General features: G+C 40.8%; 3 protein-coding genes across 5 annotated transcripts; 2 read left to right on the top strand and 1 right to left on the bottom strand.

Annotated features, from left to right (window-relative positions):
- The first annotated feature begins 22872 nt into the window (after window positions 1-22872).
- On the top strand, window positions 22873-24279 carry LOC119741007 (retinol dehydrogenase 13-like). The gene has a single exon (XM_038216563.1). It carries the CDS (start codon window positions 22886-22888, stop codon window positions 23729-23731), a length of 846 nt encoding a protein of 281 aa, XP_038072491.1. The 5' UTR covers window positions 22873-22885; the 3' UTR covers window positions 23732-24279.
- A 1804-nt stretch (window positions 24280-26083) lies between these two features.
- LOC119741005 (cleavage and polyadenylation specificity factor subunit 2-like) lies at window positions 26084-55895 on the bottom strand. 3 transcript variants are annotated; one of them, XM_038216560.1, is made up of 19 exons: window positions 55833-55895; window positions 54458-54678; window positions 52887-53046; window positions 51644-51749; window positions 49787-50032; window positions 47768-47856; window positions 47306-47404; window positions 46383-46505; window positions 44776-44943; window positions 43746-43834; window positions 42173-42287; window positions 40832-40996; window positions 39480-39516; window positions 38461-38603; window positions 36703-36837; window positions 36063-36234; window positions 34934-35010; window positions 33246-33380; window positions 30332-30424 (listed from the first exon to the last, which is right to left on the bottom strand). In XM_038216560.1, the coding sequence occupies exons 2-19, from the start codon at window positions 54604-54606 to the stop codon at window positions 30332-30334; spliced, it is 2301 nt and encodes a 766-aa protein (XP_038072488.1). In that variant the 5' UTR covers window positions 54607-54678; window positions 55833-55895. The 3 variants fall into 3 exon arrangements, with proteins under 3 accessions (XP_038072490.1, XP_038072489.1, XP_038072488.1); XM_038216562.1 differs by lacking the exons at window positions 30332-30424; window positions 55833-55895 and adding an exon at window positions 26084-26278 and having other exon boundaries at window positions 54458-54606; XM_038216561.1 differs by lacking the exon at window positions 55833-55895 and having other exon boundaries at window positions 29763-30424; window positions 54458-54606.
- A 496-nt stretch (window positions 55896-56391) lies between these two features.
- Window positions 56392-66738, top strand: LOC119741727. The gene is made up of 8 exons (XM_038217599.1): window positions 56392-56793; window positions 57665-57757; window positions 58339-58623; window positions 59139-59288; window positions 60653-60744; window positions 62576-62880; window positions 63200-63341; window positions 65317-66738. Exons 1-8 carry the CDS (start codon window positions 56493-56495, stop codon window positions 65476-65478), a joined length of 1530 nt encoding a protein of 509 aa, XP_038073527.1. The 5' UTR covers window positions 56392-56492; the 3' UTR covers window positions 65479-66738.
- Window positions 66739-72089: the final 5351 nt, after the last annotated feature.

Raw genomic sequence — 72089 nt, 5'->3', positions numbered from 1 at the left:
AAATACATGTACTGTATATCAGTTTGAACGCCATGTCTTAAGTGCTTTCTACTTTCATTGCTAATTGAACGATAACGGAGTCCAGATCAATTATTGAATGATTGCACACAAAACCTGTTTCAAAGAACACTGTTGCGCGATTGCACAAAACCTTGCCCAATTGACCTATCGCGGTAGAATGGCGGTAGAATCACGTCAACGCAGCTTGTGAAATGTCAAATTACATCACGGATCCATACACATTCAAGGATAAACTACTGTTTTGAGCTCTAGTACAAAATGCACTGAGCATGAGACGCGTCCATGATGGTCCCGTTGGTGCGTATAAATTGCTTATTTACTCAGGTGTGCCATTGTGTCAGGTTTTTTGCATGACATCTAAAACGGAAATATTCATAAACTGTAAGCAAAACTAATCCTTATGTCAGGTATAATTGTTCCACAATTGTTAAAGAAATAAATACTGCGGGATAAAACGGATGGTATTGTGCAGTTTTTGTCGTCATACATGTATTTATTTCACCCGGCAAATAAACGTCAAATTTCGAGAACACCGCGTTTACAAATTTCGTTTTTAATTAGGCTTTCATTAAAAAGGTTTTAGAGATGCATGATCCAGAAGCAATGAAACAAAAGCGACATTTCATTGTTCATTTTAAAGCTAAAGATATTGTGCTCGGTATTTAATGGTTATCATAATTCAATAATAAAGACCAAAAACGTAGATCATGAATATTTAAAAATATAATTTGCTGGCTTGACGGACTTTGACACCAGATCGGGCACAGAGCCCTGCAAATCTGAAAGCCATCGCGCGCAGGGGGGTCTTTGTTGACATTTGCCACCAGTATACGTCACATACGAGCTGTCATCACGCGTCTATCATAATTATACAAATACTCGCAGAGCGCGCAAGCTCTGTGACAAAAATTTCATGGGGCGTGGCCAACTCCCCTGAACGGCGGCGAGCGAGCAGCCGCGCCGTATAGACGGTGCGGCACAGCACCACGAACACCCGGCGCGCGCACACTAGTCTCACGATCCCCTTGCTTTCGGCCCAGCCCCTTCACAGCCCGGGATTTCCCCGGCCGGCCGGCCGGCGAATTTCGCCCCGGCGCCGGTTGCCTCGACTGGGAAACATGTTGGGTGTAAAGGTGAAAAAAACATGACTCCGGATATTGATTATTTCCTTTTATGCAATCTGATTGATAGGGCTGTCGACATGCTTCCTTTGACTTTGAGTACTAATAATAATGCATTATCACGCCTACCTTTCATAAATGGATTAAATTCCACTCGGACAATATATTCATAAAAATCTTTTTTTTTTAATGTGAGGCCTTCACAAACCTACCCTTTTAGAGGTGCGGCATCCATTTTTAAAAGGGGGGGGGTACTCAATATGCACAACGTGGAAAATTTTGACCGCGTTTCATATAATAAAATCCACCTTAGATAGCTGTTTAATGTGTTGGAGTAGGGCCGCCTTTATAGTTGGAATTTACTGTTGACAAACCCTGTGTTTTCTTACACTATGCATTCTTGCCTCATCTGTATTAACCCAGTTACTGGTTCTTTCGTCTGTAGAATTATTGATAACCTTTCAACTGCATCAATATCTGAATTAGGGGTGTAAACTGGGGTACCTTAGTTAGTCCTGGAAAGACTAGAGTTACTTCTTCAAATACATTGTTTCCCCTGCCTTTTTTTCTGACAGACCAAAAGGCATATGCAGTGTCGCACCTGTATAACGTATAATTTTTGTTAAATGGATTTGGTCGGGGTAAAAAAAAAACACTCATAAGAGCTTGATATACCATTTTTAAGAGAACAGAGGTGCTGTGTGGTGGGGGTACACAGATTCATTGAATGTGAAGTCATAGTGGACGTGTCCACCACTTTGTGAGGCGAGTACATCGTGTTGTTACCCAATCTGCTGTCAATGCGGCACAACAGGTAAGAGGTAGGGGGATTTTACACTCCCCCCCCCCCCTAAAAAAGGATTTCCATGGCCCTTTAATGTTAAATGTTAGAGTTTAGGGTGCCATTGTGTGCTGTGTATTTGTAATTATGAAATCACTCTGGAATTTAGATGTGCATGATAATATAGGTGCAAGTACACAAATTGAACAATATAACACGGGTTAGCCTACCGGTACTTACCCATGCTCTTTGGGGTAAGTCATTGGATTACCAAATAATATAGGTTATGGGCCAATCAACATTATAAGAAATCAACAACAAAATATAAAAATGCAATTGTGGGCACAGTGAGTAGGCCCCTCACACCTCTAAAAGGATGAGTTTGCTGTGGCTCTACATAAGAACTTTCTTTTATAGGGGCATCATGACTACCCCCCCCCCATTTTATTATGGCTGCCACGCCCCTAAATGGGTGTGTTTACAATGGCTCCACGTGTGATTTTTATCTCGTGAGTATTAATGTCTGTGGAAATTAGCTTCATTCGTTTATGAGATGTGGGCACATTTTTCCCATGTTGGGCATAATGAGAACCCCGCCCCCTTTTTTCAATATGGCTGCCACGCCCCTAAAAGGGTGTGTTCGCGATGGCTCTACATCTGGAATTGTTTTTATCATGAATGTCAATGTCTGTGAAAAGTTCCATTTCTCTATGAATGTGGGAACAATATTTCCAGGGTGGGCATAATGAAAACCCCGCCCCCCCCTTTTTCTGATATGGTTGCCACGCCTCTAAAAGGGTGTGTTCGAGATGGCTCCACATCTGGAATTTGTTTTCTCATGAATGTCAATGTTTGTGGAAAGTTCCATTTCTCTATGAGTGTGGGAACAATATTTCCAGGGTGGGCATAATGAAAACCCCGCCCCCCTTTTTTTTCCTATATGGTTGCCACGCCCCTAAAAGGGTGTGTTCGAGATGGCTCCACATCTGGAATTTTTTTTTCTCATGAATATAAACGTCTGTGGGACGTTTTATTCGTTCATGAAATATGGGCACAATGTTTTCCAAAGTGGGCATAATAATTAAACCCCCCCTTTTCTTTTAATGGCTGCCACGCCCCTAAAAAGGTACTTTTGTGGTGGCTCCAAATCTGGAAAACACTAATAATCTATATAATTATGTCTTTGTGAAGTTTCCTGCTTTTGTAACAAGTGGGAAAAACCATTTTTACTGCGGGCACGACAAGTCCCGCCCCCCTTTTTAAATGGATGCCACGCCCCTAAAAGGGTAAATTTGCGATGGCTCCACATCTAAAACATTTTCTGGCATGAATATAAACATCTGTGCCAAGTTTCACGCTTTTATGCAAAAGTGCACAATTCATCGATATTTTGTCACATATCCGCTGGACTATCAAGAACCATCGAGGAACAGATTTGTCACGGTTTATTTGTGTTGTCAATCGAGAATGCATGACACGCGATAACACTTGTGTTGCGGGTGGTTTGTGTATATATAAGTGATTTAATTGTGGTTGGCATTTCTTTTCGCGGGCACGTTATCGCCCTCTGTGGCTTCATGGAGGAATAAATCCTCCATGGTGGCTTAAAGATATAGTCCATCATTTGTAATTTGTGCATTTTGTTCGTTTGAAGCAACAAAAGTGTTCGAAATCTAATGAAGGATACTGAACAACTAACCTGATGAAGTTTCAGCTCAGCTTCAGCTGTATATTCCAAGAAATACAGCATTCTAGGATCTCAATTTCAAATCAAAAGTTGCTGAATCATGTTTTGAATTGTTCTGAATTGCAGCTATACGCGATGTCGCGCACTGATCCGACGAATTATAGCAACCGCGCGCTCATGTGCGTCGTGCCAATGCTTGCGCGCGCTGCGCCGAATAACAACACGAACTACTAATTTAAATTTTCCTACGGTGCGTCTAAAGGCCTTCTTTCGTTGATTACTGCAAAATGATAGCTTGCCAGAAAGATTAATTTCACAGGGAGTTTAGTCCACTTACTATCCTTCAACCAAGTATGTTCTTCAACAATAATATGCCAGTTACTTTTTCGGATGGCTGCAAATGATGGACTATAGCTTTAAAACGCGTCCCGAGAAATTTGGAAGACATTTCCTTACTTTTTTAGTTATTAGTCGGTAATTTGTTTAACTAGCCACTGGAAAGGGAGATGTGCTCTTACTATCTAAAAAGACTCAGTACCCCCTATACCCCCCCCCCCAACCCAAAAAACCGGAAGGCTGTTTTATTTGAGTAATAAGAACAGTGCATTCTGGGTACTTGGGGCATACACGTAACCAATTTTCTTCTCGTTGTAGGAGGCAGGGAGGCAAGTTGGGAGGGGCAATTTATGCTGAAAGGTAGACAGGTTTTGGGGGTGTTTTTTTTTTTTTTTTTTAACCGGACACCCGGCCTCCGTGTAGAAAAAGGGAGGGGGGAACCACCACCTTTCCATGGGGGCGCTGTTCTAAACCGAAATCAAGGTCATTGTCAGAAAGTAGGTGGCGCCATTCGCTTTCCACGGGCCGCGGGACGTTCAGTAGACCTTTCTGCGCTTGGTTGGCAAACTGCATTTTTGCCAACCACAGCCTGCAAAACTATGGAAGGTCCAACACTGCAAAAATGAAAAAGAGTTATTACAGATCACCAAAATATTATTTGATACTTGAAAATACAACATTTTCAACAAAGCTACAAAATAATTCCCACATATGGTCTTTTTACCATGTGTTGATGGCGTTATGAGGACTTTTTTGGAAAAATATGTTGCCAACCACGGCTTCAATTTATGCGCTTACGGCAGCCCATACAAAATGGCGCCAATGTTTACAAACAAAAGAAAGGTCTATAAACAGCCATTGGGGGTGCAACCCTGCAAATAAATTCCCATAGACACTAGTACTAAATGCCCATACTTCGAAATTCATTTAAAAATACTCGCAACTCTCACAGGTATTCAATTAAGCTGCACAGAAAAATGATGATCAACATGTCATCTTTCGTTTTCTTTTCATTTTTTGGTGGGTTGACCATTGATTTTTCGAGATATTCTCACCCAAAGAAGATGACCCCTATTTTCCTCAAGGCGGAAAAGTAGCCATCTTGAAAAACGATGGCAACAACATGGCAAAATAACGCCACTTTCGAGTCCAATAGCATCCGAAATGCTCAGAATTAATTGGAAGCCCCAAGTCCGGGCCAGATGGTCATTACCATATTATCACTTCGATTTCCCAATTTTACGGCCCAGAACTCTCATATATAGAATATTTTGAGGGTATACCTTTTATTCATGAGCTCGGCGGATGGATTTAGGCCTATTTACCGGTGTGCACCCTTTGGCGAAACAGGGTTTTCGTCAACAATAAATCAAACAATGTTGATGTTAATAAAAGATACATGTACTTCATATTTAACCCGTGCATGCTGTCGTGATTTTGGCTCTGCGACGGCATGAATATGAGTTTGACTTACAAGTATTCCATACTTTTTGTTTTTACGGTATCAAAAAAATTACCATTTAAGTTTTAGGGGGTTCGTTTAACTGAAGACTGGATAAGTGATTGCCCATCCAAAGATGATCAGCCCATCCCACCATTATATTCCAACCCCGATAATTATATTTCAGTTTTCACCTTGTTCTCAAAAGGCACCGCTGTGACGAGGTTGTCTTCAAATTTCTTAGAAATACCACAAAAATGTTTTTTTTCTCGAAATGCCAGTTTTTATTGAACGGACAAACAGTTTTCTACTTCACATAATTATAGTTGAACTTGAAGTTTATATGCATGCATATGTCATATGATCTAAAGGAAACTAGCTTGATGAACCCAAATGTCTGGAAAAAAATCTACATGTGTAGGCCTAGTGTAGTTGGCCGGGGACAGAAGGCACAAGTCCATCCGAACTTACCTGTGCAAATCGCAAATATTTCGTCCCAAAATGAAACCTAGACTATGTTGGACATAATCATGGGTTCTATGTTTACGGGCAATACGTTATAGTTAGACAAACCGTGAGACAGCTCGCCCGTTGAGAAACTCATTCAACTGTGAAAACAGATCGTCCATATATTGTAGAAACTGGACTCCGAGATCGACTGTCCCGGTGTTATCGTTAGACTTGTTCACTATTACACTATTCAAACAATAGATTCCCAGCTTATACTCCAAAAATCCAAAGTTTGATCAACATTTTAGAATCCGTACCCAGAATTCACACAATAAGCACCTACTAGATTTCAGTATTAGGGGGCCCTTCCCCATCTTTGTATGGCAAACACTGCATGATTCACTTGTATCAATTCAAGTTTGGATTCAGAATGAAAGATGCCAGAAATCGATCTTCATCTTGTACAAATAACCATTCCCCGCAACAAATATAAAAAAGAGGGGGAACAACATTTAAAAAAAAAAAAACACACTATGTCTACCCACGTTGTCTTCTCTGAGAAAAGTGACATAATTTCATAACAGCTGTCTTGGGGGAGACACTGGTGCAGAGAGTCCCTGATTTCTGTAGGACTAAGTTATTTCCTTGCATGGCCTTCTTCTGACTTGAATAACGTTCTTCCAGGATGTTTGGTGAATGAGTTTGTCCTCTCTCGATCTCATTTAAACATTTCTCGATATGTTTGCGCACAGTTACACCTGAGCTGGTGAGGCCAATGCGAAACGTATTATATTCCACAGTCTGAAAATAGAAAAGCAAATTGTCCAATAATGGTATTAAAATTCACAATAAATAAAATGTTAAAAAAGTAATAATAATCACTCTGACACTGTCAGTCCCGATATGACTGGAGAAATTAATACCGTGGGAACTTGATAGTGCGCTTAGTGGCTACACCACCCAATGGGCTGCGGTCACAGTGACGGTCAATAATATTGCATCACCTAAATTTCTCAACTGTTTCGGTTTATTTCGTTTTTTTTTCAAAAGATGGCTAAATTTACTGACCCGACCCGACCCGAAAATGTAAATGCAAAACCGAAACCGACCCGACCCGACTGAAAAGATGGACAAACCGACCCGACCCGACCCAAAGTCGGTTTCGGGTCGGGTCGGTTTCGGGTCGGGTTTGCACTTTGCACATCATAACCAGAAACTAACGGCTGAGTCCATTATTTCCCCTCGGATGTAAAGTCCAAACTCTTGAGAAGACTGAGCAGGTTGTATCCCCAAGACGGCGGTGAGACGCCTGCGCCGGCGGGGAGGCTGCCCTGGCCGGCGGCTTGACTGCCTGCGCCGGTGGCGAGGCTGCCTGTTGCCGTGCTGTCACCGTCGCCGTGCAGTGGGCATCGTGCTCGGAGATGCTCCAGACTCCCGCACTTCCAACATCTTACATTCCTTGGGTTTTTTCCTCCTCCAGGCTGTGGCGCTGCAGCTGCAAGAGCTCCCGCAGAATCGACAGAAGGCGTATCTGGTCAGTGGCTGTGGTCTGGTCACTGACTGTGGAACAAAGGATTTCCTCCTTTTCGGCCGCTAAGGAAAGACTGCGCGCGACCGCCCAACTTGCTCTGCCTTGCACTACGCCTCTGCCTCGGCCGCGATTTCCACTGCTTCGTCGGGGGTTTTCTCAGATCAAAATGCACCAAGTAACCCTCGGTGTACGATGACCCATCGTACACCCGAGCCCCGACCCGCGGCGCCTCTCCGGTGCGTTCGGTGCTGACCAACCGCATGTGCAACACTGGATCCACAAGCAGCAGTGTCACTGTGCACTGCCGTGTACCTGCCCGCAAGACGAGGCTTGCAACCGCTGCGTGCCCCGGTAGGACTCTTCGGGGATCGCGAGCAACTAAAGTCAGGGCGGTGCTCACCCTCGCTGTCTGACTCACTGCACGCCGCCCACCTAATCCTAATTCGGTGTGTCGATAGGCTCGGCGTCTCTGGCACAACCTTATGCCGAGGTAGTCCGGTCGTAGAGCCGTTCGTATTTCTGCGTAAATTGTCCAGCAGGGACGTAGTATGTACGCTGCAGCAGATCGATTTCCATGGAAATGTCGCCAATGGCTTCAGCAATACTCGATCCGTGCCGACTCCGTGTAGCTTTAAATATTTAAATGAACGTGAACTTATTGGGTTCTTCCTCCGAATCCAGCAAAACGCAAGAAAAGGGGACACACACACACAGGATTTCCAACTCCGGAAGAACGCTTTTTCGTGGTCAACTGCCACACTGCTACCAGTACCACAAGTTCCAGCACAGAAAGGTACAGCTAGCTGCACAAAATGTATTACATTGTAACACTCTCAGCATTATAGGAATAAATCAACACGTTTCTACATATTAGACAACACTGTTCTTCACCTAGCAACCGGTATCTTGGTATACACATCTCTGAGGACCTCAAATGGAATACACACATATCCAGTATATCCAAGAAGGTTGGCTCCACTTGAGGTTTTCTTCGTAGAAACCTTAGGGGTTGCCCAGTCAATTGCAGAAGAACTGTCTATACCTAGCCCTTGTACGACCAATCTTGGAATACGGAGCTACAGTATGGGACCCTTACATAAAAGCCAATATTGACCGACTAGAACGCATCCAACATCGAGCTGTACGCTTCATCACCGGAGACTACAGATCACAGAAGCCCGGTTGCCTCACAAAAATGCTACAAAATCAACAACTACCATCTCTGCAAGACAGAAGGAAACAATTACGACTCACATTCATGTACAAGGTGGTTAAGGGGCTAGTGCCAGCCATACCATCTCAGCTCTACCTAACATCTAAAAAACCTGGCAGACAAATTCGACCAAGAACACTTTTCAACTATGCAACAACACACTCCATTGAAAGCTCCATAGCTTTCAACTCAAGGTGCTACAGAGTTCCTCGGAGCAACACAGATCAATTCAAGTACTCCTTCTTCAACAGAACTATAATTGACTGGAACCATCTAGAGGAATGCGTAGTCCAAGCCGACTCTGTTGACACCTTCAAATCCCTCATCAGCCGCGGACCTCTCTCTCAATAAGTTACTGTACAGTGAACACCCTCTCTCTCCCGCTGATCTTATGCCAGAATTGGTTTCTTGCAACGTACACCTAAAGAGATACAGATACAGATACCTGGCGTCTTGCCAAACTCGATCTTCCCACGTGTCTGAACAAAAGAAACCCAAACAGTCTATTTATCGTTCGTTAGTGACTTCCGATCATGCACTATAGTGAATGGTATGGCGTGTCAAACGTTGCAGTATTCAATATTTTGCAATATATATGTCGGATGTTCAATATGTGCTTGTTATCTTTTACATTTATGTGCGATGTTCAATATAAGTGTGCGATGTTTTTCATTATTTGCGCGATGTTTAATATATTTGTGCGATGTCTTACAATATATGTGCGATGTTCAATATATGTGTGCGATGTTTTTACATTTATATGCGATTTTCAATTTATATGTGCGATGTTTTTGACGATATATATGTGCGATGTTTTCACTATTATGTTCGATTTTTTGCATTAAATGTGCGATGTTTTTCGATACAATTGTGTGTGTTGTTTTACAATATATTTGCGATATTCTCAAATATGTGAGCAATGTTTTACACATATGTTTGACATTTCGAGCTATTTGTATTCGATGTTTCATCGGTATGTTTGCATTCGATCTTTTGCAATATGCATTTGGTGTTTCCCTTTTCATTCGATGTTTCGTTAAGAGTCAAAGTCTGGTTACTAGACCGCGAAAGTCTTTGGAGCATATTTTACTAAAATTAGGCAAAATCAGATGCTTCTAAAAAATCCAGATGTAAAGTTTCCGCAAAAACAGCTGTTGAAAAAGAGCCCAGTGTTGAACTTTACTGAGTCTGAGGTCTATCGAGGGGACGATCCTTATTTCAACTCCCGGAGATTCGCTGACAGTCTCTATTTTTCTTTTTAAGAAAGTCGAAATAGCTGAAGAGGGAGGTGAGAATCTATATGTGCCCAGATACAAAGAGTAGAAATCTACGCGTCTGCCTTTTGAAAATACTGACACAATTGCGGTGTTCATTGTTGCGTAATGATCCGCCTAGCACACGACTGTTTTGCACATTAGGCTGTGTTATGCAGCTTCCTAACAAACCAAACACACTGGGCTCATTATATCGACTTGTTTTTACCCATTAAGGTAAAGCAAATGGACCCAGTAATCTTCCTGGCGCGTTTGCTCACCTATAAAGACAACTTTTCTCAGTTTAAGGACAATTCTAAGGTAACGAAATGGCCGAGTGGTTACGATTCGTCGTCCACGGTTAGCGGGGTCCCGGGTTCGAATCCCGCTGGTGTCTTTTTGGTTTTTAACGTATGAGTTCAATTATTTACTATAAGAGATTTAATTTCCCGTCGTAAAGTACCAACAGTACCTTAGCTTAATCGGTAAGCACTGCTGCTGGTACTGTCCGCGAGTTCCAGGTTGGCGCCTTCGTACAGGTTCAGGGCATGTGGTCCACTCGGAGGATCAGGGCTTAGGGGCCGCCCTGTTCCTCCCTTAGCTCTTTGCTTTTACATGGTGCCTGGCCCTCCGGGGTTATATGGATGGATAGGGAAGGAAGTGTGTATTGGTCGGGGACGCCGAGACCCCGGAAGAGAACTAAGGGATCGGCTGGGGCATTGTTATGGCTCAGACCGATCCCTGAAAGCTTGACTAGCACATAACTTTTTGATTTTTTTTACCCTCTATCTTTAGTATACTTTGGTTTAGTTTGATATCTACAGCTGCTCGGCAGGTCTACGGGAAGTATCAAAATTGAAACAAGGTGAATGTCATAAATCAATGAATATTCTAATAATTGACTATAATCAAAACGCGATTGCCAATTGACGTAAGAAACGCCATAAATTATACCGGGAAAGAATAAAGATGTACATTGTAATATAAATATTATTTATACATCTTTCAAATAACGTGTCTTTAATTGTGAGCATTCCAAACAATACAGTAATTCGCAATAGTAATAGAATGGTATATGATAGCACGATCAATGCGTCTCTATTTAATTAAAAATATATAATTTAGGCCCCTATGTGTGAAATATTCTTTGATTGACTATGAGCATTCCATACGAATGAGTCAATTCGCAAAATATAGCAACAACAAAAGAGAAAGGAAAAAGAGAAAATTCCTTTACCCTAAAAACTGTAAAAATAATTTGTTTTAGAAAAGTCAAATGGGACACTTCATGTATTGATTGAACAGTTTGCAAGGGGTTAACCTTACATTTTAGCAAAATTGGGAAAAATCAGATGTTTCTGGAAAATTGCAGCTTGTAAGGGGTTAACCTTGCATTTTTAGTAAAATTTAGATGTTTATGAAACATTTCAAATTGTAAGGGGTGAACCTTGCATTTTTTAGCGACATTGGGCAAAATCAGATCTTTCTGGAAAATTTCAGATTGTAAGGGGTTAACCTTGCTTTTTTAGTGATATTTGGCAAAATAAGATGTGAATGAATTTTTTTTAGCAAATTGGGCAAAATCCTTGGCAAAAACCTTGCTTTTTAGTAAAATTGGGCAAATTTAAATGTTTATGAACAATCTCAAATTGTAAGGGGTGAACCTTGCATTTTTTAGCAAAATAGGGCAAAATCAGGTGTTTATGAAAAATGTCAGATTGTAAGGGGTTCACCTTGCATTTTTAGCAAAATTGGGAAAAATCAGATTTGTATGAAAAATCAAAAATTGTAAGAGGTTAACCTTTGCCCAATTAGGGCAAAATCAGATGTTTCTGGAAAATTGCAGATTGAAAGGGGTTAACCTTGCATGTAAGCAAAATTGGGCAAAATCAGATGTTTCTGGAAAATTTCAGATGTAAGGGATTAATCTTGCTTTTTTTAGTGAAATTTGGCAAAGTAAGATGTTCATGAAAAATCTCAAATTGTAAGGGGTGAACCTTGCATTTTTAGCGAAATTGGGCAAAATCAGATCTTTCTGGAAAATTTCAGATTGTAAGGGGTTAACCTTGCTTTTTTAGTGATATTTGGCAAAATAAGATGTGAATGAAAAATTTCAAATTGTAAGGGGTTAACCTTACATTTAAGCAAAATTGGGCAAAATCAGATGTTTCTGGAAAATTTCAGATGTAAGGGATTATCCTTGCTTTTTTAGTGAAATTTGGCAAAGTTAGATGTTCATGAAAAATCTCAAATTGTAAGGGGTGAACCTTGTATTTTTAGCGAAATTGGGCAAAATCAGATCTTTCTGGAAAATTTCAGATTGTAAGGGGTTAACCTTGCTCTTTTAGTGATATTTGGCAAAATAAGGTGTGAATGAAAAATTTCAAATTGTAAGGGGTTAACCTTGCCTTTTAAGTAAAATTGGGCAAATTTAAATGTTTATGAAAAATCTCAAATGGTAAGGGTTGAACCTTGTATTTTTAGCGAAATTGGGCAAAATCATATCTTTCTGGAAAATTTCAAATTGTAAGGGGTTAACCTTGCCTTTTTAGTGATATTTGGCAAAATAAGATGTTAATGAAAAATGTCAGATTGTATTTTTAGCAAAATTGGGAAAAATCAGATTTGTATGAAAAATCAAAAATTGTAAGAGGTTAACCTTTGCCGAATTAGGGCAAAATCAGATGTTTCAGGAAAATTGCAGATTGAAAGGGGTAAACCTGGCATTTTAGCAAAACTGGGCAATATCAGATTTTTAGAAAAAAATCTCAAATTGTAAGGGGTGAATCTTGCATTTTTAGCAAAATTGGGCAAAATTAGATGTTTCTGAAAAATTTCAGATGTAAGGGGGTTAACCTTGGTTCTTAGTAAAATTGGGCAAATTTTAATGTGCATGAAAAATTTCAAATTGTTAGGGGTTAACCTTGCTTTTTTTAGCAAAATACGGCAAAACCAGGTGTTCATGAAAAATTTCAGATTGTAAAGGGTTCACTTTGCATTTTTAGCAAAATTGGGAAAAATCAGATTTGTATGCAAAATCAAAACATTGTAAAGGGTTAACCTTTGCCAAATTAGGGCAAATCAGATGTTTCTGGAAAATTGCAGATTGAAAGGGGTTAACCTTACATTTTAAGCAAAATTGGGCAAAATGAGATTTTTATTAAAAATCTCAAATTGTAAGGGGTGAACCTTGCATATATTAGCAAAATTGGGCAAAATCAGATGTTTCTGAAAAAAAATTCCGATGTAAGGAATTAGCCTTACTTTTTTCCTTAGTAAAATTTGGTAAAAATTAGATGTTTATGAAAAATTTCAAATTGTAAGGGGTTAAGATTGCATTTTTTTAGCAAAATAGGGCAAAATCAGATGTTTATGGAAAATTTCAAATTGTAAGGGGTTAACCTTGCATTTTGGCAAAATTGGGCAAAATCAGATGTTTCTGGAAAATTTCAGATGTAAGGGATTATCCTTGCTTTTTTAGTGAAATTTGGCAAAGTTAGATGTTTATGAAAAATTTCAAATTGAAAGGGGTTAACCTCGCATTTTTTAAAGCGAAAATGGGAAAAAATCAAATGTTTCTGGAAAATTGCAGATTGTAAGGGGTTAACCTTGCTTTTTGAATAAGATTGGGAAAAATTAGATGTTCATGAAAAAAATTCAAATGGTAAGGGGTTAACCTTGTAGAATATTTTGACGGTACCGGTATAATATACTATTTACCGGTATGCGCCCATAGGGGGTGTTGGGGAGGGCGCTCTTTGGCACGCCCTCTCCAAAAACATGTTTGATGAATATTCTCTGGGACCATTAAACCAGAAAAGCACTGGTACGCTAGTTTTCAACAACAACAACAACAACCGAATGCTAAATTTTGGCAAACCTCGGGACGGCCTGGGATTTAGTGGTCACAATTTAGAACGATGCTGTATAGGTACATTGTTTACTAGGCATATGTCTACGCTGTCCTTCACAATATATTATTAAATGTCAAATGATAACACATTTGCTACTTTAGGCTTCAAATGCTTGTGTATTCGTCCGAATGTGACAAGTTATACTAAGCACAAGCGGCTCACAAACATATTTTTTTTTATCAAAAATACTTGTGAAAACCTCTTCACCAAATAGGTTACTTTCTGCCTCCAATTAAATCATTCAATAATTCGTGCCCATGATCAAGGGCGGATCCAGGGGGGGGGGGGGCCAAAGGGGGCCATGGCCCCCCGCCCCCCAAAAACGAAACCATTTTTTTTTTTTTTTATGTGACAACGCAATATAGGCAGGCAATGAGTACACCACATCTTTTCCTCAAAAAAAAACATTGGTTAAAGTGGTCAGAAATTGCCTCAGATCGCACCACAGAGCATCTAGAATCCAAAATTTTTTGGGTGACGAAAATTTTTTTTGGCCCCCCCCAACAACAATAGTGTTCTGGATCCGCCCTTGCCCATGATTGCAGCGATCGCAAAGCCTCAAATCTCAAATCGGTGTTTTGAAGTTGCTGTCCTCGTGATTAAAACAATTTCTTCTTTTTTCCTACGTACCTTCACTTTATTTAGTTTATAAAACAAAAACTCATTTTTTCCCCCTATCTGTTGGGCGTCTACATCCTTTCGTAAAAAGTTTTTTTTTTATCCAACTTGCACGTGCCCGGATCCTCAAAAAAAAAAAACCTGACCCTTTGAATTGCGCCCTCAATATTATGTATATATGCGGTATCTTAATGAATTTAAAAAAATGTGTGCCTTTATATGTGTCTGTAACATTTTCGAGCCCCCCCCCCCCAAGTCTGAGAATAAAATTATTTATTAACAATCCATCAGCTGACATGTTCGGGCGCCTCTACCTGGGTCTGGGGGCAGGGTCTCCCACATCCCATTTTAAAGCATGTACTTGCATTTGTATGAATAAAAATGAACCAAGAGTATTTACTTGTACTTGTCAGCTTTTACGGGCTATGAACGCGGGGTTTTGGACAGCGGTGTTTACTTTTTACATTTTTTCTTATTCCCTCTTCCTTTCCCCTTCCTTCTCCATTCTTCATTTTCTATTTTGCCGAAAGCACCATGATTTAGCCGACAAAACTGACAAGGGGGGGGGGGGTCCCCAGCGACGGCCGTGCAGTGAGGAACACTGAAACCTGATGTTATAGTTGGGCCATAGAATATAGTGGCTCATTTAATCGTAATGAATTCATATTAATCTACAACTACAAGTTCACGTAACGGAGACATAGTAAAGGGCAAGACTGCTTTATCTCAAAAAAGGTCCATGGAATGTAATGTGTTAATTGCAATTTGAATTTTTTTTCATCTAATTTTGCCAAATTTTAAAAAACAAAGCAAGGTTAATCCATTACATCTGGATTTTTTCAGAAACATCTGATTTTGCCCAATTTTAGTAAAATATGCACCGAATTTTGCTAAAAAAGCGAGGTTAACCCCTTACAATTTTAGATTTTTCATACAAATCTGATTTTGCCAAATTTTGCTAAATATTCAAGGTACACCCCTTACAATTTAAAATTTTTCATAAACATTTCTTTTTGCCCAATTTTGCTAAAAATACAATGTTAAGCCCTAACAATCTGCAATTTTCCAGAAACACTTGATTTCGCCCTATTTTGCTAAAAAAATAATGGTTAATCCCTTACAATTTGAAATTTTTCATAAACATTAAAACTTTTTCCAACTTTGCTTAAAAAAATGCAAGCTTAACCCCTGACAATTAGAATTTTTTCATGAACCACTAATTTTTTACCAATCTTATTCAAAAAGCAATCTGCAATTTTCTAAAAACATTTGATTTCCCCCCCCCCCATTTTCGCTTAAAAAAGGCAAGGTTAATCCCTTACATCTGAAATCTTTCAGAAACATCTTATTTTGCCCAATCCGATTTTCTCCAATTAAGCTGAAAATGCAAGGTTAATCCCTTACAGTCAGAAAAAAATTTCAAAAACATCTCAATTTGCCCAATTTTACTAAAAAGCAAAGTTACTGCCTTACATGTGAAATTTTTCAGAAACATCTGATTTGCCAAATTTCGCTAAAATATGCAATGTTCACCACTAACAATATGAAATATTTCATAAACATGTAACCCCATACAATCTGCAATTTTCCAGAAACATCTGATTTTTCCCGATTTTGCTAAAAATGCAAGGTTAACGCCTTACAATTTGAATTTTTTCATAAACATCTAATTTTGCCCAATTTTACAAAAAAAGCAAGGTTAACCCGTTACATCTGGAATTTTTCAGAAACATCTGATTTTGCCCAATTTTAGTAAAATATGCACCAAATTTTGCTAAAAAAGAAAGGTTAATCCCTTACAATTGTAGATTTTTCATACAAATCTGATTTTGACAAATTTTGGTAAATATACAAGGTTCACCCCTTACAATCTGCAATTTTCCAGAAACATCTGATTGTGCCCTATTTTGCTAAAAACGAAAATGCAAGGTTAACCCCTTACAATTTCAATTTTTTTCATAGACATCTAACTTTGCCAATTTTCGATAAAAAAGAAAGGTTAACCCCTTTCAATCTGCAATTTTCTAGAAACTTCTGATTTTGCCTTAATGTGGCAAGATTAATTCCTTACATCGGATTTTTTTCAGAAACATCTGATTTTGCCCAATTTTGCTAAAAATGCAAGGTTAACCCCTTTCAATCTGCAATTTTCAAGTAACTTCTGATTTTGCCCTAATTTGGCAAAGGTTAACCCCTTACAATTTTTGATTTTTCATACAAACCTGATTTAGCCCAATTTTGCTAAAAATGCAAGGTTAACCCCTTTCAATCTGCAATTTTTTCATAAACACCTGGTTTTGCCCTAATTTGGCAAAGGTTAACCCCTTACAATTTGAAATTTTTTCATAAAAATATCATTTTGCCCAATTGTGCTAAAAATGCAAGGTTAACCACTGGCCTTTCAATCTGCAATTTTCTAGAAACCTCTGATTTTGCCCTAATTTGGCAAAGGTTAACCCCTTACAATTTTTGATTTTTCATACAAATTTGATTTAGCCCAATTTTGCTAAAAATGCAAGGTTAACCCATTACAATCTTAATTTTTTTCATAAACACCTGATTTTGCCGTATTTTGCTAAAAAATGCAAGGTTAACCCCTAACAATTCGAAAAGCAAGGTTAACCCCTTACAATTTGAAATTTTTCAGAAACATCTTATTTTGCCCAATTTTGCTAAAAATGCAAGGTTCACCCCTTACAGTTCGAGATTTTTCATAAAAATCTGATATTGCCCAGTTTTGCTAAAAATGCCTAGTTAACCCCATACAATTCTGCAATTTTCCAGAAACATCTGATTTTTCCCAATTTTGTTAAAAAAAATGCAGGGTTAACCCCTTACAATTTGAAATTTTTCATAAACCTCCAACTTTGCCAAATTTCACTTAAAAAGCAAAGTTAACCCCTTTCAATCTGCAATTTTCCAGAAACATCTGATTTTGCCCTAGTTTGGCAAGGTTAACCCCTTACAATTTTTGATTTTTCAAACAAATCTGACTTTGCCCAATTTTGCTAAAAATGCAAAACTAACCCCTTAAAATCTGAAATTTTCCATAAACACCTGATTTTGCCCTATTTTGCTGAAAAATACAAGGTTAACCTCTGACAATTTGAAATTTTCATAAACATCTTATTTTGCCAAATTTCACTAAAAAAGCAAGGTTAACCCCTTACAATCTGAAATTTTCCAGAAAGATCTGATTTTGTCCAATTTCGCTAAAATATGCATGGTTCACCCCTTACAATTTGAAATGTTTTATAAACATCTAACCCCATACAATCTGCAATTTCCCAGAAACATCTGATTTTTCCCAATTTTGCTAAAAATGTAAGGCTAACTCCTTGCAAACTGTTAAATCAATACATGAAGTGTCCCATTTGCCTTTTTTAAAACAAATTATATTTCCAGTTTTTAGGGTAAAGGAATTTTCTCTTTTTCCTTTCTCTTTTGTTGTTGCTATATTGTGCGAATTAACTCATTCGTATGGAATGCTCATAGTCAATCAAAGAATATTTCACACATAGGGGCCTAAATTATATTTTTTAAATTTAATAGAGACGCAATAATCGTGCTATCATATACCATTCTATTACTATTGCGAATTACTGTATTGTTTGGAATGCTCACAATTAAAGACACGTTATTTGAAAGATGTATAAATAATATTTATATTACAATGTACATCTTTATTCTTTCCCGATATAATTTATGGCGTTTCTTACGTCAATTGGCAATCGCGTCATTATATAATGATAGTCAAATTGATCAAACGAAACTCCGTTTTGATTATAGTCAATTATGAAATATTCATTGATTTATGACATACACCTTTGTTTCAATTTTGATACTACCCGTAGACCTGCCGAGCAGCTGTAGATATCAAACTAAACCAAAGTATTAAAGATAGAGGGTAAAAAAATCAAAAAGTTATGTGCTAGTCAAGCTTTCAGGGATCGGTCTGAGCCATAACAATGCCCCAGCCGATCCCTTAGTTCTCTTCCGGGGTCTCGGCGTCCCCGACCAATACACACTTCCTTCCCTATCCATCCATATAACCCCGGAGGGCCAGGCACCATGTAAAAGCAAAGAGCTAAGGGAGGAACAGGGCGGCCCCTAAGCCCTGATCCTCCGAGTGGACCACATGCCCTGAACCTGTACGAAGGCGCCAACCTGGAACTCGCGGACAGTACCAGCAGCAGTGCTTACCGATTAAGCTAAGGTACTGTTGGTACTTTACGACGGGAAATTAAATCTCTTATAGTAAATGATTGAACTCATACGTTAAAAACCAAAAAGACACCAGCGGGATTCGAACCCGGGACCCCGCTAACCGTGGACGACGAATCGTAACCACTCGGCCATTTCGTTACCTTACAATTGTCCTTAAACTGAGAAAAGTTGTCTTTATAGGTGAGCAAACGCGCCAGGAAGATTACTGGGTCCATTTGCTTTACCTTAATGGGTAAAAACAAGTCGATATAATGAGCCCAGTGTGTTTGGTTTGTTAGGAAGCTGCATAACACAGCCTAATGTGCAAAACAGTCGTGTGCTAGGCGGATCATTACGCAACAATGTACACCGCAATTGTGTCAGTATTTTCAAAAGGCAGACGCGTAGATTTCTACTCTATGTATCTGGGCACATATAGATTCTCACCTCCCTCTTCAGCTATTTCGACTTTCTTAAAAAGAAAAATAGAGACTGTCAGCGAATCTCCGGGAGTTGAAATAAGGATCGTCCCCTCGATAGACCTCAGACTCAGTAAAGTTCAACATGGGCTCTTTTTCAACAGCTGTTTTTGCGGAAACTTTACATCTGGATTTTTTAGAAGCATCTGATTTTGCCCAATTTCAGTAAAATATGCTCCAAATTTTGCTAAAAAAGCAAGGCTAACCCCTTACCATTTTAGATTTTTCATACAAATCTGATTTTGCCAAATTTTACTAAATATACAAAGTACACCTCTTACAATTTAAAATTTTTCATAAACATTTCTTTTTGCCCAATTTTGCTAGCAATACAAGGTTAAGCCCTAACAATCTGCAATTTTTCAGCATCATCTGATTGTGTCCTATTTTGCTTTAAAAAAATGCAAGGTTAACCCCTTACAATTTGAATTTTTTTCATGAACATCTAATTTTTCCCAATCTTATTCAAAAAGCAAGGTTAACCCCTTACAATCTGCAATTTTCCAGAAACATTTGATTTTTTGCCATTTTCGCTTTAAAAAAATGCGAGGTTAACCCCTTTCAATTTGAAATTTTTCGTAACATCTAACTTTGCAAAATTTCACTAAAAACGCAAGGTTAATCCCTTACATCTGAAATTTTTCGGAAACATCTGATTTTGCCAAATTTCGCTAAAATATGCAAGGTTAACCCCTTACAATTTGATTTTTTTCATAAACATCTAACTTTGCCCAATTTTACATTCAGCTTATGCTAACAAATTATCAGGTAACTGGATCATTAAAGGGGACAGGTGCACATCGGCCTTGGAGCTCAGACCATGTGTCAATGCATAGATGATGCACATAACACTAGGGGTAGTACAGGCACAGCTGGGGGTACTGCCCAAACAATGATGAACGCATTGCGTATGCTTAAAGAATTACCCATAATTCCGGTTTTTACCGTTTAGGTCTGGCTCTAATCACTTTACGCGATCCCCTGACGTCTCATACACTGACTTTAGGCAAAATAGTCAGACTTTCGCGGTCTAGTAACCAGACTTTGACTCTTAACGAAACATCGAATGAAAAGGGAAACATCAAATGCATATTGCAAAAGATCGAATGCAAACATACCGATGAAACATCGAATACAAATAGCTCGAAATGTCAAACACAGTGGCGTAGCCACCGGGGGGGCGTGCGGGGCGACCCCCCCCCCCCCCCCGTGAAACCTTGTCGCCCCCCCCCCCTCCCCCACTGAGATTTTGAGTTTCTAAAAAAATTATCATTGATCTACATGACGCCATGGGCGTCAATCCTGGGGGACAGGGGGACATGTCCCCCCCCCCCCCCACCTTTTGAAGGGTGGGGGACACAATATCAAATGTCCCCCCCCCCCCATTTTTGAACTCGTGTCTCATTTACAGGGCCCTATTATGTACTACAATGAATCTTTTGCTTAGAAAATATTTGTTAAAGTGGTCAGAAATTGCCTCAGATCACCACAGAGCATTTAGAATCGAAAAGTTTTCGGGGCCCTTAAGCGGGCCCTGATCCCACGCCTATAGCTCAGAATACTGGTAGCTGATTCAATGACTCCAACCTCGAAAATAATGTTCACAAAATGTTCTTATGTCTTTAGCTGAGAAAACCTCGAAAATTATGTTTAAATTATTATCTTTTGTGCTAAGATAATTATTGGTTAAAATGGTAAGAAATTGCCTCAGATCACACCACAGAGCATCGAAAATCCAATTTTTTTCGGGGCCCTTAAGCGGGCCCCGAACCCCACGCCAATAGCTCAGAATACCGATAGCTGATTCAATGTCTCCAACCTCGAAAACGATGTTCAAATAATTATCTTTTGCCCAGAAAATATTAGTTAAAGCATGGAGGAAAGTCGTAAGAAACTGCTTCAAATCACACCACAGAACATCTAGAATCCAATTTTCGGGGCCCTTAAGCGGGCCCTGAACCCCACGCCGTAAGGGCTTAAACCCTCTCACGTGACCGGTCCCTCTCCTAATTATCTATGCATGAGCATGCGCAATACCACCAAAGAGTCCGTATTTCATAAAACCTAAATTCATGCTACACCGGTATATACTCGCGCGCGGCGGGGGTATGGTAGGCCTAACAGGTTATGTAAACTGAAATCACGCCAACGAGTCCACTGACGTCACCTTGCTCAATAAATAAACACAGTAAGAGGTCAAGTGCGGTTTCAAATTTCACCACGTAGGCCACGTATAGGCTTGAAGCAAACCTACTACACTGTCTTTTGTAGACTAATACGACGTCGGAAGTTTGAGCATCAACAAACGGGTGAGTTTCTTGGACTTCCCGATTGATTAAGTGCACCCTTTGCCCAACGAATTTTCACGGATGGGGGATACAGATTAAGTGATTGGAACGCGACGCCACGCGCCGCGGACATCGCGCCCTTTCATGTCTCAGTTTTTTTTACCGTGAAGCTATTAGGCGTACATGTAATGTGTATAGTCATATCTAGATAGTTCGTTCAGATCGCAACTAGAAACACTACACACACACACAAACACACGGATTTCAAGGCTTGATTGTTTTCCGGGGGGGGGGGGGACGACAACTGAAATTATCGTTCAAATAGACGCAGTTTACCCATAAAGTCTTGTACACGAAAATAGGGTCAGTATGATAGTACTATAGGCCAAAGGGTTGCATTCAGTTTCGTTATCGTGCTTCGTTCTTTTTTACTTAGGTTCGTTGTAATTCCATTTGGATTAAAAAGGCATACAAGAACACAGTCAATTTCATCCATCGAACAGCGCCTGATTTGGTATCCCTCGTTTTGTTTATATATAGGAATCATCAATTTTAACATTAATGTCAAGTGTTCAATTTAAAATGACTCAGTTGAGTTTACGTGTGGCAAGTCAATTATTTACTTTGAATACCTTGATCGGAATTCGCAACCCTTTTGTATTGTCCAATATAGAGAGCTTAATATTAACAATGGAACCCGTATCGGAGAGTTAATCGTTAAGACGAGGGTTTACCGTATATTCGACTGCGTGTCGGTATACAGGCCTCTTTTTATTCTCAAATAATGCATCTTATAAGATTGGCAGTCACGGACCTAGATAACCCCAGACCAATCCGTCGATTGACTTTTGCATAAAGGTTAGTGGGTGCGTTCACCAGCTTCCCCGGACACGGGGTCACACGATGTTGTGATCACTGGGCAGTGTGGGCACCATCTTTATTGTTCAAAAAATCACCCTGAGAGTGAGAGAGTGATGTGTTGTACTAAGACACCAGATCAGAAAGTAATTCTCGCAAAAATAAATCAAAAAGCAAAAATACTAACCACAGAAACGAAATTGATAGAAATCATATATATTGTACCCGTGAATTATGAATGTTTCAATTCATGAACCTGGCTTCGTCATCGACCTCTTGAAGCTCGCTTTGTCGAAGTTGCAATCTTCATGACCAACTGAGTTTGAATTTTGTCATGTGAATACATCGAATGACTGTTTTGACGATGCAATGCCATGATGATGATCCCTTTTTGTTCTCCTATACTGGATTTGACAAATGAGTGTTTTATTTTAACAGAAGAACCGGATTTCCGTTTTTCTGATTTTTTTTTTTTTTAATTTGGCGTCACCAACCCATATGCATAATTTGGAGACCAATTCTATAATTTGAATCGTTATTTTATGGAGTATTTCAATTTTTACATGTTAAATTAACTGAAAGCAGTTAGTATGGTAAAAGGAAAAAGCATGGGACACATTTTCAGACTCTCTGTTATTGTTGGTTTGAGAAAAATCTTTATTTTCTGCACAACTAATAGGTCCGAATCATGTCTTCTGCATCAATGGCTGGTCGCATCTTTCTGGTAACGGGAGCCTCGGATGGCATTGGTAAGCACACGGCTCTACGCCTGGCCCAAACTGGGGCGACGGTGCTCATGCACGGCCGGGACACTGAGAAAATCTACCAAGCCCAGCGCGAGATCGCCCAGGAGACCGGCAACAAGTGTTTGGAGGTCTACACTGCCGACTTGGCTTCCCTCCAGCAGGTCCGCGAGCTATCCGAGGCGATTCACAGCAAACACGACCACCTGGACGTCCTCATCAATAACGCCGGGATACACAAGCCAACCTGGGTGCAGTCTCATGACGGGCATGAGATGACGTTCGCTGTTAACGTCCTGGCACCGTTCCTGCTGACCTCCCTCCTGATGGATCTCCTGAGGGCTGGCAAGGCCAGCCGCATCCTTCACGTCAGCTCCATCACCCACGCTGCTCTCGAGGAGTTCAAGCTGCGTGACTTGAATTACAAGCAGAACTACGGCGACGGCTTGAACACCTCCTACGCGCTGTCCAAAACCTGCGAGATCATGTACACCTACAAGACGGCTGAACTCTTGAAAGGTAGCGGTATCACCGTCAACTGCCTGGATCCGGGAACCGTCAACACCAATATGCTCCTGAAAGCTTTGGGCCCGATCGGAATGCCGATCAAGGATGCCAACTTCGAGTACAGAGCGGCCATCGACCCTGCCTTAGATGGGGTGTCCGGCAAGTATTTTGTGGATGACAAAGAAACCGAATCGTCGGCCGTTTCCAATGACAAGGATCTGCAGGATAAGCTGTGGGATATCTTGGTCAAGATTACCGGTGCGGTGTATCCAAATCAAAATTGAACTGACAAGTGGCACCATCAGGATCTAGAATTTTTGAAAAGTGGAGGGGATCCCCAAGGAGAAAAAAAATATAGTTTCATAATATATATGTGTGTGGGCAAAGTTTCAATAATGCGTGCTTAGAGCAAATGAATAAACTGAGCTTTATAATAGGTTCTTGTCAAAACTTCACCCATCGTGGTGAAAGAAAAATCATTGTAACTAACAGGACAGTTCAGTGGTGTAATGGTGCACACGATAAATACAGAAACAGTTAGTTGTACCACACTGCTCATATTTCAGGCTATTGAAGCCTTTTTTATTTAAAAGCTCATGGATAAACTCACAAAAGACCTAGCCTAGGCCTGAATAAAAGACTTGCAGCAGGCCAAAAGACAAATCACATTCCACGCAAAAGCGACAGCGAAGTGAATTTCATGTAAACAAATGAATTTTCATTGTGACGTTTGCTGTTACCCCAATGAATTCGCTTCGTGGAGATATGCAATGGCATTAAAGGGAATATACAACATTTTCAAACATCGAAAAATAAAACTACTAAGTTTTTACGAAATACCTTACTAGGATGTTGGTAAATGACAGTCTGAAGCATCTTGTAAAATTATGGCACCTGGTGTAAAGTCATTTTCAAGAAAATGGTATTTTTGTATACATTTCCAACTACGGTGGTCGGCCGACCAGCGTTAGAAAAACCTAACTATTTTTCAACTACTGCTCCAAATTTACAATTTTTTCAGTCCTAATTTTGTTTGCTATATTGGTTACATGTTCATGAACGGGTGCAGGTCAGCTAGACTGGTTCCCTTGCCTTACAATTTTCCATCATCTATAAATTGATCCATTTTATCGGGGAACCAGACTACTTGAACATTTTTGTTTTTCTTGGTTTTTCCAACCTTTTCGAACACAAAACTTTAAAAATGTCAGTGTAACAGTATTTGATCTATTATACTTACCCCTCAAATAGTTCATTTCTGAAAATTACAGCAAAAGCCAATGATGTACATTTCCTTTAAGACCCATATGCTCATGTATTATTCATATTTCATGAATTATTCATATTTCATGCCACACTTTGTGGGGCATGTGTGGTCTAGCGCTGGAACACAGGATTCATGATCTTGAGATTGTGGGTTCAAGCCCCGCCTTGACCATGCGTGTTGTGCCCTTGAGTAAGGCGCCTTTACCTCAGTAACTCATCTCAAATTAAATGGGTGCTAAATGGCTACCGGCATTACTCAATGCTGGGAATGTAACAGAATCGCTGTGGAGGAGGTGGGACAATCCCCCCACAGCAGCATTTCATGGACTGGAGTCTGGCCCAATCACTTCGAAAGAGAGATGGGCACTCCGTTCCTGTGAACACAGGTTCGTCCCCTTTACCTTTACTCTACCTGCCACTCTTTGAAGGGGGTTTCCTTTTAAAATTGAGGCTTCGGTGTAAAATACGACTGTAAAAGTTGATAAAAGTTGAAGAAACTTTCCATCTATTTCCAGAATATCAACTGTACAGACAGTGTTGTAGTTGAGTCCATCACAAGTCAATCGTCCAGTTCCAATCCAAGTCAAGCTAAGTAAATGGACTGCAACAAAAAGGCTCTTCTTTGTTACTGTTCACTACGGGGGGGGGGGGGCTGTGGTCCAATGGTTACGGTGTTCACTTGTGTGCCGTGGTACGCGGGTTCGAATCCTGACGGGGAACATGGTCCTTGTGCTCTTGAGCAGGGCATTTTACCATTATTGCTTTGTCCTTCGGATGGGACTAAAGCCGTAGGTCCCAGTGTTGTGTAATGCACGTTAAAGAACCCAGTAACACTTATCGTTAAGAGAAGGGGTTTGCCCCAGTGTTTCTGGCAGTGGCTGCAATATGGGCCACAGCACCTTGTATACCCTGTATAAAAGGTGCTACAAAATGGGTTTCATATTTCTCATAAAATTCATGTCTTTAAATAAATAGACATAATTACCAGCGCCTTGAGTACCTAACTGTTGGTAGATACGTGCGCTATATAAGACTCCGGTATTATTGTTACTTGTAACTCGACTTCTGCATTGACTTGTGACCTGATTTGTGACTCAGCTACAACATTTGTGTTTATGTTCATGTTCATGTGAGTTTCCAAGTTAATGAAAAAGGAGTACAAAGTTTTCCTGCGTAGTTTGGTTCATGCGCATAGCTCAAGTCATCAACGCGCTAACCAGGCAGATGTCATCACACTTCGGTACTGGGTTATAAACTCATAACTGAATACTTACAAACTCTTCACTCGTAAAGATAAATAATGTCCAGTGTCACAAAATGTACTTTTCACATCCACGCTTGACATTCTGCGTCCCTTTGAGTTGAAGCCAGAGACAAAATCATGGTTTCGAAAATGGTTGAAGATTGTGCTGATACCAGAAGATGTGTAGATAATTCCTGAAGAAACTGAATCCACAGTTGTTGTCTCCATCTCAGATAATGGCGTACTGCTCATAGAGAAGCTCTCGCACTTTGAACTAATCTGGACTCAAGCAGCCCTCTAATGTTATCCTTCCAGAATCGTTCTGCACAAAATGAACACGATTAACAAAAATGTCATTTTTGGGTTGTTTCTCAAATGGTGGTAACAAACAAAAAATGTCATTTTAGCGCCTCACTCTTTTGGGTCTTATAGTTACACATTATTAACAGAAACCAATGGAAAGACCTATCCCAGTAACTGTACACTCCAAACATGCAACACCCTTTATGATCACTCACGGCAAAACAAGATTTTTTTTACAAACATTTTCAGCTACTGACTGTCATACACATGTAGGGCTTTAAAAGAGGGATTGCTGGAGATTTTCAGACATCCAGGTATTATCAATTCGCAAAAAGGTGAAACAAGACACTGGACTTAAACTTACTTGACGGAGGACAGTCTCACTATACCTATCTGGGCCGAATGGGCGGCTGGAAAGAGCCGGTGTCCCTACACTACACTCCGGTGATTAACGTGATCAACAGAACAGTAGAAGAGACAATCACAACGCCCCTTCAGGCACCGGTCGCTTCCCCGCCGCCCATTGAGCTAAGGAAGCGACCCAGATAGGTCGTGAAATTGTTCTCCATCCAGTACGTTTAAGTGCAGTTGTCTTTTTTCCCCAACTTTTTCGACTTTAAAAATGGAGTTAGTCCAATGGCAAATCACTTTCCATATAATTAAATCACAATTATACCTGGAGCATCCTGACCCTAACTTGCGTACATCTGAATATTGGTAAAGGCAGATTTTTAGCTTGTAGCAAACAAGTTGACAGCCTTGGGTTAAGGCTTTTAATGACTGTGACTATTTTCCCAGACAAACATGCCAAGCCCATCTGTTCCTGTAATCCATTTTTATGGATGAACTTTGAGGTAAGGAATATAAGCATATTATATTAGTTATCAATGATCAATCTCCATTTTGACCTTGCCCTATACCTAAAATAAACAGCAGGAGGTCAGGTTGGCACAGTGGTACTTGCCTTTCACCACTGTAACTGTATGCAAATCCTACCTAGGCCAACACGTGGATTTGGTTTTATTCAGTCCATTCCTGATTATGTGGGTTCTCTTAAGAATATCATTCCAGAATTCTCCTCCAAACTACAAAATGGAATATTTCGTCACTGCGTCCTCCTAACAACCATTTCGGACTGTCATTCCGAGGTCACACTGAACCGATTTATTCTGAAGATTTGAATTAAAGTACATACAAAGTCTGCCGTTTGAAACAGTAAAGAGTGACTACATCACAAGATTGAATGTGTCAGTCTGTCGGGATGACTAAAAAAAATAAAACGAAAAATTTAAAAGTAAAGTTTGCATATCTGAAACCAAAATATACTTAGCTCACTCCCACCCGCTTGGCGGAACCTGTGATCTGCGTCGAGGAGCTCGGATCTAATCTTGGGGTCTGCCCTGTCATACAGCTCAGCTAGTCAGATTAGCCGATTAATTACCGCATCTTGACCTCTAGATTTTGACCAATCAGCGGGCGCTTTCTATATCGCGAAACCTAGACACGGCTACTGTCAGAGCGGCCACCGACCCTGCCTTAATAGATGGGGCGTCCGGCAAGTATTTTGTGGACGACAAAGAAACCGAATCCTCGGCTGTTTCCAATGACAAGGACCTGCAGGATAAGCTGTGGGATATCTTGGTCAAGATTACCGGTGCGGTGTATCCCAATCAAAATTGAACTGACAAGTGGCACCATCGGGATCTAGAACTTTTGGAAAGTGGAGGGATCCCCAAGGACAAAAAATAATGTAGTTTCATATTATACGTGTGTGTGTGGGCAAAGCTTCAATAATGCATGCTTAGAGCAAATGAATAAACTGAGCTTTATAATAGGTTCTTGTCAAAACTTCACCCATCGTGGGGAAAAAAATCACTGTAACAGGACAGTTCAGTGGTATAATGGTGCACACGATAAATACAGAAACAGTTGTACCACACTGCTCATATTTTAGGCTATTGAAGCCTTCTTTATTCCAAAGCTTATGGATAAACTCGTGACAACTTAGCCTAAAGACTTGCAGCAGGCTAGAGGCCAGATCACATTCCACGCAAAAGCGAAAGCGAAGTGAATTTCATGTAAACAAATGAATTTTCATTGTGACGTTTGCCGCTATCCAAATGAATTCTCCTCTTGCGAGATTTGCAACTGCATTAAGAACCATATTCTCATGTGTTATCCATGTTTCAATCCGCTCTTAGTGGGGCACGTGTGGTCTAGCGTTGGAACACAGGATTCATGATCGTGCGATTGTGGGTTCGAGCCCCTCGGTGGCCATGCGTGTTGTGCCCTTGAGTAAGGCACTTTACCTCAATTACTCCTCTCAATCCTGGTGTTCAACGGGTACCGCATTACTCAATGCTGGGAAGGTAACAGACTCGCTGTGGAGGAGGTGTGGTAATCCCCCCACAGTAGCATTTCATGGACTGGAGTCTGGCCCAATCGCTTTGAAAGAGAGATGGGCACTCCGTTCCTGTGAACACAGGTTCGTTTCTTTTACCTTTACATTACACGCCCCTCTTTTAAGGGGGTCTCCTTTTAAAATTGAGGCTTGGGTGTAAAATACAACCGTACAAATTTTGAAGAAATCTTCCATTTATTAACAGAATATCAATTGTACAGACAGTGTCGTAGTTGAGTCCATCACAAGTCAATTATTCAGATCCAAGCCAAGTCAAGCTAAAGCCCTTTTCACACTAGAGCCTCTCAACCCGGGTTGAACTCAACCCTGGGTGACCCAGTGCCGCCCCGGATTGAGTTGTTGATTTTTCAACCCCGCGTTCAACCCCGCATCATTTCACACTTGTTTCATGCAAATCAAGCTTATCATGCTCAGTTACTACTGTTTTGAACCCTGGCAAGAACTTCAACCCGGGTTGAAAATCTCAACCCTGGTCTGGATCAGGGTTGAGTTCAACCCGAGGCAAACTCAATCTCGGGGTTGACGCAGGGTTGACGCAGGGTTGAAATTCTTCAAGTGTGAAACGATGCATGTTTTCAACCCTGCGTCAACCCTGCGTCAACCCCGAGATTTGTCTAGTGTGAAAAGGGCTTAAGTAGTCGAACACCTTTATAACGAGGTCCTTGGGACTTAACAGATTAACTTGTTATAACAGGTACCTTGTATTAACAGTAAAATGGAAAACAAAGAAAAACAAAGACTCTGGACCTAAGGCCAAAAAAAAAAAGTCTCCGGTTTCTGGTATGCGCGTGCGTCGCCGTAGCCATGCGCGTCGGCAAAATGAAAAAGTTTTTTTTTCAATAAAAGATGATGTCTCAAAACCGCCAAACTCACTGGTTTGACTGGAATTCTGCTGCTGCACAATTTTAACGTGTTTTTAGATTGGGTTATGGTCGAGAATAAGCTTTATGTGGCCTCTCTGGACTCCCATACATTTGCACCAAGTTTAGTAGGGCACCATTTGCAGTCATCAGCCGACATTTGAAGCAAAAAAATCAGGTAAAAAAAAAAAAAAAGCCGCGTCGCCGCACCACTTTTTGGGCAAGCTCCATACCAGAAACCGGAGACTTTTTTTTTTTGGCCTAAAGTTGTGCTTGTTATAAGTAGGATGTTGTATTAACAGTGCTCTTCTTATCAGGGTTGAACTGGAAATGAACTGCAACAACAAGACACTCCTTTGTTACTGTTCATTACTTGTGACTCGACTTCTCGAAACCTGATTTGTGACTTGGCTACAACATTTGTGTTCATGTTCATGTTCATGTGTTTCCAAGTTAATGAAAAAGCAATAGACTACAATGTTTTCCTGCGTAGTTTGGTTCATGCGCATAGCTCAAGTCATCATACGCGCTAACCAGGCAGATGTCATCACACTTCGGTACTGGGTTATAAACTCATAACTGAATACTTACAAACTCATAACTCGTAAAGATAAATAATGTCCAGTGTCACAAAATGTACATTTTCACATCCACGCTTGACATTTTGCGTCCCTTTGAGTTGAAGCCAGAGACAAAATCATGGTTTCGAAAATGGTTGAAGATTGTGCTGATACCAGAAGATGTGTAGATAATTCCTGAAGAAACTGAATCCACAGTTTTTGTCTCCATCTCAGATAATGGCGTACTGCTCATAGAGAAGCTCTCGCACTTTGAAGTAATCTGGACTCAAGCAGCCCTCTAATGTTATCCTTCCTGAATCGTTCTGCACAAAATGAAAAAGATCAACAAAAAGTCATTTTTGGGGTGTTACTTTTGGTGCTTTCTCAGGTGGGTTGTTTCTCAAATGAGAGGTAATAATGTGGCAGGGCCAAGTTTTACTTGTGTATTTTGATAGTGTATTAAATAGGAGTAGCTCCCCTTAGAAAAAGAAAATCATTTTAGTTGAAGTTAAGATGTCCCCCCCCCCTTTGTTGGTAGTGTGACCCCCTGTTTGTTTACTTAAGCCCACATGTTCCCCCTATAAAAGCTGCCACATGGTCAAGTCACATTTCAGTTCAGCCAGCAGACAATAGACATACATGCATATATTTTCCTCCTAACTGGAGTGCCTGTTCTGCTTGAAGTTAGTCTGTTGCCGAGTCATTTGCTTTGGTGAGTTTTCTTTTGTATATTGTCTACTTTTCATTTATCATGTATAATTATTATTAAAAATATAGTCCAGTTTTCTTTTGAAAGTTTGTTTAGTTTTTATAGTTTAAGTAAAAGTGGATTTTGGTCAGCTTGAAACTTTGAAGAATTGCCAGTTCTGAAGTGACCCTTTTCATATTATTTGGCTTAAGACTTAAGTATTTTTACTTCTTTTTGATGATAGTTGTTTTTATCCTTTCAGTTTTAATGATGAAGGTTAAAGTTTTGTATGAAAGTCTCATTTTGATTCCTTAAGAGAAAAGTTTCTAGTTGTTCTCGGCTGTTTGACTGCAACCTTGGTTTTACTGAAGGATAGATTTTGCCTTGTTTCATTCAGTAAGGTTAAGATTTCACTTTGATTTTAGATTTTCTCATTTTCTTTTTGCATATTTTTAAAAGTATTAATACATAAGTATACATGTAGATGATCTCAACCATGTGCTTTAGCTTTTCATAGAATTGTCTTTGTTCTCATTTAACTCACATGGCCTGTGTATAGGATGGTGCCACTGGACTTGTTTTATTACTGCAAATCTGTCACTTTGGGGATTAGTGTCCCCCACTTCCTTTGTATCTAATATTCATTAGATCATTTTCTTATATGTTTTCTCTTTTTGTATTTTCTTGTTTACAGACCTTATTCCTGCTTGAGTGTTCTTTGAAAGATTCACTATTCACACTGTGTTGGTTTTCGGTTTAAGTCTTTGCTTTAAGTTATTTTTAAGTCTTTGGTTTTTTAGGTTTCATTTTTATGTATTAGGGTTTTAGGTTTTAAGTCTCAATTTCTTGGTTTAAGCATAGAGCAAGGACATGGTTTAAGGTTGTTGTAAATAAATTCTTTTTGGTCCTTTTTGGTTTGAAATCTAGAATTGGTCTCTGGTCTCTATTAATTCAATTTCCTCGCGACTTTTCCCTTCAAAGATCCATTGAGTATTAGTTTTCGGAGTTCCCCCAAGTGTGTCATTTTTCCAGGTTACATTAACACCTCACTCTTTTGGGTCTTGCTACACATTATTAACAGAAAAGAATGGAAAGACCTATCCAAGTAACTGTACAATCCAAACATGCAACACCCTTCATATGATCACTTACAGCAAAACAAGTTACTGAACCAATTTATTCTGAAGATTTGAATTAATACAACGTCGACCATCCGTTTGAAACAGTAAAGAGAGACTACAAAACAAGATTGAATATTTTTTTTTTAGTTTTGAAAAGAGTACAATCTCATCAACATTAGTGATGTGAAAACCACATGCTGATACCATCTTTAGTTCAAAAAAATATGGAAGTCGGAGCACCAAGAGATGTGATGAAGTGATGTGATGAAGAAGCCCTATTTTGGCCTGAATCTCCAAAGTAAAGTTTCAGACAAACGACTCATTTAGCTTGATTGAATAACATATTATATTAGCTATCAATCTCCATTTTGACCTTGCTCTATTCCTCCAAAAACAGCAGGAAGTCAGGTTGGCACAGTGGTACATGTACTTGCCTTCCACCACTGTAACTGTGTGCAAATCCTACCTAGGCCAACACGTGGATTTGGTTTTATTAAAACCATTCCTGATTTTGTGGGTTCTCCTATAATGTAGTGATCTGAAAAGTAACTATAATTGTTATGCATGGCGTGTGAACAGCTGCGCAAGAGGACAGCTGCGTGCGTGCACGCGCGCGTTGGGGTAACTGCGAATATAATAATATTATTTTGTTCTTAAAAAGAAGGGAGAGTTGGCATTGGGTGGCGAAGGAGGGCGGTTAATGATGGCTTGTATTGGAGTTAATGTTTGGTAGGGAAAGAGAAAGGATGTATATTGTAGTGGGAGCTATAATAAAGGTTTTGTAAACACAACTGAAGTGTGACCGACTGTTTTTGTGCAAGACTGAATCTTCCAGAAATTCCCCTTCAGCACTTCACGGGAAGTTTCCCGGGATTCGTTCCTGTTTACGACGCTTTACACTAAGAATATCATTCCAGAATTCTCCTCCAAACTACAAAATGGAATATTTCGTCACTGCGTCCTCTAACACCCATTTCGGCCTGGCGTTCCAAGTTCCAAGGTCACACGGAACCAATTTATTCTGAAGAATTGAATCAAGTACATACAAAGTCTGCGGTTTGAAATAGTAAAGAGTGACTACATCACAAGATTGAATGTGTCAGTCTATAAGGATGACTCCAATGTTTAGTTAACGAAAAAATAATACGTAAAGGTTGAATATCGGAAACCAAAATAAACTTAGTTCGACTTGGGTTGCTCTTAAAACTGTTTTGGTTTGGCGCGAGTAGAACACCAGGCTGATATGGGTGCAAGTTCTTCAGTCAGACTCTACAAGCTTCTGATCCAGAATGCCTTGTGCACTTTTGAGGTATCCTTGATTTGTCAGTGTCTTACCCTTTTGATTGCCACGACCGAATTGCAGACCAGCACACCGCCATTGAACTCCGCCTGTATGCCGTTGCGTGACATGACCTGCTTGAGATCTTGAAATTTAGGAGCGTTCACAAAGACTTGATAATGGCCTGGAACCTGCAGGAATACAAAATAAAAAGTTACATGTAAGGCCAAAAAAAAAATATTCGGTCTCTGGTCAGACCAAAGTTCCGGAATTGACGCGGCCACGCGGCTTGTTTGTTTGTTTGTTTTTTGTTTTTTTTCTTCAAGCTTGGATTGTACAGACAAGGTGGGGTACTATTTTGCTTTTTTGGTGTCCTCGTGTACATTGGTGTCCTCCATAATTTGCCTTGGTGCTCTCGATTATTTGCCTTGGTGCAATTTCTCATTCCTTGGTGCTCTTTGGTAAAAACAATTGAGGAGGTGCGGCAATAGAGGGCGCTGTTGGAGCTACCGCAGAACATTTTGGAAAAAACAAAGATTGACGCGCATGATTAAAATCGACGCGTGCGCTGACCAGAGACCGACTTTTTTTTTTTTTGCCTAACCAGATCGCACAAAATGAGTCTTAAGGACAACTATCTCACTTGTAAGTATTGTAAGAGTATGCATGTACATGTACATGTACTTTTGATAATTTGATTTATCACTTGGTTTTAAGGAGTTAGATTTGCGGGTGTACCTCTTTTGTGAGTAAGTGTTGGCTCAGAAGAGAGGTGGTGAGTAAGATCTCGACGTTTTCAACAGTTTACTTTGTCTGTCTTCAGGAGAGTGCTGGGCTGGTTTAATATTTTAATGTATGCAGATATTACATATTGTGAAAATGTTGAACATTTCTACTGATTTTTCCTCAAGCACCTTCAACTCACTTTATTCTGTTGAGTAATAAACCAAAATCTTCCAAACATCCGTTCCAGTCAGAAATAATACTTTTCTGATACAAAACCCTGAATACTTTGTTATGAATCCTTAGGTGCACGGGGCAGTGACTAGTGAAGGCCCAAGAAACTATATATAACCAGTGCGTCTAATCCAAATAATCTGTGCACCAAAGGGATAAAGACAGGCATATTGATATCTTATCATCATTCTCCTCAAATACTGAGCCCTTATCTTATAGCAGCAGCAGTGGCGTAGAATTCTGGTAGCTGATTCAATGACTCCAACCTCGAAAACAATTTTCTTATGCCTTTAGCTGAGAAAACCTTAAAAATTATGTTTAAATTATTATCTTTTGTGCTAAGACAATTATTGGTTCAAGTGGTAAGAAATTGCCTCAGATCACACCACAGAGCATCAAGAATCCAATTTTTTTCGGGGCCCTTAAGCGGGCCCCGAACTCCACGCCTATAGCTCAGAATACCGATAGCTGATTCAATTACTCCAACCTCGAAAACGATGTTCAAATAATTATCTTTTGCTAAGAAAATATTAGTTAAAGCATGGAGGAAAGTGGTAAGAAATTGCTTCAGATCACACCACAGAACATCTAGAATCCATTTTTTTTCGGGGCCCTTACGCCGTAAGGGCTTCGCGCTCACATCAGTTCTGATCAAGGTATGTCCCCCCCCCCCACTTTTGAGAGGCGATTGACGCCCCTACATGACGCCCCCCCATGAAATGTTCCAGCCCCCCCCAGCGCCCCCCACTGAAAAATTCCTGGCTACGCCACTGTATAGCAGACATACCTCTTGTGGTGGGATAGCTCCCAGCATTGGTATAACCTCGTCAGCATCAGCACTGGTGTCTTTGCCGATACCCAAACCTGGGAGAAAACAATAAGAACGGCAGAGTCTAAACTCATCACAATGTACAGCAAGTATCAATGGACGGGTCCAGCAGGCTCCACTCACTGTTGTGATTGGTCGGAACACCATTTTGCAGGGTTTAATAAAGACTTGCTTTCTATTAACAGGTGGGCGAGGACATAAACAGGAATTCGGGCGATTCACAATGCGGTGCGGCACCAAGAGTTTGCCGCGAAGAGTTCATTTTTCCCAGTGCATTGTGGGAGATGGTCGACAAATTCACAGCGCGGGACATTTGAAATTGTTCGTTTTTCCAGTCAATAGTTTTGTAAAGGTATGCTTAGGTATGCAAACAGATTTAGGAATCTGTTTGCTCTTTTGTTTTCTTTTTATCAATGTGGGGCTTTTTTTGTGAGGCGGCAGAATGCTATGCCCAAATCTATGACAAATTAGTTCAAGTTGTATACTGACACTCATTCAAATGGGCCATGTTTTGTCGACCGTAAACTAGAAAACTGGACTCTCCATGGCAAACTCTTGGTGGTGCACTGCATTGTGAATCGCCCGAATTGTTTACATTGGCTTAATGTTAAGAAATTGTAAACATGAAACGATTGATAGGGGCATTACTACCAATGCCATTTAAAACCCTAGGTAATACTTAAAACCAACAAACTGAAGTGCAACCACAGTCAAAATTCATGGCATTGCTTTATGGTTAGCAGAAGAGTTGAACTAGGGACAGCTGACAACATTGTGCTGACTTTCTCATGTTTAATGGTATTCAAAACAAGTCCTGACTTGGGGTTCAACCAGCTCAAATCGCTCTCAACACCCTCGCTTTCAAAAGTATAAACAAGTTTTTTATATCAAATTAGGTCTTGCCCTTCACCGACGTAAAAAACACTGCACATTCAGTGTGTCACCTCCCAAGTGAAAGTCGGAAAATTCACTCGGGCGGGACTCGAACCCACGACCTCCTGCCCTCCAGTGCAGACATCCTACCACTCGACCACCGAGCCAACGGAATCGGTTGGCCGGTTTTGTATAGCACAAAAAAACTATCTACCTGGTGCTTTGACCTTGACTTCTGACCCCTCCTCTTCTGTGACCTCAGTTTGTTCCTTGTTGACACCTAGGTCAGAAGTCGGGAGGTCAAGTTGGCCATCGATCCATGCCAGCTCTGCATCTTTGGCTTTGGAGAACTCAAGAGAGCTTACCAACGAGTCCTTTAATCTCACCTATGAGGGGAAAACCAAGAATTTCGAAGATGACATGATTCAGATAAGGAGCACATTCTAAGATTGCTTTGTCCGTGTTTTTCACTGTTTCTCTGAAATGCATCCACTGAGCTGGGCTGAAATTTCATCGGGGTAGTATTTAAAATTCTGTTACTGATTTGGATTGCTGTTGTTTCGGAAATCATAAAAAAAAAAAATAACAAAGACCTTAACCCTAACACCCCAGCATAATTTACTAGGAACCATACCCATCCAGGCAAATTCCAACACCCACATGGGAAATCGTACACACACTGTTGGACTTAGCTTCTGGAGGTACGCCAAACCCAATGTAAAAGACCATCAGTTTAGGGGTACTGTACCTATCCCAACAGATTTAAACAAAAGCTGCTGTTGGACTTTGATGGGTTGAGTTCAGTTAGGGTTAAGGGCCTGAGGGATTAATTTCAATGCAGCCAGAAAACTTACTTGATAGATGTGGCTCTCCATAGTAGCATCCATTGTCTCGTTGATACTGGGTGTGAATACTTTAGTCCCTGCTAGCTGCAGACGGCTGTATTCTGCCAAATGTTGCGTGGCCTCCTCTGCACCGTGTACGATAATCTGTCAAAATTATACAAAGAAAACATTTCAAGACATCTTCCTTCCAAATATAAAGCTATCCCATGCATCATCAATGGAAATAGTCACTGGTCTTTAGCTACATAGGGCAACAAGTTTCTATTTTAATAAGGGAATAAATGTGTGCTCCGGAGGTTTTTATCACTCTGTTTAAGACCGCTTAGAGTCTGGGCGCTGATAATTACCCGAGCCGGATAATGAAAATGAAATAGACATAACTTGGGTATACAGTATGCAAATTCAGTGAAATTTTCAGAGTTACTAGTCAATAACATGTACTTTATCCCTATGTTAGTTTTATGAAATTGAGTGAACGACATCTTTTTCAAAACATTTTTTTCTAATTCGGTCACTTTCCTTTTGACTCGCCCTTTTACATGAACCGTGGTGCCAACTACAGAAGTTTCAGGTATCATTTCACAATGCCTACGCTTGACTTATTTTAGCAACATTTAGAAGGAGTTTTGACTGTGGAATATTTGGGGTTGGGGGGGGTGGGGCTTGAAAAATGTTGGGGCGTCCTTGCGCACATTCTGAAAGGAAGCCTTTATTTTCATTGAATGGTTTTCCATTAGTCAAATCAAAAACTGTAACAGAATAATTGGTATATTGAACAATGAAATTAAATGCTTTCGCCATTAACCCTAACTGCCCTGAATCCTTCAAAATCCTCTTTGCCAAAGAGGAAGAATTTGGAGGATTGAGGTTACATGGCAAAAGTGCGTTACTGATTTCGTAAGATGCACTTTGGCAAGGTCTTGGGCCAGACCTTGTGTTGTTTTTGCTCAGCCATGCAAAAATATAGGCCTGGATTATGCTTGAAATCCTCCTTTGCCCCAAGATGTCACTTGCCAAGCCTCAGCATATTGACAGTCACTGCCGCAGGATTTTGCAGGATTCAGGCAGTGGTCACCCTCCACGGACTATATTCAAGAAATAATGGAGGATTTTGCAGGATTGAGGCTTCCATGAGGCCAGTTGGAGGATTCTGCAGGATTGAGGCTACATCCTAGCAAAAGGCCTAGGGAGTTAGGGTTAAAGTGAGCCCCATGTGTACATTAATCACCTGCCTGGATTTGTCTGTAGGCACAAGGCCATTGCAACCCTGGGCGGAGTGACCTGATGCCCCTGGGGCATAAAAAAAACACAATTTTTTGAAGAAAAAAAAAATTGAGGGCCAATGACGGTCACCTCCTATCTAATCCTCATTCAACCCTTGCCAAATCAGCTGGTTCAATGAACTTTGCAGCCAGGGCTACACCCAGGCCGTGTCAACAAACTTTCGACCAGGCCTCCTGCCAAGTCTCATTGAAACATCAACAAAGACCTGTAACTTGACACAGCCATCTCCCTTCATAACTGCATACCACAGCCGCCAGTCAATTATCTTTCCAGCGCACTGTCTGGCAACTGTCTGGACACTGTCTGGCACGTGGCTTTTTGTTGTATTGCTATGAATAGGGTCTTGCGCAGCGCGGGAAAGTACCTGCTGCCCAGAGGTTCTCCGTTGACGAGTTGTTGTAAAAAAAATTTGTAAACGCTGCGCAGGGTTAATGAACAATATCATTCATTCACATGCACACAAATCACTTGGCTGCATCTTACCAGTTGCCGAGGCTTGACCTGCGTGATGAGTTTCTTGATGGACTCGCCATCAGAGCGCCCCTCAAAATCAATGAAGTTGACTGAGCATTTGACCTCCAGCGTGACCTCCCGGGAGACACACTTGGTTGGAATGTCTGCTCCAGCTGAGGTCAAGAAAAAAAATATGTCAACAACAATTCTAAAGGGATGTACATGTAGGATCATTTTTATTTTCATGCGCTTTGTTTGTTTCCAATAATAACACCACTCAAAAACCAAAGAAGAATGTTCGAAACCTAACTTGTTGAAGTCTCAGTTCGGTGAATGTAACACTTTTCGAGAAAACAGTGGAAACTATGCACAACCTTTTGATCACGAAACACGATTTCATCCATGGCACTCTTTATTTCCAATAATCAGTCAAATGACTGATTGTTGCAAATCCTGTTCATTTCTTGATTTCTTCCAAATGACAGCAAGCCAGACGGAATAATATCACGCGGTGTTTGGCAGCAGTACGATCTTTTATCCAAGTAAGCTTTTTGATAATAATTTGGTAGTTTACTTTTGGGATAAATACAAATGACCCTTTATTCCTTTAAGCCTAAAAATTGAGTACAGTTTTTTTTTTCTGCAATGATAAATTGTTTTGAAAGTGTTGTGTGACTATTTGGTGATATCTATGACCTTTTTCGGGACTTCTTATTACCGTTCAGGTAACATATTAACTTAACATTGCTAACATATTAGACATAATAAAGTTTAAAATCAAATTTGTGATGCGATCAAGCTAAATGAGTCGTTTGTCAGGAATTTTTATTTGGAGATACAGGCCAAAATAGGGCCACTTCATCACATCACTTGGTGTTCCCACTTCCATAATTTGTTTAACTAAAGATGGTATCTACATGCGGTTTTGACAGCAGTTATGCTGAGATTGTGCTCTGTAAAACAAAAATTGACCAGGGTCGACAAACGACTCATTTAGCTTGATCGCATCACATTTACAAAGACAAGACAAACACATAGGGATATCTCACCTTCTCCTAAGTCTTCACCATCAAAGCCATCTTCCTCCTGAACACCAAACAAATATGAAATAGTTTCAGCACTCAGATGAAGTTTAGCAGGCCAAACCAGTGATAACAATGAGCACTGTAACATCAGATGTCTGGCAGGGCAGGTTTGGGGTGGTACAGGACTGATGGGTTGAACGATTATGATTTAGGCCCAAAAAAAAAAATTCGGTCTCTGGTCAGACCGAAGTTGCGGAATTGACGCGGGGACGCGTCTTTTTTTTTTTTTCAAGCTTGGATTGTACAGACAAGGTGGGGTACTATTTTGCTACTTGGTGTCCTCATGTACATTGGTGTCCTCCATAATTTGCCTTGGTGCTCTCGATCATTTACCTTGGTGCAATTTCCCATTCCTTGGTGCTCTTTGGTAAAAAAAATTGAGGAGGTGCGGCAATAGAGGGCGCTGTTACAGCTACCGCGGAACATTTTGGGAAAAAAAAAAGATTGACGCGCATGATTAAAATCGACGCGCGCGCTGACCAGAGACCGACTTATTTTTTTTTTTGGCCTTAGGGATAAATGGGTTAACTGATCTTTGGCATTCATCCTCAATCCTCTACCATCATCCAAACCCGGCAGGAGGATTTTGGAGGATCGAGGAGGATTTGGGTTAATTCTTGAAAGACAGCATGGTCACGCTTTAATACAGATGCTTGGGAGAGTTGCATAACAAAATCAACAGGCACGAGGCGACGGGCAATTTGGTCGTAAGTAATTACCTGAACAAGCCTCAGATCCACCCATCAGAATAGAGAAGCAGAAAGACATACATCGTACTATGAACCAGGAATGTCTTAAATCCTTTGGTTCTGGACAAAATGTCTAAAACGGCACAAGGGTGATTATTTCAGACACTTGGTCACCGTTTCTGAAATGTAAGTGGTTTTAACCAGTTCACGTCGGATAACGTGTATACACGTAAAGGTTTTGCGGTATTCGGAACGGATGACACGCACCTGAGCAAGGCTGGAAATATCTGTCTGCGACCCACTCACAGCGAGCGAGGCCGGGAATATCAGGGTGTGCTACCCCCAGATGACGATGTGCTACCTGCAGATGACGGCCTGAACCCGTCTGGCATCGAGGTTCCTGAAAAACAATCCCACGCCTTGGTCTGGTCGATGTCAAAATAATCCCGGCGCAAACTGGTTAACAGGTTTTTGTTTCAGACATTCAAAATAAAATGTCTGAAACGGTGACCAAATGTCTGAAAATCCCAATTGCTCTGTTTCAGATATATTGTCCAGCATTTCAGACATTCCTAGATCATAGTGTCATCTATCCATTCATAAACAGTAAGAGCAGAGACAACTCACAGCTTTAGTTTTCTCTTCCTCCGCCTGTGTCATTTCTGTGACCATGTAGTCTTCTGGTTTGATCAGCTCGCCGTACTCGTCCCATCTTATCCTTTCCTCGTGGAATGGGAACATGGGGTAGGACTTCTTGGCGTGCTTGAAGAAGCTGGTGCCTTTCTTGCCACTCTGCAAAAGTAAGACATTTCTGTGAATGATGTCTTCATGTTTTCTGTGATGTGTGAAACCCAAAGATGGCATACGAGTTTTGGTATCATTGCCTATGAGCTAACCTCCGAATGAATTTCAGTGACTTGAATATGGTGGCATTGAAGGGACATTGCAAGTCGTGAATATATATTGACATCATTATCAGCAACAAAAATTCACGACTTGCTCCAAATTGCAAATATTAATGTCAATATTTAAATCAAAAATGTTACATCTCGCTCTCACGTCAAACACTTCACGTCTTGCTCCCCGGTCACCAAGTTTGAGGTCAAAATTCGCATTCAATATTGAGGTCATATATTGGCATTTCACGACTATATTCGCATTTGCTCTCGGTCGCAAATTGTGTTGTCGCATATTTTTCATACATCTGAGGTAAACCTGTAGACTTGATCTCGTGTCGGTTGCGTTTGTACAACGCTAAACTCAGCAAGCGGTGGCATCCAAATCCTGACTTTATGTGGGTCATGCAAACCAAGTCCCCAAGCCGCCCATCACAAATTCTTATATTGCCCTCACCTTGACGTTTAAAAATTCACACCATGGAGTGGTTATACAAGAATCGGGAGATCCGATAACAAAACTTGAAATGCCAAGTTTCGGCCACTGGATTGGAAATCGGGTGGATTTTTGATGTCCCTTAAAAGCCAAGATACTTGAGGCTTTGTTCATATTTGTTGTGAAAGCAAATGCAAAAGTGAATTTGTGTCGTCACAGCAAGCATTCCCACAACAAAGTTCAACATATTGCAGCGACAAACAATAGATGTAATGACGTCACGCATTATTTACATCAGCGCTTTCCTATGAGAGCAAAGCACACATGTAAACAAAGTGTGACGTCATTACGTCTTAGGTCAATTCATGAGGTCCACATCAGCATTCTTGTGAAATATGGACCAAAGTTTTAGTAGGTTTTTCAATGACACGTATCTCAACTGTAGTACAATATCACCAAAAAGACTTCATTAACCTCACCTCCTCGACAGCACAAAGCCACCCAGTGCAAAAATCTTAGTTTAGGAAACTATTTATACTCAGTGAGTCAGTTAGCTAGTCAGTCAGTCGGTTCATGTACAGAGGACAACAGGCAGGCCCTACATGAATGGGTCCAGCAAAAAAAACTTGGAAGTACCTCTGCCTTGAGCATGAGATCATGTTGGACGTATTTCTTGTTGCCTTTCAATCCTCCTACTTCACCAATCTCCATCTCTTCTTCACTCTCATCACTGGAGTCCAGGTCTGCACCCCTGGAGACAAAAACAGTAGCAAGGTCCGAGTCATGACTATACTTACATGTACATGTACTTGGTATCAGAATTGTTAAATGCAACCAAATCAACGCCTCATTGAGTTGGTGTGCTGGTGAAACGCAGCCAGGGTAAAATCAAGGGCCATTCTCAAAAACCTTGGTTTTGTTTTCGGCTTTGGATTTATCTTAAAGCTGTGCATTTGTGCATTGGTTATTCTTTGATTTTTGCCAAATTTGACTAAATGGAATGTTCCAGTACATGTATTCAATTTCGAAATGCACTATGAAGTTCAACAAACACCAGCCTGAACTGACCACCGATTGGGATTCACATGCTCCTTCGCTTATCGAGAATTGACAAAAAACTTGTTAAAATAATAAAGAAGAACAGGTAGCGGAGCGGCTGATATTTGACCGTTTTTAAGAAGACATTTGTGCTAAGATTCCTCATGGAAGCTCTTAAAACCATGCCGCAAAGTGGCATTAACCCTAACGTCCTAGCCACTACTTGGGATAAAGAATCGAGTACTACAGAGTACTATGAGTGTTGCGAACACTTACATGCTGAAGTGCATGAAGTATTTCAGTTTACAACTAGTAGTATTTTGTAGCTTTCGGTGAGGTTATAGGGTTAAACAAGAGTGTGGCAGTTGGTAAACAAAACGTTTTTTCATGATCTCCTCTCCTTCAGACCAGTCACATTGTTTTTTGAATGTTTGAATCGGGGAAAAAAAATGCTATTCAGAATAGACTTAGGCACGGTATTTCGAGCTATACGCGCACGAACAAGTGCATGCATTCAGTGTGTCTTTCCCGTTGGGGCTCCCAAAGTGGTTCAAACACTGTCCGTGTATGGAGTCCACTGGTGCTCTTTCGCATTTTCATGATTATGGGGATTTGCATACTCGTGAAGGTTGCCCATAGCTAACTTGTACCATGACAAACTAACAGGAGTTCTATTTATTATTTTATCATCTGTTTAGCTTCTTGGATCAATCCCTTCCTGAAGTGCTGAATTCCATTCGGGTGATTCCATATTAGAAAGTCAAACATTGATAAAATTTAGAAATTCCCTAAAATATCTGCCGACGGGTGAATTACATACCTACATACAGAGACCAAATCAGGTTTCATGAAAATGGCCGGGAATGTGATACTTTTGGTCAAAATTAAAGGGATTAGTTTATTTTTTTAAATGCCTTAGAATTTCGTCCTGTGCGACACATGACTTTGTCCCATACAACACACAATGATACCAAGATAACATAAGATGATTGGACTTGTACAAAATCAAAGATTTTAGATGCAATCAACTACAGACATTGTACTGGAATGTCCAGTACGACACATATGGAATCACCCATTGCAAGCATTTTCTTGTTACTGTTACTTAAGATCTTTTCTTGGTTTTACAGATCAACAAATACTGTGTTGTAGCGGCGCTTTCCTGGCTTACTTTCTGAGCTTCTCAGCTGCGTTTCTTTCCTTCTTTTTCAGTCGGTATTGCTCAAGCTCCTCGGGGTCTAGCTTGACCCGCTTGCTCAGCTGCGGAAGACAGAAGAAATAGAAACAAAACTTCAAAAACTCCATTTTTTTACCTTTAGAATCCTGCTCGGTCCTGGATGCCCAAAGTCAGTTTCGGTGCTTGTTATATAATTAAAGGGAATATACAACATTTGCTTTTGCTGCAATTTTCAAAAGTAAATGGATTTGGAGGATTAGTATGTAATAGAAAATATTGTTAAACTGACTTGTTTCACGTTTTGGGACTGGAGATGCTGGAAAATCTAAGAAAACCAACCATGTTCTTGTAGTCTGGTTCCCTGACCCCACTTAAGATCAGACGTTGCAATTTATAGACTTAGGGGAATTGTAAGGTCAAAGAATCAGTCTAACAGACTTGTACCCCTTCACAGATGTGTTATCAATTGCAAAGAAAATGCGGAATAACTAAATATGAAAACTGAGGAGCCCTTTTTGAAAAAAAAGCCAGTGTTCTCCAACGATGGTCGGCCGACCAGTGTTGGAAAAATACAAGTTTTCTTGAAAATGTCACCACACCAGGAGCCAAGATTTTACAGGGAGCTTTATACAGTCATTCACTACAATCAAGTAAGACATTTTGTTATGATTTGATAATTTCGTTTTTTGATGTAGGGAAATGTATCTTCCCTTTAAACACAATTTAAGAATACAATAAACCAAAAAAATGAAGTTTAAAAACAAATGTTATATTGTTTTTATTGTTTAAAGTTCCATGGGCTGCAAATTTCTCATTTTCTCAATATTGCGTTTTAGAATAAACTCATTCAAATAACTTTTGCAAAGCAGATTTACATACTGAACCAAACTATTTCTGAGAACCATCACAACCAACGACTTACATTATTGCATGGCAATATGGCTGGTAATCAGTTTTTGCTTAGCAGATATTTTTCCAGACTCGTGATATTACTTATGATCATCCCATCACAACTCTGACCTACCTTGAGTTTGACTTCTTTCTGTTGGATGTTATCGATGAACGACCGGGCCAGTGTTCCGTGACTGCTCCGGCATGTTAGGACAATGCTGTTGTTGGGGTTGTCGCACCAGTCAACAAAGAGACTACGGGAGTACCCGCACTGGAGATCAGGGACACTGGCAAGCACAACCTGTGGGATGGGTCAGGGGAAAACAGGAATGTTACCTCTGTAACAAAAAACCTGTCCTGCACCTGAATTCATGAAACTCATCGTAACTACAATGCATCGCAGCGCTGCGACGCGTCCTGCGATCCATTTCACAAAACACGTCGTGATGCTACGCATCGTAGGTGTATTTATAGCACAACTCAGTGACTGTTTTATGTATCTATTCAGCGTACAGTAAATATTCATCTGATATTCAACATCTCCTCTTGAAAACTTTTGAAATGTAAAACAAAATGGCAGACGTGTGATGCAATTTTAAAGGAAAACAAGCTCTCAGTGGACTGTATAGCTACTTTGAAATTTCAACTGCAATATTCAGGCTAATTCATAATTATTCAATGCACTTTCTATTTACAACTTTACACACAGTACAGTATTACAGTCTCGTTTATGATTTTTTTATGGCATAAAACTTGCTAAGAAAAGGACGCTTCTTATTTGCGATGACCACTAGACACGTCGTAACTTGTGAAGTGTTTTAAGCTGTTGTCAAGGAAATTAGGATGCTTATAACACATTTCGTGAAAGAAGTTTCGTGAAATGGATCATACGACGCATCGCGAGTTGCAACATGTTACACATCATAACTCAGGTTGAGACGCGTCGCAGCGCTTCGTGAAATCGGGTGCTGTTCTGTCCAAGGGTGCTGGTGGCAGGAAATTGAGCTGTCAATGGATAGATCTTCATTTGACAAGTGACCCGGGGTGATATTTTGTCAGGTGTTCTGGCAAAATGAGACAGAACTAGGCAGATGTTGAAATGAGGGTTTTTAGGGTACATGTATGTGTTAGGAAAGAGAATAAACGTCTCCTTAAAATACTGTTTGTTGTACTTCAATCACACATTACGTTGACAAAAAACTGTATAAAAGTTTGCATGTCTCGATATGTCAATAGGTAACATACTGAGAAGAAGGCCTTTAAATTTGCAGCCGCACTGCAAAAACAGAAGTTCTGTTCCATGGTAAATACAAGTTCCATTGCACGGTCACACTCTTGGTGGCTCTGGCCAATAAGATGACGAGGATTTATTCAGGTTTTGTATACTTTTTATTTATATTTCACATTCGTGCAATGGACAGAATAAGTTCATTTGGTGACAGAACGAATGTTCCAATCCACGAGGCGAAGCCAAGTGAAATGGAACATTCCTTCTGTCAACGAATGAAATTATTCTTACCATTGCAGTCATTAACATTCTTTATTTGTATAATGTCATCAGAAAGATGTTAATCAAAATTTAGGATTCTTTGAAAGATCCTGAAGTTTCTTTTAGTGGTAATATCTACCTTTCAAATCATTGAACTAAAGCTGGCTTAGGAGGAGTAAATGGACTAATAAGGACTACAAAATAAATGTAGATATTCCGTCTAGTAATAGTTCTTTCAAACAAAATTATACCTTTGGTTCTGGAACCTTGGCCAGTTCTTTCAGTGAGTGGCACAGCTTGAGGTGTTTGAACTGGAAGGGATTGTTCCGTTTGTCCTCAAAGGATCGCATGACTTTGTCACTCATCCATTCAACCTAGAAATAAGACAGAGTTCTGATTACAGGTCCAATATGCAGACCCATATATCTAAACAGGTACATTTTTTTCTAAACAGGTGTTTTACATGTAGAAATAATTCTGGGCAGGGTCTTATCAGGCATACTTAACCCTAACTCCCTAAGCATTTTTGCTAAGATTTTTTGCTAAGATTTTTGTAAAAATTGCATACAGCTTCAATCCTGCAAAATCCTCCGTTATATTTTTAATGTGGTCCTTGGAGGGGTGACCACTGCCTCAGTCCTTCAAAATCCTCCAGCAATCACTGACCATAGTTTGAGGCAGAGCCAGTGACATTCTGGAGCGATTTCAAGTATACTATAGGCCTAAATTCATGCAAACTGAGCATAAACAACACAAGGTCCGGCCCAAGACCTTGACACATTGCATCCTCCAAAATCATGCCACACATTTTTGCCACATAGCCTCAATCCTGCAAAATCCTCCATTTTGCAAAGAGGATTTTGGAGAATTTGGAAAGGTTAGGGTAAAGTTTGCCGATTGCATAAAATTAGAACCCCCATGAGCAGAGTAGAGTTATAACCCATGCATCCCTTTTTATTATTTAGTTCTTATTTCCTACTGACCCTAGTTTGGGCTCCTGACCCAAGGGGAAAAAAAAGACATTTTTATCAACGCCCACCCTGTCTGGAACTAGCACCAGGGGTTAATCTGCAATTCACTATTTGTTATGCTTAAGTTACCAAATTGTCACCTGATGAACTGAAAACAAAAATCACCTACACAATTGACTCCTGACAGCGTTATCTTTGCTCACCTGTGACTTTGCAAACTCCACCACATTGTAGCTGACGTTGTTGATCATGGCTAATGAATATGGAGTTAGACCTGACTCTGTGTTCCGCCATAACTGATCCTGAAATTATAAAAAAAATATTAAAAAAACAGTATTATATCCTTCTCCCTTCCTGGGTGCTGTTGGTGTTACCAGTAATTGATTACTGCTGAACAGAGGTTACTATTTAGGGTCAAAGTTCAGCCCTGCAAACTATAGCAGAAAATGAAATGTTTACATTTAGTGTATTTTGTCCAAAGGCTGGTGAGGATTTTAGGCAAGTGTGTACATGTATGCAGCACTAAAAACTCTATCTCTGAGTAGGTGTGCTATCAAAATATTGCTAGAAATGAGAAATTATGGATGTGGACCACATTGAGGGTAGGGGAAACGAATTACATGTTCTTTGTCGGTGGTTAAATTAGGTTCACAAATGTAACTCACCAATAGGAGTGAGAGTTCAACGACCCGGCCGGCTGTGTCTACTGCAATGAGTACGTTCCCATCTCTCCTCATTGTATTCAAGATAATGGCTGTCAAATATAAGACAAAAATATGCACATGAATATATCATTGCTACATGTAGGCTGTAGCTAGCCAATTTTGGTTGTGCCGTCACTGCACAGTATCAAATCTGAATTAGTACTGTACATACGACGAGCCATACCCGACAGTGAAAAAATAAACTAAAGGTATATGTGAGGTAATCAAACTAAATGAGTCGTTTGTCGACCCTGGTCAAATTTTTTTATTACAGATTTGAAAAGAGCACACTCTCAGCATTACTAATGTGAAAACCGCATGCTGATACCATCGTTAGTTTAAAACTTATGGAAGTCAGAACACCAAGAAATGTGATGAAGTGATGTGATGAAGTGGCCCTATTTTGGCCTGTATCTCAAAATAAAAATACCGGACAAAAGACTCATTTAGCTTGATCACATCACATATAGGATCACTTGTTTTTCATGCATTTTGCTTATTTTCAATAATAACACCACTCAAAATCCAAAGAAGAGTGTTCAAACCCTAACCTGTTGAAGTTTTAGCTCGGTGGATATTACACTTTTCGAGAAAACAGTGGGAAAAAAACATGCACAACGTTTTGATCATGGAACGATAGCACTCTTGATTCCAAAAATCAGTCCATCAGCTAATCGTTGGAAATCACCTACGTTTCAACAAGCCAGACGGAATAATTTCACAGGGTAGTATCAGAGGCCTTAAAGACAAGTCTGCAATATGTTGATTTTGAATTCAATCCCTAACAGATTCTGTGGGTTTCCCATAATATTTCTCTTTAAAACTGAACATTTTGTCAGAGTCTCTCCAAAGGTTTCTTCATGCGTGAAAGCTAGACCTTGCCATAAGAGTTTAAAAACCTTGCACTTATGGTGTGCATAATAAATGCCACCACAGGGTGAATCTGGCAGTCATTAATGGTACTGATTCAGAGGGATTAAGAGGGCCTGGGAAGCTCACCATAGACTTGTTCGGTGTATTTATTTCCTATCGGTTCTGAACATAACAGACTTACTGCTGAGGCAGAAATTAATTGGCAGCGCCAAACAAACCCACAGAGAAGGCACTTTTTGGGAAAGTTGAAGTAAGGGTGCGGTACAGCAGGCGTAAAAGATCATTTGTCATTTTTGTTGTTTGAAGCAACAAAAGTGCTCACAATCTAAAGACGGGATGCTTAACAACTAAACTGATGAAGTTTTTTGCTCTGATGAATGCTGTATATTCTGAGAAAACAATATGCTGGGATCTCGGTTTCAATTAAATTTGCAAAATCGTGTTTTGAATTGCGCTTGAAATCAGTGTTTGGGACACGTTCTTATTCAGCCGATTGCAGCTACACGATGTCATGCACTGAACTGACGAATAATGTCCTAATGTGCCAATGCTTGCGCGCACCTATTAATGGATCACAAACCAACTAACGTAAATTTTCAAAAATGTGTCACCCGACGCATCTTTGGAAATGGCCTTCTTTTATTGTTTTTTTCAAAATGACAGCATGCCAGAAAGAATAATTTCACACGGAGTTTAGTGCCATTACTATCTTAAATACAAGTAAGCTTTTCAGCAATAACTTTGTCAGGTACTTTTTGGATAGTTGCAAATGATCTACTCTACCTAACCCCCTAGCACTTCCTCAGGACTACCCTGCTAAATCCAACAGAGTCCAACCGGACTTTCCTGTTCAATCCACTGTGCCTCATTTTCAGTTGTCTGCTGAATCCAACGGAGTCCAACAATGCGTTATAATGTGGTTCAGTTGCCTGCTGAATCTAACATTTTGCATGAGGAATGTACACAAGGGGTTAACTGCTCAATCCAACAGGCTCCATCGGGTATATGACATAGTTGGATCCTGTTGGATTCAGCAGGGTTAGGGTTGGATTCCTTGCTTACATTACCAGCAAATATTTATAATAACGATTCTGATGATAGACTTACTCATCAGTTGTTCGTCCCTGAGCCTCCTTCTGGCCTGTACATACGTGGCATTGAAGGCATCAGTGATGAGAAGCGATGGTCGGTTCAGTGACTCCAAGACGCATCCGTTGAGGTGTCGCTCCTTCTTGTGGTTGTAGTCAATGGCATAGATGATCTCTTCCTCACCGTCTTTGACTATGCGCCACAGCGTGCCTCCGATCATGTGACCGGCAGGCAGGGGCGTAATTGTCAGGCCATGGCCTTTGCCTGATTTGGGGGGAAACAAAGTGGGAAAAGTGAATTGCAATGTGTAGAAAGAGAAGATGTAGAATGAGACTGAAGTGCCAGGGCCTCTAGTGGTCTGGAGAATCCACCTTGTGGTCAGTGAGTTATTCTGCTGGTTGTGGGTTCGATTCCAGTCTGGGGGTTGTGGTGCATGTGTTCTAGGCACGATACTTTGTCACTAATCGCTACTCCTAACCAACTCCTAACCTACTCCTAACCTAGCGATTGGGCCAGACTCATATGCTGCTGTGGGGGGATCGCCACACCTCCTCCACAGCGAGTCTGTTACCTTCCCAGCATGGAATAATGCCGGTACCCATTTCACACCTTGGTTGAGAGGAGTAATTGAGGTAAAGTGCCTTACTCAAGGGCACAACACGCATGACCACGGTGGGGCTTGAACCCACAACCTCACGATCATGAATCCTGTGTTCAACCAATAGACCACACGTGCCCAGCAAATGGGTACTCCATCCTTGGTACACATAGATGGTTACTTTGAGTGATTGATTGTAGCTTATTTGTGCGGAAATGGCAGCATTAAGCTGTCTACTCCAGAGATGGTCTTTGTAAAATGAACCCAGCGAGTAGAGGTAATAAGGCCAAAATGAAACTGTTGTGTTGCCCTCACACTAAAAATATCAGGAAGGTCGGTTGGTCAAGGATTGTTTTTCTACTGATTTTTTTTTTTTTGATTACTTCTTGTTCTATTCCAAATCCAATAGACTTTGTCCATGCTTCATTTCGCACCCCTCTTTTGACATTCAACAGACTTCAAATGTGATGAAACTTTGCACAGACCCTGTACTGAACTCATGCATTTTACTCTCATGTCACGATGATGTCATCAGGGGTCATGCGAAGTCATCTTCAAGATGCATTTTTCAACGGCCCATATCTAGAGAACTACAAGGCCAATTGGGTTGAAACTTTGTGTGTACATAGTAAGGAATGTGTTACAGATGAAAATTGAAGTGACATTATGATGACATCATCGAGTGAATTTTTATCGATTTTTCATTTTTTTTCATCACATCTGCATAACTCAGGAACAAAAAATGCAACATTCAAAATTGTTGCACAGATAAACGCACGAAGTTTCGAAAAACAAGTTTTGTTTTTTGGGGCCTAATGATGTTGTGCCTTGAGCAATAATTATGTTACGCGTGACTTATGAACACACATTAATATTATAAAAGACTGGTCTTTTAAACCAAGTACCGTAATCTTGATATTCTCTTATGCAGCAGCTCAAAAGATCTCCAGTTCCTTAACCAGTTTGCGCCGGTATTATTTTGGCATTGACCGGATGAAGTTTTTCACAAACCTCGATGCCAGACGGGTTCAGGCCGTCATCTGCCGGTAGAATACCCTGATATTTCCGACCTTGCTCGCTGGCTGGGAGCGGATCGCTGACAGATATTTTTAGCCTCACTTGCTGCGTGTTTATCCGTCAATTGTTCCCAATACCGCAAAACCTTTGCGTGAATACACGTCATCCAACGTGAACTGGTTAAATCTGCCATCAGCTTGATGAGTTATGCATCAGCCACACAGCAATGAACCAGCGACGCTAATAAACGTAATGTGTACCTTTGAGGTTGGTGCTCTGGGAGTACTTCAACTGAATGATCTTGTCAAACGCCGAGTCTACATCGTCCAGTGTGAACAAGTCAAACTCTTCTGAATTGTGCCTCGACTGAAAACGAAACAAAACAGGAGACAGAGTTCCGGTAAAATGTAAGTGCAGTGCACTTACTTGACTTGCAAGATATATTAATATTTGTCTTGGGATGGTTGCCTGTACTTCCTCAATGTATTCTGTATGCATCAATTTAATAAAGAATACATGTATCAACACATTGGTCTTAAATCTTGCACTTTATTAACCCTAACCTTCCCAAATCCTCCAAAATCATCTTTGCAAAATGGAGGATTTTTGCACAATTGAGGCTATACGGCAAAATGTGCTGGCTGATTTTGGAGGATGCAACTGTGTCAAAGTCTGTGACGAACATTGGGTTGTTTATGCTCAGCCGTGCATAAATTTAGGCCAAGATTATACTTGAAATCCTCCGCACTGCTCCAGGATGTCACTGGCTCTGCCTCAACATATTGACAGTGATTGCTGGAGGATTTTGCAGGATTGAGGAAGTGGTCACCCCTCCAATGACCAAATTCAAGAAATAATGGAAGATCTTGCAGGATTGAGGCTGTATGCAATTTTTACATGGAGGCTGTTGGAGGATTTTGCAGGATTGAGGTTGCAACCTAACAAAAATGCCAAGGGAGTAAGGGTAAAAAAAAAACATTAAAAATTTGATTAAAGGATGAATAGTTTTTGATAAAATATATTTCTCGTGATTGGCAATTTCACTAAAAATAATCACGAAAGCTACACTGATCATATTTAACCCATCTCCCCCCCCCCAAAAAAAAATAAAAATAAAAATAAAAAAATACCTCTATAAAATTATCAGTAGCATATTTTTTTTTTTGAGGGGGCGGGGGCAGACTCTGAAATATGAGACTCTTTGTGGCTGGGAACAAGAGTCTTGAGATCGAGCAAGGTACATTCTTCACCTATCACACGAGTGATTTTACTCTTTAGAGTCTCACTCCCTGTGATCACACAAGATTCAAAAGTTTCCCCTCAATAGATACAAATGAAAAGTTGGAGGTGCCACTCAGAAGGACACATACATGTAAGTACATCGGCACCTACATGTATGCCAAGCACTATCTGCCAGGCACAATCTACCGGTACTATGCAAGGATCCTGGGTTGAACAAGTCTTGTGCAAGGCATCCCTAACTGTGTTGCACCAGGTACTTACTTGGTACAGGTCATACATGAACATCTGTCCCATCTTGTAGACAGGGATGGTTGCGTAGATGGGGCACGTCAGGCCGCACTTGCCAACGATGTACGGCAAGGCACCAAGGTGGAGGTGGTCTGGGTAGGTTAGTAACATGGCATCGATCTGATGAACATGCCTGGAGGGAAAAAAAGCAGAGCATAGATAATGCAAGTACATACAGGGAGTGAACCGTCGCAAGTAAATTGCAAGACCAATGTGTCTTACTTTTTTTTTTTTACATATTTGAGGGGAAGAGTTTTCTGTACAGAAGCATGACATTTTTCATAAAAACAAATGGTAATGCTTATAAACTGTAACTCTTATAAATAAAACGAAACCGAGATATTATTGCTAATTGGAACAGAAGTAGGGCACATGTGAATCAAAGGGAGATATTCTCTGTTGGGGTCGAATCTCCTCTTTAAAATGACACCCTGATCATGTTTTAATATTACATTCACGGTTGACTGAGCAGTGACCCATTTTATGAAAGGGTCTATTTAGAGGCTTGCGCCACTTTTCAACTGTGGTTTTTGTGGTGTCATTTGTCACAGAGTGAAAGGCTATGGTTGCCATTCAAGGCAGGTGGGGAAAACAATGATTTCACCACGAAAAGTGGCACAAGCCGCTAAATAGACCCTTGCATAAAATTGGTCACTGCTCAGTCAACCGTGAATGTAAGGACATGATCAGGGTGTCATTTTAAAGAGGAGATTCAACCCTAACAGATGATATCTCCCTTTGATTCACATGTGCCCTACTTCTGTTCCAATTAGCAATAATATCTCGGTTTCATTTTTTTGATCCACCCTGTATAGTACTTTCCATCTCATATCAACAATTTCAAAGCGTTTTACAATTATTCCCCCCGTTCATCAGGCCAAGAGACCACGCTGGGGCAGATATCAGCCAAATTCAGACCTCTACCCTCACAGACACCCATACTCCTGGGTGGAGAGAGGCAATTGTAGTTAAGTGTCTTGCCCAAGGGCACAAACACCATGTTCCCGGTAAGGAAAACCAATTCACAGTCTTCCCATCTGTTAAATTGACATGAATGTACAGGCTACAGAGAAAATGTCATCACAATAATTTCTAATTCTAAACCCTAACCCCTTGGGTATTTTTGCTAGAAAGTATCCTAAATCTGCCAAAATCCATCAATTTTGCCATGCACAAAAATGTTGGTGGCCAGTGAGTCTATCAGAATCCACCAGTTAGCCGGGAGTAAATCTGTTGAGATCCAGAATCCATCAAAGTCCCCCAACTGCTCAATATGGAGGTATCCTGAATCCATCAAATCCTACAGTACCGTTAAGCTTACTGTCCTGAATCCATCAAAATCCCCCAACTTTTTCAATATGGAGGTATCCTGATTCCACCAAAATCCTCCAAAACAGGGGTGTGTATTTTGATGGATGTAGGTACATGTATGTTAGGGTTAAAGAACAACTGAACATTTGAAGAGTATGTTTTCAGTTGTGTAGCACAGGTAACAATAAAAAATAATATACATGTACATTGTAACCTTCATTTCAAAGACCTACTTTTTTAAGTTCTCGATGTAGTCCAAGTTGAAACTCTCGTCCCAGCCACAGTCCAGAAGAAAGCGGAACTCATCCACCTGAAGCATATAGCAGGGCGGAGACTCATCCCCTACCCCCGAGAAGGGGGTCAGCTTTATAATAGATGTCATGCTGGTTGACTGATCTTATTCCTGATGTGACATTATTGCTCCTCTGGAGATAGTATGAATAGACATCAACACCTGTAACAACGGAAATTAAATGGAACAAAAAAAAAGTTTAGAGCAGGTCATTAATTTTCTCGACTGATGTGAGTTGAAAGTGTCTGTGAATTGTATTCTTTTGGGAAAAGTACCTGGATGATTACAATATCATATGTTAATATTGTAGTCATTCGGATTGTAGTCGCCCGGTCAATTTTAACACATTTGGCTGGTTCTCAATCAAGTCAAGGATCCAAGATTTCGTTACAATTTAGTATGTTAAAACAAATTTTCGGACACATACTGTAATGTAATGTACCGGTGAAATATGATATGTGTGTGATTTTAATGCATGTCTGTTTGTTGTTTATTGGAATGTTGGGGTTGTATGTTCGTTTGTTGGTTTTTGGTTTTTTTTTAAATGTTAAAAAGGTGATTTGTAGAGTCCCAATTTATACTCAGACTACATCGGGCATGTCAGGATTGGCAGACCATGTCCCGATGTTAAAAAAAGGCAATTTAGGGTCCAAGTTACTCGGACTATTGCCAGACCATGTCCCAATGTTAAAAAAGCTGACTTGTAGACCTAGGTCCAAGTTACTCGGACTATGGTTTGAAGGGTGTTGTTTTTTTTTTATAGAAAAAGAGTCCGAGAAACATTTGGGTTCCAACTACTTCTGAAATCAGAAGGCTTCCTCCGTCTGCAGACGGAGGAAGCCTTCTGATTTCAGAAGTAGGTTCCAACAGCCAAAGATTGTGACGTTCAACACTATTTCGTCAGGGAACCAGCCAATTAACATGAAATAGTTCTGTTACCATAGGCATAGCGGAAAGCATGTTGCATTCTGGCGCTGCTTTTTTCTTCATATATCATCTAAATGAAGGTCTGTCATTGCAAAAATGAATCTGGGACTGAGAGACAGTTTCCAATTTTGTTGTAGGCCTATAAATAATACACAACCGCCGATCGAAGTAGCGTGTTGTCAGGTTGCAACATGAACACTCTTTCCTAGCAGTAGCATAGATTTGTTTTACCCTGGCCTCGCCTCATCAAATTAAAGCCCGGATGCCCAACATGTACGTAAATGAGATATCCCTAACGTCACGTCAGCAAAATTCAGACAAGACAGCTAGAACTTAGAAGACAATAATCATTAAAATTAGACAGGAAAGCTGCGTGCCCGAGTACTTACGTTTAAACTAGCTTTGTAGTTATTTGTACTGTTTGTGCATGTGACGCACATGTCGCATGATAGGTCGCGAACCAGACTAATTACATACAATATCGCAATCATGTTTACGTCTAGTACCTATAGCCGGTTCAATTCGCGGTAAATTTGCGAATTGCGGATCAAACGAATGTCAGACAAGTCGACCGTTGAGACAACTCGACTCGGGACAAGTCGGCTGTTGAGACAACTCGACTCGGGACAACTCGACCGTTGAGACAGCTAACGTGCACGGCACGTGCACGGTACGGCCACGCGGTTGACCGGAGATGCGCGCACAGGCCCGGCAAATTCGAACGATGTGCAAGGACAATCACGCTGCGCTATATCGGCTCTGCTCTATTATGTGTCATAACTCCCAAACGGCGATCAGCCGCCGTCAAAATCCCCGGTACTTTCCCCTAAACTAGGCCCAAAAACATGCGAGGCGACTTGTCTCAACGGTCGACTTGTCTTTCCATTTATCGCACATACGGTCGAGTTGTCTCAACGGTCGAGTTGTCTCAACGGGTGACTTGTCCCGAGTCGAGTTGTCTCAACGGTCGTCTTGTCTGACCCCCGATCAAACACGGAGTTGCTGGGGTGCACATGACATGAATGAATGTGTAGATTTTGTCCCAAAAAATGGCTTTAAAGATTGTGTTGAATGTCAATAATTGTGTAATTTGTACGAATCCCGTCGTTTTTGGAGTCACATTGCGCGATCGCGTTTACAGACATGACAGACAAAATCGTACCAGTAAACGGGACGACGACACGGTCGCGCAAATATTGATGGACTTATTTGAATTGGAAGCCAACGATATCACATGTATCATGGACCAGTTTGTTTGCAGCGAATGCAACATACTTTTGTTTTATGTACATCAGTTAGTACCAGTCTGGAAGGAGTTTTCCAGTTTACGAAAGCGGCTGAACAAAAACGGTGAGCAATTAAGATAAACTTGGTAAAATAAATGCAATTGGATTAGGAGGAGTGATGAGCATGTCAGCAGTCAGCTGGAGTTACTCAAGCCCGCCTAGGCCAGGGCTAGGGCTAGGTCAAAGTTAGGGCTTAGGCCTACTTGGACTAATGCGCCAAAGGCCCCCCCCCCCTCCCCCCCCCCCCCCCCCCCCCACCCACCACCCACATAGACAACGATGAAAAAAATCCCCCAGACAAATTAAGGCTCTGTATTTATGTTACGCGCTCTCCCGGCCGGCTGTTGTATTACTAGTATTACAAAACACTGCATTCGAATTGGCCAATCACAGTTTTACTTAATCCTGATTTGGGGATGAAATGACGTCACAATTTGGCTGAGGCACGAGCAAGATTGCATAAATCTGCTTGCTTTGTCATGTCAGACGTTATACAGGGGACTTGGCTCTATACTTAGAATACACCGGCCCGCTCCAGGAAGCCCCAACATTTGCTCAATATGCATGCAACATGACATAAATGTAGTATACATGTATGTCGGGTGTGATCAGTTGATGTGTCAATTAAGTGTAAGTGTAAGTGTAAGTCGATCATGACCTTTTCTTTCTACTTTGCGGCTCTAATGGAGAAATTTTTGTGTGAAAAGGTAAGTAAAGTCAGACATATCTTACAGAGTCGACCTACTTCTTGATTTAGAAGGCACCTCTCATTAGCTAATGAGAGGTGCCTTCTTATTCTAGAAGTAGAGTCGACCCATCACACAACGCGTTTGACAGGTCAACCGATCGGGCCCAGCATATATACACTGTCAATTTCAGTACTGATTATTTTTAAAGCATTGAAATTTGTGTGTTATGTTTATTTCTCTTCATAGGATACATAGGAGTGCTGAGAAATAAACGCAAGTGGTTGGATTTTTTCGAGAGTAGCAAAGAAACACAGACGCCTGAATGGACGCCGTGCAAGGGTAATTACAAGTCTCCAAGATTTGCAGGTCTGATAAGGATATCTGCTTAATTCTTGAGGTTTCACCTGTAAAGGCCACAACTTCAGGAATTCAATCGATTAATTGTTCCCTTTATCAATATATGCAGGATGAGAAAAGAGCCACGATTTTGCTACATGCAATGTTTGAGATTTTTGCTTTAGAGCAGGCTTGGCCATTGTTTTACACCTTCTGAAAGGAAGCCTGTATTTTCAAAAGTTAATTAATCAAACAAAAGATGTAACCGACTAATCAACGCTTTGATTGATTAGCCCATACCTTCCCACAAGCTGTCCAGAGACAAGGCATAAATGTGGCTGCTGCGGCAAAGACTGCTGTGCTATTCCAGCATTGGCCTCAACAGCCACAGGCGACACTGCTACAGCTCAATCTGCAGAGGTCAACGACAACGAACCTTCCCAAATCTTCCTAAATCCTCTTTGAAAAATGGAGGATTTTGCAGGATTGAGGCTATAAAAAGCTATTTTGTGCCTTCCCCAAATTCTGTAATTTTTCCTGTAGTGGTGAAGTCCAAATCATTCTTTTTTTCCCCTTACTAACAGCTTGCCATAATGTAATGACGGAAGATGAAGGAGGTTGCCATAATGCGACGTCGAAAGTCAAGGCATCAACAAGTGAAGTCAGAGTAGTGACGGAACACGTGACATCCAAACGGAACCATGTCCAAAAAGCAGAGAGGAAGGCATCAAAGAGGACAAAACTTAACGAACATCACAAGCAAAGCGAGCAAAGCACAATTACGGACCTGACACACAGGGCCACACAAACACCTGTATGGAACAACGTGGCTGCACAAAAAGATGTTGAAATCAAAATGCCAAAAGCAGGTGGGATCTTCTCTTGACTCGTGAAGGTTCTGTCAAAATTGCGTCTAGATCACACACTGATTTTGTTCAGCTCATCCTACTTGCTGACGTGTACAGTTTTCGAACGCCAGATTTCAAGTCCTGCTTTAAAGAACTAGTCTTTGGTCTCAACGTTTCGACTTGCCTGCTCTAGTCTCCTCAGTCTCCTGACGATGACTAGAGCTGGCTAGTCAAAACGTTGAGACCAAAGACAAGTTCTTTAGGGACTTAAAGCAGGACTGTTCTTATCAGAACTAAAACTACTTAGCGATAGTTGATGATAAGCAGGACAAGTTCTTATCAGAACTAAATGTCTACTGAGCGACAGTAGTTATTACCACATGTTTCCGCAAACTAAAATGATACTGATCTCCACGATGCAAAGTCTAAAATCTTAGATAATGGATGTGATATTAAATATTTGTTTTACAGCAAATATTCATCGTTTCTGAGGTGCGGTGTTTTTTTCTCTCCTCTCTCCCCCTCTTCTTTTTTAGCCACAAAGAAGAAGCCATTTATCAAACATTCAACTAGCAAAGCACCACAAGGGGTCAAACTTACTTTAAAGCGAGTGTCAAGGAAAAGAACTAAAGGGACAGTAGGAGATGAAGCGACCCTCGTAGGTTGGCAGCACTGCTACAGTAAAGGTACCTATTAGGCCATCAGCCTGGGGGTTTGGTCAGTATCAAATTAGGGCATCAATGATTATAGTGCGCATGCGCAAGGTATGAGCTCCGTGCGCCAACGAAAGAGGGCGCCCTTTTACCTAGCAACGACGTCCCATGGGCGGGACATTTAGCTGATTGACGCGCACCGTTCCTTGTGTGTGACGCACGTACACCAGGGGATTTGTACTATGTCCACGCAAAATTGCAGTCCGGCAAGATAGCGTCGGTTGGGCACCCCCAACTGTGCTTTCTTTGCCGGTGAGGGGGTACTTGTGAACGGAGCGGATACTGCCCCTAGAGTGGTAACAAGCATTTTGATGGACATTTTGAAAAAAAGGGTGATAACACCCAAAAAGCTGCCACCGCTGCAATGCTATCACATATTTTCCAACTCTGGAGGTGTATACCTTGCCAAAAATCGCTATGACGATTATTTCCACATTTGATACCGGTGGCCAAAATTTCCAAGTCATGTTTGTGCACTGTCATGTCAGAACCAGACTGAGACCTAGTCTTTGCGATAGACCATGGTCTAATATGTGTCAACAGATTGGGTGATTATAATTATGCAACTAGACTGCGTATGACCTCGAGACTCTGACCAATCAGCAGGTGCCGTATGCGCGTAATTCAAGCTCCCTGCGTGCGTAAACATCACGCCAACAAAGAGTAGCATTTTTGTACAGAATGTTGTATTACAAAACTGAAGCATCAAAATTGACCAATCACAATCTAAGTCCCTGATTTCAGAATGAAATGACATCACGCATGCTTGGACATTATACAGGAAACTGGGCTCCGTGGGTAATGGGTGATACCCAGACTAACCAGCTCAGAAACGTGTAAAAGTAAATCAGGCCAACTTCACTCACTCTTTAGCCAGCAAATTTCTCCAAAATTTCCAATGGGCAAAGAAAAGGTCCTCAGTATTTCACCAACCAAGTTGCAGACTCAAGACATTTCTTCAATGGTTTGCACATGAAAGGGAAGTCAAGTGATTACAAAATGAGCCTTAAGATCACTGGTACATGTCCAACCATGGTCCAACTATTTGAAAAGACTGACTTCTTCAATCAGTGTTCTAGTCTGGTGGCTGATTATGGAGAAATGTGTAGTAAATAGAGACTAGTTCCCGATTCATGCCACATGGCACAGTTGATTGATTCAGTACCGAAGCATTGTTTGACTTAATCTGTCATTTATGCCTGCCAATAATTTATACATTGCTAGATATGTAAACATATCCTCTGGCAGTAACTGAAGAGACACGTGCAACCGCACAGTACCCTATTTTTAATTGTCAGAATCTTCTTGACTCCTATTTTGTTTGTTTTTGTCGAAAGTTCGGATGCCTAAACGCCACAATGTAGCATGTGATACAGATGATCTACCGGTACAAGTTGAGGAAGTGCAGTGTCCTACGGATAAGAATCAGGTGGGGAAGAAGGCTAGTTAATGTATGCTTAATTTTAAATATTTTTTAATTGTTATGCCCCGCCCGAGAAGCCAAAGGGTCATACTGTTTGCTTGTCCATCTGTGTGTACATGTGTGATCTGATACACCGTGCCCTCTGGAGACGTGCACACAGTAGGGAACAAAAGATTGCATACGTCTCCACAGGGCAATTTCTGAGTACGTCTCCACAAGGTTTTCACGAAGTAGATATATGGATTTTACTCAAAAACTAGGAATTTCCAAGGTGGGTTGATCGGTCGCAAATGGAAGAGTTTCAGAAAAGGGATATTAAGTCCGAATTTCAGCCAAGGAAATTAATTCTGGTTAAAATAAGAGCATTTTGAAACTTCACTTTCAAACTCGAAAACTTTACTACACAAGAACAAAGAAATGTCTCCACAAGGATACAAATTTCAGTATGTGTGGTTTACGATTGAGGACAGATACACAAAGGGAGAACAAAAGATCCCTTCAGTCCTCGAGCGTTGCGTCTTTTGTTGAAAACAATCCTCGATCGTACAGTTATGTGCTTGGCCTATGGGGGAGTGTTAAATTACAGGGACAAAGGGAAACACAAAGCATTGTCCTCGGGCGTGTAGATATTCACGACTGTGTGTGGGGGTGTCTGTCAGTTTGTTTCTGCATTCAATGGAGTACCGAAGTGAATACGTCACGCGCACAAAATGTGTGTGAAAGACATTAGCGCGTGATTCTGCCTGTGAACCAGCACGCGTGCGTACTCCATTCGTTTGCACTATTCTTTCTGGTTCTAAATGACGTCACACTTCGGTACTCCATAGGGGACATTGAACAATAGAAGACAATAGGGTCCACAATTCTCAAAGATCCACAACCGACGATCGTGTACAAAAACATATGGGCATCTTCCTGAAAACTTCAAACAAAAGAGTGACAATGGGGTCAACGATCGAAGGTGTTTACACACTAGAGTGCCCCGCCACCGTGACTGTTTTGAAAACGGTCATGGTTGAGGGGAAAATGTGTTAATTTAGCACAACTTTTCGTGTTGGCTGTTTCGGCAACCGGCCGAAACAGCCTTTGTTTTTGTTAAGATTTATATTTGAGAATGAAATCACGTAGTATATGCCACCATTTTTTATAAACAGAACTACACTTGAAACTTCACATGTCACATGTCACAAAAAGTTACCGAAACAGCCCTGTGTTTGTCCTCAAACATAAATCAATTTTATTTGTGAAATTTACTTGAACTTGTTTTTTTTTTTTTTTTTTTTACTTTTGAGCTTGCCATCTGACAGTTAAAGGGAATATACATCATTTGCTTTTGCTGTAATTTTCAGAAATGGATGGAATTGGGGGGTTGGAAATATATAGCAAATATAGTTACACTGACTTTTTTGAGGTTTTGGGTTCGAAAATGCTATAAAAACCAAGAAAAACGTCCATTTTCCTGTAGTCTGGTTCCCCGACTCCATGAGCAGTTTACATACATTGGGGAATTGTAAGGTCAGGGAACCAGTCTAGCTGGCTCGTACCCGTTCATAGGTTTGTAATCGATTGCAAACAAGTGGGATGGGCAATTGGGGCCAGTATTTGAAAAAAAGCCAGTTGTTTCCAACGCTGATCGGCCGATCAGCGTTGGAAATTGATACAAAAATACCACTTTTCTTGAAAATGACAGTATACCAGGTGCCATGATTTTACAGGATGCTTAACACTGTCATTCACTAACAGTCCAGCAAGGTATTTCAAAATGATTTGGTAGTTTTATTTTTTGATGTTTGCAAATGTTGTATTTTCCCTTTAATCTTGTTGTTTTTCCACACAGAGATTTAAAGATATAGTCTTTGATCAAATCCAAAGAGGTTGTTATGGGGCAGCAGTTGATCACGCCATGGACTGTAACCCGTGTGCAACGAAACAAATAATAGCAGTCATCGCAAGAAGGGCAGGCATGCAAATGAAACGGTTCTTACAACAAGAGTCCATGCAGACATCGGAGGTGACCCGCGACGACGTGATGAATTTCAAGTGGCAAGACGCCATGAAGGAATTCAAGACGCACTTGCCGATTCTGTACACCATTCTTTCATGCTGTGTGGCCTCACCTGGGGATGTTACTAAATTAAGAATGTAAGTTCCCTAGCACTACAGGGTGAACCTTAAAATATGCAACCCTAAAACATTTGCCTTTTTTTTTAAAAAGGATTTGTGGATTTTTTTGTTTTGGGTATCAGATTAAAGCTAAGGTCTTTTCCTTTCAAATACTGAAAAACTTCTTAGAATAGCACTTTGGATTGCTGAGAAAATGCCAATTATGTAAAAGTAGTCATTTTTTTTATCCGGTACACCCTGTATAATGTCATGTCAAAAAGCAGTTTTCAGCAAGTTTTTGGTTTAATTTATTGAGGTTAAAAAGACAATTAAGTTTACTCAACATTTGTTTTTACAGCACAAGCAAGCGAGTGGGAAAGCTCGTTCCAGGCTTAGGTCTGGTTCTGTCGATGGTAACTACGATGAGAAACCAGTTCAAGTTCAAGATAATACCCATGCTGATTGGAATGTACTTGCATACGCACGGCTTGTCCAAAAACGTAAGTGTCTGACATTTCCATTTTGTTTTGATTATTCAACACAAACAATCATAACCATTGAGAGTGTAACCGTGTGATTTTCCACGATAGATATTGAAATACTTGGGTCAACAATACTTGACATATCACAATTTTTTCCCTTGAATGCTGTTTGGAAAACAGAATTACAATGCATAAGAGTCATCCAATGCCAAATTTCCTGAATTTTGGAAAATTCATCAGGTGACCAACTCAGAGTCTTATGAAAGCTTTTAGAAAATACTTTTAATAGCCTCGTCATAACCTTTTGTAAAAAAAAATAATGATAATAATACAAATATGCGTCTTGTATAGCGCTCATGTTCGTAACGAAGTGACGCTCTTGGCGCTCTTATCATTACCCTGGCTTTAGCACGGCTGCCATTACGGCGCACAAGCATTGAAGGAATTTCTTCCAACCAGGTACCCATTTACTACACCTGGGTGGAGAGAGGTAATCGTAGTAAAGTGCGTTGCTCAAGCGCACAAGCACCATGTTCCCCGTCAGGATTCGAACCCATGTACCACGGCACACGAGTCGAACACCGTAACCACTAGACCACAGCAACCCAGGAAATGAAGTTAATCGCATTTACTGGTTGTCTTATGTGAACCTTTTCACTGCGGTACGTGCGGTACGTGATTAACGTTTTTGTCCACGTTTTTGCATAAGAGAAGAAATGGTACAATAAAGACGTTATAGACAACACAGATTTAAACCCGACTGAACCTTAGCTCAAGCTGACTTTTTCTGTTTCACTTCTTTATGTTTTATGCAAAGTAATAATAATAATAATTAATAATAATTTGGGAGGCTAATCATCCTTACTCGCAGCTGGTATGCTGAATTGCGAAGGATGCGGCTACAACGTGGTCGGGCCGCTGGCACGTAAAGGCGCCTATGGCTGCCGGCCACATCGACCCATATATGACCACAGAGCACAGCCTGAGATCGAAAGTGTTTGATTTTTCCGGAGGGAGGAAAACCGGAGGGCCCGGAGATAAACCCTCGTGGCACAGGAGAAAACCAACGCACAACTCTACTCACATGTGATCCGCGGCCAGGATTCGAACCGTGGTCACCTTGGTGAGAGGCGAGTGCTTTACGCACAAGCCACCCATGCCACCAGTATCTCTGGGCTATACTATAGTTACGGTGTCCTTCATTGTTCACACAATTGCAGCCCTGCCCTCTACTTGGCAACCCTGCAAGGCAATGCATGTCTCAGTTCCAGACCTCATGGAAAGAACGGCTCTGGGGGACACATTTTGTGCTCTTATGCAATTTTCAGACGCCTCGTGGACAAAAACCTAAACTGGGTACCGCATTATAAAGGTTCGCGAAAGACAAATTCGATTAACTTCATTTTTTCACACAAGGCTACTAACGAATATGCCATTCTTACACTGTTCAGAAAGGTAAAAACCTCAACTTGGTTTAGAAAAAAAGTTGGCTCCTTTGCATTATCGCACTTTTGTTTTTACTTGCTTGATGTAAATAATAAGTGGTCTTTTTTGTTATTGCGTACCGTGGCAAACTGTGACCACATCTTCATATTTCTGCTTATTCAAAGCACTCGGTCAACACAGTCGTGATGTTAGCCAGAATTCCAACCTTTTGCTTCAGAAAAAAAATGGTTGTATCATTCTATTTGGAATGTGTGGGTTAATAAAGGATGGGAGGTATGAGCTGAAGCACATCTTTTACTTTTTAGATGAGTTGCGGACTAAACCAAACTTTGTTGTCCAGGGGTCCTGTACTCGACAAGCTCTGCTTCCTATGGGTCCCATCCACTTCACTCTACTTGTTTGTATAGCATTTGTATTTCTGTGTTTGTTAATGCTGTATTTTTTGCTCTCTGCCTGTGAATGAAGTGGAAATAAATGTAATGAAATGAAATGAAAAAAACTTATTTCATGTTGAAATTTAACTTCAGAATTTCTTTTCAATTTCCAGGCTTTGGAGTCCTGTGCTTCAGTTGGACTGTGTCCCACAATCAAGACCGTGGCACCATGTCTCAAGGAGGTCTTGAGTGAACAGCAGTATCCACCAAACATTATGTGTATGCACACGGGTGCTTGTAAAGATTACATGTACAGGGGAGCCGCTCTCCTATAATCTTTTTTTTTTCAGGCTGATCGCTAATCGCCCTGTCAGCAAAGTCGTTTCTGTTGGCAAACTATTGGATACAGTTTCCAACAGAATGATACAAACGAGAACAGGGCCCCAAATAGTCAAATGATGATGTCAAGCTCCTCATCCTACGTTTGATTTTGTTGCGGCAATGAGACCAGGGGGAAATTGGTCTGGTGACACCCCTGTGCATGCAACACCAGAAGGCCAAGGAAACAGCTTAATTGTGGGGAAAAAATGGTTTTGACCTATGGACTACCTGCACACGTTACCTCTCAACCGTAAACTTTACTGAGAGCACTGTGTAACACACATTCGTGTGTCTTTGTTCCAAGGGCTTGTTCTAGGTTTGTGCTCATCAGGCCTGAGTCACAAATCATCACAAGTAATCACAAGTCATCACAAGTCATCACAAGTTCATCACAAGTCATCACAAGTCATCCAGTCTTAAGTCAAGTCGCAAGCTCTTCAAATGAACAGCGCAGCAAACACATTCCTTTGGCAGTGTCCCTACCCTGTTACCATCTGCCTCGGTGAAAATAATGTGAAAATATCCATAAAGACTCTGCGTGAATATTGGTCAATTGCTGATCTGGAGGTTGTTACAACATGTAACCTCTAGCTCTGTAGAACATGAACTTGTATTAGGTCAAGTTAAGCATTTAATTTGTCACAATCTTTCAGAAACAATTCCATCAAATGGATTATAAATGACTCCGGCATGGGATCAACCAAGCCTACTGCCATACCCTGCATACTCTGAAACTCAGGTCCTGATGAAACGGACCTACTTTCCCAAAACACTTTCATGAAGGCTGTCCCCCATACCTTCCATCTTGGGTGCATCCACAAAGTTGTGATGTCCAACTTCTTTAAGGTTAGATAAGTGCATGTTACCAAAACCTTTTGTCATCTAGCATCTGGAAGAAACGGTAAACGATAGTTCTCAAGATTGCACCTCCTTAATGTTTCACCTGTATTGGCTAAAAGCAAAGAGCGGGAATGGTCAGGATCTCATTGGGACCATCTTGGAACACATATTTTGTCGAGTTTCAAACTTTCAAATGCATGGGAGCTTCGAAAACTTATAACCGCTATTATGACAGATTTCAGGCATTCGGGATTTCGCTGTTTTACTCTGTGAAGCTTATGATTTTGTAATGTCGACTTAAACTTTCTTATTTTGTGAAAAAAAAGATTCATGTATTACTTCAATAAAGAGGTTTATATGAGTTTGTCAAAAATCTTTTGTTTCTTCTCGGTGTTTCTTCTAGGTGTTTTGGATGCTTCTTAGTGACTCCCGGTTTTTATTTGTAAAAGTAAAATAAGTTTTAGTTGGATGATATTGGGGACAGTTAAAGGTCACATACATAAATATTACGTTAAAAGAGTATTCAAGAGTTATAAATGGTTCTGATTGGTGAATTGTAGGATAGGTCACTGAATTTGTCTGTCTTGGCCATTTCCTTGAATACGATTGTTGCAAAAAATACACTGATACACTGCAGGCATTTGTAAAATATAATGCTAATGATTTAGTTGCAGTACAGAAAACAAACAGTTTGAAGCCGCTTTTTGCATACATTTTTTATTACAAATGTTGCCGCAGTGTATTTACTGCAAACTTAAATGCAAAACTACCAAGCCCCCTTTTTTTCAGTCTAAAGCCGCGAGACTCCAGACCTACGTCGTTACTAGTCTCCATAAGTCATAATTATTTCAATTCAGGGATCTTACTTAATGCTGTCCTCCCTCTGATTGAGGAATCTTTTGAGCTAGCAGCCATTTTACCATGGAATTCCATGCAGTAGTGTCTGTCGTAGGTTAGTCTGCATGCTTTGGAGATGTGTAGGTATTCCGAGATCCAGGCAGCTTTGTTTGATGTCCAACCAACGCTTGGGGGCCTGCCCCTGGGTCTCTGACCAGCGACGACTTCAAGTAGGGCAACTTTGGGGTATGTGTTTGGCATACGGATCACATGACCGAAGTAGGACTACTGCTTTGCTCTGATATTACTGACGATCGTAGGTTGACATTTTGTGGCCTCTCTTATTAAAGTGTTCTGATTTGTCTCTTCTTGGTATGCCCAGGATATGTCTGAGGCAGGACATCTCGAACACTATAAGGAGTCAGATTTGCTCATCTCGTTCCTTCAATGTCCATGATTCAGAGCCGTACGTAGCAGTTGACAGGATGAGTACTGTGTACAACTCAGTCTGAGTGTCACAGCTTATATCTTTAGATTTCCAGATTGAAGACAGTTTTTGCATGTTGCCCATAGCTAGACCTATTCTCTTTTTGATGTCCTCACTGCTGGTATAGATTTGTCGGTAATAACACCGCCTAGGTACCGGTGAATATTGGTACTTGCTTTAAAGACATGTCATCGATAAGAATTGAAATAATGTGTGCACTGGCTTTTGTGATAATTTTTGCGTCTCTGTTTTACTCTGGTTATAATGGTGAGACCGAATATCTTGCTTGATGTTTGAACCTTGGACACCAGCAGTTGGAGATCTTCTTTAGATTCGGCAAGTAGGACAAAGTCATCAGCGAAACGTAGGTTGTTGATTGTTTGGCCTTGGACTGTGACATACGGTGGCCCACAACTGTCACAGCAAGAACAAATTGGCCACGGCAAGAGCAAATTGGCCACGGCAAGAGCAAAAGGGCCACGGCAAGAGCAAAAGGGCCACGGCAAGAGCAACTTCGCCGCGGCAAGAGCAACTTCGCCGCGGCAAGAGCAACTTCGCCGCGGCAAGAGCAACTTCGCCGCGGCAAGAGCAACTTCGCCGCGGCAAGAGCAACTTCGCCGCGGCAAGAGCAACTTCGCCGCGGCAAGAGCAAAGTCGCCACGGCAAGAGCAAAGTCGCCACGGCAAGAGCAAATTCGCAAAAGCGAAATAATAAGGGTGCAACCCTGCAAAACAAATCCCATACTAGACACTAGTGCCAAATGCGCATACTTCAAAATTCTTTTAAAAATACTCAGAAATCTCACAGGTATTCAAGCTACGCAGAAAAATGATGATTAATGTGTCATCTTTCATCATTCTTTTCATTTTTTGGTGGGTTGACCGTTGACTTTTCGAGATATTCTCACCCAGAGCAGACGACCCCTATTTTCCCCAAAGCGGAAGTAGCCATCTTGAAAAACGATCCCGTCCACTACAAAGAAAATAGCGCCACTTTCGAGCCCAATAGCATCCAAAATGCTCAGAATTGGAAGCCCCAAGTCCAGGCCAGAGGTTCATTACCATGTCTCTTCAATTTCCCAATTTTATGGCTCTCAAAACTCTAATATAGAATATTTTGACTTGGTATAAATCAAATCTTTAAGTGAACTAGAAACAAAAACCACATGTACACAAACCAGTCCCTGCGTCGCATAAACACCGGATGAGTTTTTTTGAACTCCCGCTCTCCGGTTAATCTAATGGGCCCGCTGGCGAGGTATGTGTTGACAAGCTCTAACCCACCCATCACCGCAACCCAGCAGTGGAACTGATTTTACTCCCTATAGGCCTATGCGTATTAAATTTCAATAAAAGGGGGAAAAACCTCAACAAATACGCTCTAGGCAGTTTAGTCATATACTTACACAGGTATCCATACGGTGCTTCTAAGTCTTGAATAAACGGGAATCTTCCCTAGCTGGTTGCAAATACAATGTTTTCAAAAAGATTCATCAGCTCGCAGAGCCCCTCGTCCTCCAATTTGATTTACATCCCATAAAAAGAAAAGAATGAGGAACGGCCCGGTTGATGCTGATAGCAAATCCCATCTTCCTCCCCTTTTTAAACCCTAATTCACGGCGGCAACTTTCTTGGAATGACTTTGGAATTTTCCAACAAGTTACTAGTATCAACAGATTGTTCCCTGAATTTTGCTCGCACAAAACCGGTTCTTCCTTGCTATTTTCTTAGCCAGAAAACCACTTCTTTTTAAGAAAACACAAGTCTGAGAAAAACTTAAATGCATTGTGGCGGCCAAACTCCATTCCATTTAACTTAAAATGTAGTGGCGACATGTATGATTACGCCCCTTCCTATTAAACACAAACCATAGACTGGCCCCCAGTCATTTGCTTTTCAAACCGTGGCGAATTTGCTCTTGCCGTGGCGAATTTGCTCTTGCCGTGGCGAATTTGCTCTTGCCGTTGCGAATTTGCTCTTGCCATGACAGTTGTGGGCCACCGTAGTGACACCTATATTCAGCCAAGGTGATGAGCTCGTGCAGCATATTGAAGAGCTAAGGTGATAGGATGCAACCCTGTCTGACGCCTGTGATGAGGGTTTTAAACCAGTCCGTCAAGTCGTTGTTAACTCTCACAGCGCTGTTGGAGATGTACAAGGCCCGGAGTAGTCTCACAATCTTGCCGGGGTATCCCAGGTCTCGCATAGTAGCCCAGAGTCCATGTTGTCGCACTGTGTCGAAGGCTTTTTGGTAGTCGATGTAACAGATGGAGGTACAAGGGATTTCCTATTTCGGTTTATTTTGCTATTGTTTGTCTCTGAGTGAACAAACTGGTCTATCGTGCTTCGACCCGGTCTGAATCCTGCTTGTGATTCAGATAAAATTTCTTCTGTTCTTTGCTTTGTTCGATTGTGCAAAATGGAGCAGAAGACCTTCCCTGCAAAATTGAGTAGACTTGTACCCATAGTTGGCACAGTTCAGTTTGTCTTTTTTTTCTTGTATTTCTTGTATATGAGAACAATGATGGCCTTTCCCCAATCCTGTGGGAAGGTTTCTGATTTCCAAATCTTGTTGCACAAAAGGTGAAGTAGCGTTTAATTCTTCGGCGGAGATTCCGTCGTCTCCTGCTGCCTTCCCTTCCTTCAGGCGTTTCAGAGCTAGCTACACTTCATCTCTCATTATGTCCAGATCTGACTCTTCTAGTTGAGTAGTAGGTATGTCTTAAATACGCTAGTGTCTGATGGGCCTGGCATGTATATGTCCGAGTAACTTTTTCCATCTATCTTTGATTTTTTTCATCTTCTGTCAAATGCACCTATTTTTGTTCTTAATGCATTTCATCCGGAGGGTTTGTTTTACGGATGATGTTTTGATAATCTGGTACACTTGCCTAGTCTTGGAGGCATGATGGCAGTCATCAACTTCCTTACATAAATTACCGATCCACTGCTATTAGCTTTCTTTAGATCTCATTTTAATTTCTCTATTCAGGTAATAACCTTTCTAAGAGTTATCTGTGGCTTTTTGTTGTTTAACTACTCTTCTCTCTTCACATAGCTGGAGGATATCCTTCGACAGGGTTTCTGTGGCAGGGCCCAGTACTTCTTGGGATGTTTCTGTGAAGTTGCTTTTTGTTTTGTCCCATAAATTATCTACTACAAGATGAGTGTTTTGAAGATCTATAGGAGGGGTCCAAATTTTCCACCGATTTTGATCTCATAAGCCCTTCTTACTAAGGTGTCTTTAAGCTTTGCAATTTCAAATTTCTTCTGTCGTTCTGTCTTGGATTTTACTTTCAACCTGACTTTGAAGTTATTAGCAAGTACTAGTTGATGATCAGAGCCAACATCCCCACTAGGAAAGCTCCTTGACATCTGTACACTGCTCTTCTATCTTTGGTTGACAAGGATGTAGTCTATTCTGTTGGTCGTGTGGCCGTCTGGGGACTCCCACGTCCATTCCCTGCTTGTTTTCTTTTGTTGGAATATAGTGTTTGTGATGCACAGGTTAATTAGCGAACAAAAATGTTGTAACCTCTCACCTTTGTCATTGATATTCCATATCCAAATTTTAGGATAAAACCATTTCATGATTTCCAATCTCTGCCAACCTTTGCGTTGAAATCTCCAATGATTATCAGAATGTCTTGCGAGGAAATTGGGTTGCTTGCTGAAGCAGGTCGTAGATTTTGTCAGCTTCATCTTCTGTAGGCCCTACTGGGTGAGGTTGGAGCGTAAATTTGTATTGTTGTTGCTGCTCCAATTTGAGTGTGTTGTCTCATTGAAATAATTCTTTCAGAGATTGGTTTATAGCCGATTACGGGCTCTCTGCGCTTGCTTGTATAAAATGAAAGCGACGCCTTCTCTTTGCATGCTATGGGTAGTGTCGTTTCCTGCACATAGTAGGCCTATTTGGAATCCGTCTTCTTCTTTTTAAAATTATCCCGTAACAGTCCAATGGGTTTCAGACAGACCTATCACTTCTCAATTAAACTGGTTGAGTTCATGGATGAGATGTTGGTATCTAAGCTTCCTTATGTAAGGTCCTTACATTCCAGGTGCCTATTAAGAGACCCTTTTTATCCCGTCAGGTACATCGACACCAGCCCGTCTAATGGAGCTCGGGATGGTGTTCGTCCTGCTATATAGGGTGACCGTCATTCCTTTCAATTGGCTTTGAGGCTGGTGCGTCCGTATTTGTCAGGCCCTGCAATCGAGGCGGAATACATGTCGGGGCTTTATCCCGAGCGGTTTCAGTGGTCTTTACCGAAGTAGGGCAAAGGACCTTGACTTACTCTCCCTACGGGTTGGTTCCATGAGCTGGGTGGAAAGCATCATGGTCTGGTGGCCGTTGAGATAATGTATTATCACTTCCGCCCTTGACATTGCAGACACTGTCTCC

This window comes from Patiria miniata, unplaced genomic scaffold (assembly GCF_015706575.1).
Source record: "Patiria miniata isolate m_02_andy unplaced genomic scaffold, ASM1570657v1 HiC_scaffold_5, whole genome shotgun sequence".
NCBI lineage: Eukaryota > Metazoa > Echinodermata > Asteroidea > Valvatida > Asterinidae > Patiria > Patiria miniata.
Note: the sequence above shows the minus strand (reverse complement) of the source record. Positions and strands in the feature narration are given on the sequence as shown.

Bases quoted from the DNA above. Each gene is read 5' to 3' on its own strand.
- LOC119741007 (XM_038216563.1), top strand. From the start codon at position 22,886: ATGTCTTCTGCATCAATGGCTGGTCGCATCTTTCTGGTAACGGGAGCC.
- LOC119741005 (XM_038216560.1), bottom strand. From the start codon at position 54,606: ATGACATCTATTATAAAGCTGACCCCCTTCTCGGGGGTAGGGGATGAG. The intron at 44,944-46,382 runs GTATAATTTTGT...CCCATCCCACAG, and splicing joins CCAAGGTTCCAGAACCAAAG to GTTGTGCTTGCCAGTGTCCC. The intron at 40,997-42,172 runs GTACTTCCAAGT...TTACTTTTGCAG, and splicing joins ATCTCATGCTCAAGGCAGAG to AGTGGCAAGAAAGGCACCAG.
- LOC119741727 (XM_038217599.1), top strand. From the start codon at position 56,493: ATGGCTTTAAAGATTGTGTTGAATGTCAATAATTGTGTAATTTGTACG. The intron at 56,794-57,664 runs GTGAGCAATTAA...TTCTCTTCATAG, and splicing joins AAAGCGGCTGAACAAAAACG to GATACATAGGAGTGCTGAGA. The intron at 63,342-65,316 runs GTAAGTGTCTGA...TTCAATTTCCAG, and splicing joins CGCACGGCTTGTCCAAAAAC to GCTTTGGAGTCCTGTGCTTC.